Source organism: Bidens hawaiensis, unplaced genomic scaffold (assembly GCF_021521415.1).
Source record: "Bidens hawaiensis isolate Kalapana, Puna unplaced genomic scaffold, B.hawaiensis_p1.1 tig00013648_1, whole genome shotgun sequence".
NCBI lineage: Eukaryota > Viridiplantae > Streptophyta > Magnoliopsida > Asterales > Asteraceae > Bidens > Bidens hawaiensis.
The window spans coordinates 105,623-170,844 of NW_027492159.1; the positions used below are offsets into that span (position 1 = coordinate 105,623).

The 65,222-nt window shown below is 37.1% G+C and overlaps 4 protein-coding genes and 1 non-coding gene across 5 annotated transcripts; 3 read left to right on the top strand and 2 right to left on the bottom strand.

Moving 5' to 3' along the window:
- The first annotated feature begins 18,440 nt into the window (after positions 1 to 18,440).
- Positions 18,441 to 18,513, top strand: TRNAE-CUC (transfer RNA glutamic acid (anticodon CUC)). Its single transcript has one exon. It is a non-coding gene; the product is annotated as a tRNA-Glu (tRNA).
- Positions 18,514 to 41,137: 22,624 nt separating this feature from the next.
- LOC143544635 (LOB domain-containing protein 15-like) lies at positions 41,138 to 42,773 on the top strand. Its single transcript, XM_077036695.1, has 3 exons — positions 41,138 to 41,151; positions 41,502 to 41,772; positions 42,366 to 42,773. Exons 1-3 carry the CDS (start codon positions 41,138 to 41,140, stop codon positions 42,771 to 42,773), a joined length of 693 nt encoding a protein of 230 aa, XP_076892810.1.
- A 1,719-nt stretch (positions 42,774 to 44,492) lies between these two features.
- On the top strand, positions 44,493 to 47,730 carry LOC143544640 (wall-associated receptor kinase 2-like). Its single transcript, XM_077036698.1, has 4 exons — positions 44,493 to 45,119; positions 45,641 to 46,018; positions 46,138 to 46,308; positions 46,387 to 47,730. The coding sequence occupies exons 1-4, from the start codon at positions 44,567 to 44,569 to the stop codon at positions 47,607 to 47,609; spliced, it is 2,325 nt and encodes a 774-aa protein (XP_076892813.1). The 5' UTR covers positions 44,493 to 44,566; the 3' UTR covers positions 47,610 to 47,730.
- A 1,156-nt stretch (positions 47,731 to 48,886) lies between these two features.
- LOC143544624 (uncharacterized) lies at positions 48,887 to 51,106 on the bottom strand. The gene has a single exon (XM_077036684.1). The coding sequence runs from the start codon at positions 51,104 to 51,106 to the stop codon at positions 48,887 to 48,889; it is 2,220 nt and encodes a 739-aa protein (XP_076892799.1).
- Positions 51,107 to 55,773: 4,667 nt separating this feature from the next.
- On the bottom strand, positions 55,774 to 58,107 carry LOC143544626 (uncharacterized). The gene has a single exon (XM_077036685.1). It carries the CDS (start codon positions 58,105 to 58,107, stop codon positions 55,774 to 55,776), a length of 2,334 nt encoding a protein of 777 aa, XP_076892800.1.
- Positions 58,108 to 65,222: the final 7,115 nt, after the last annotated feature.

Here is a 65,222-nt window from a genome sequence, read left to right on the forward strand (position 1 = left end):
CAGGGGTGAATTGTAGAGCTTCTTGATATCTTCTATATGCAATCCCATCAGCTCATGCTCGTCAAATACGCGAATCTCTGGCAGATCTTTGCAACGTATGACGGCCTCCCCTGTTGTGTTGTCAAATTCCCAACCTGTAAAGTCTCGGAGGATGTTGGGAATAAATGATATGACAATTCTTCGGTGCCCTCCCCTGTTGTGACGGCTCTCCATGGTAAATGATATGACAATTCTTTGGTGCCTTGTATCCCCACATGGTTCGTGGCTCTCCGGTGGCTGGGTCAATTTCTCTTGGGCTCTTGTACTTTCGACCCTTATTTGGCTCAAACTTCTTGTAATCGACCTTCGACTATCGATGTAGATAATCTGGAATCCAACTGTCCAGAGTGCTCCCAACCGCACCATGACCTAGAGCCTTTCGAAGATAATTGAGGTCAAGCTCTGGTAGTGACTTCAGCTCATGATGGTTGAGATATATCAGATCACCACTGTATCGCCTGATCGCCCAACATGCGTTTTCCTTGTTGTACTTTGCATATACGATCAGAGAATCATCGTGGTAAGGATAGATGAGATCGCGGGCGCATGCACTACTTGACACTATGTGATTCTTTCTCTTTCTCTTTAGTGGTTCCTGTGTCAAGTCATCTGTTGGAGTGGAGACAGGATTAGTAGCAGGAGTCTCTGTAGTCTGAACTTGAGCAGGAGGAGTATCTGGATTTGGTGAGTAATTTATGTAATCGTCTTCAACCCTCCCCTCCGTATTTTGATCAATAAGTTGCTCTAAGTTCTTTCCTGTTTTGATAAAATCATCCATGGCACCTGCAAAGTTAGTGATCTGAGTGTCGTGTTCCCTGACTTTGCCAGCAGAGTCGCGAGCAGCAGGGTCTTGAACATCATGTTGAGCTGGTGGAGGTGTTTGAGTGTTATCTCCACCTCCACTTCCTGCTACCCCGGCCCCTCTGTCTCCACCTGCTCCACCTTCATCACTATCATTGTCATCATCATCAAAACTGTCATGAACCTCATCATCGTCGTCATATTCTTCATCAGCATCATTTCCTTCATCACCATCATCATCTTCATCACCATCATCATCACCATCATAACCACCACCAACACCGCTAGATTGGCCGCCCTATTGTACTAACCGACCAACAGTCGCCTCTCCTTCAGACACAACAGCCTGAACTCCTCGCACGACCATAGAAGGACCTGCGGCAGGTTGTGAACCACCGACTTGAGAAGTCTCACCAGACCTTCTCCAAGTTCCAAAAACAGCGTCAATCCTATCCTCCAGACCATGAAATTCGTCTTCTTGAATGCCCATGAGGCCTAGGCCGCCTGATACTTGCTCACCATATCTTCATTAGTCTTGAGCTATAGCTCATTCAGACGGTCTTGTTCCGTGATCTTTTCTTTTATGGCTTTCATTTCTTCTCTGAGCGTATCGAGAGAGGTGGAGGAAGCAAGTTGATTTTCTAAATTAGCAACTCTTGAGTTCGTAGCTTCCTTTTCAACATCCCACCTTCTCGTAGCATCTTCAATCTTCTTGTTTACACTTGATCTGAGAGCATTCGCACTTGGTAAGTCTCTTTCAAGTGTAGCCAGTCTATCTCCAAGTCTAGTGTGATCTGCTCTCAGATTAGCGTTCTCAGAGGCCTCATGATTCATCAACGCTTGTAGATTCTGGATTCGGGTGTGGAAGGTGTTTGTCAACAATCTTTGATTTTCGGCAAGAGCGTCACTTGCCTCCTTCTGTTCTTCCAACACCCTTATCCTATTCGTCAGAGCCGCCTTTTCTGCCTCATCCTCCAACGCTTTCTGCTTCATTTCCTTAATGAACTTGAGGAGCACTATTTCTCTTTCCGCCCTTTTTGCGTTTGATTCCTCCAGTGCAACGATCCTATCGAGGATAGGATCGGCGTACACTGGAGGTGTCGAAGACTTCCCTCGGGAGATGGGTTTGGGTGAGATAATGGTGGATGGTGGGGTGGTGGTTGTTACGGGTGGTGAGGTTGTTGGCAAGGGTTAGGTTATGGCTTGGGTAAGGATTGGTGAAGTTATGGTGGTGGGTGGAGTTGGTTGCGTTGTAGACGGTGTGACGGTTTGGGTTGGGGAAGTTATAACGGTTTTGCTCCATAGGCTTGTTGTTTGTATTGGTGAGCTGAAAACCGATGAGGTGAATATGGATGAGGTTGGTTGGGTAGGTGGTGTTGAGGCTTGAGAAGGATCGGGTTGGGTTTGTTGTTGTTGTGGTGAGTGTGGTAAGGAAGGTATTTGAGGTAGGAATGTTGAAATTGGTTGGTCTGTTTGTGAGGGTTGAGGTGAAGATTTTGGTGAGTCATGAAGTAGGGTCTTGGTTTTCTTTGCTTTGGTTTTCTTTCTGGTTTTAGGTGGCTTGTAGGAACGGATTTGTATCTTGGTTACGTCTAGTGTTTTGAGGGCTTGGGCCAGGGCTTCTTTGGTGATTTTTGGTTGGTCGGACGGTTTGTTTTGTGAGGGAAACTTGTCATGAGACTTGGTTGACATATGGGAGTCTCCAAGTCTCCTCAAGCGCTTCAGGGGCAGCTGGTCTTCTTCCTCCTCCTCAAGTTCTATCAATTTGCCCTTTTCAGCCACTTTCCTCTTCAAATCATGCTTGGCCTTTGTTCGATCCTCGGCCGGCTCATCTGATGAATCTTGTTCACCTTCAATTTCATGTTCTTCATCACCTTCACCTTCACCAGACGCCTCTTCCCCAGCAGGCTCTGTCTCTTCAAATAAACCAAACTTAGGCCCAGGTCGTGGTCCCGTATACTGATGACCTCTGCCCTTGGTGCTCAACAACACACCAAACACTGACATCTTGATCTCGTTCACATGATATGGCTCAGGGTGTGACTTCTTGTCCTTTGCTTTCTTGAACCCCGGCCTTTGAACATTTGGTAACATATCATCTAACAGAAGCTGCACAAATCTAGGGTACATAAGCCATGTAGCCCCGCTCTTTATATTTCCCAACATACACAGAAATATCCTTCGAGAATAGTTGAACTTCTCATTGGTAGTCAATGCAGACATAACACGCACCCAGTCAGAGCTCATGCTGTCAAACCCTCCACGAATATCGTAAAAACAGTGAGTAATGATGTGGAATAGGAATTTCCAGTATGGTGACAAATGACTCTTCTCCAAACTTTTCCATTCTGTGTCATATCCCATCTATGTGACAAAATCAGCCAGCTTCTTCATGTTTCCTCTTTCATACTTGTACTCTGGCTCATCCTTTATCTTCAACACTCTTCGGATATCTGCTTCTGTGATGGTCAATTCCTGTCTTGCTACCGTTGTTGTGAAGGACAGAGAATCATCAGCTATCTTTGCAAATGCCCAGAAATCCAAAATCCACTTGTAATACACGGCTGGATTGGCTGTAATAGCATATGTAAAGGGTGATTGCTTTAGCCCCTTGACCATGGACGTGAACACTTTATCTGCCTTTGCCTTAGGCAACCCAAGAGCACAAAAGTTGTTATGCCCCTGAAGTTAAAAAACCAAGAGATCATGAGAGTCATCATTAAGACATAAACTAACCAAACAAGATATATACATAAGCATTAAGTATCTACATATTAGATTATTAGATTTAATACTATCATTATGTACATTTTAGATTTAATAAGTTAATAAGTTAAATTGTAGTCAATTTAAAAGTTGGTTAGTCCAAAATGTTCAAAGATCAAGTCCAAAACGGTCCAATAGACCAAACAGTTTATTTGTTCAAAAACATTTCAGTAGCATTAGGTTTGAGATTCTGAAAATTTTGCTAAGTGTGGGTTCTTCGCATGAGACTCTGTTTCGCTTCGCATGAGGTCAAGCGAAGCGAAACAGAAAGATGTTTCGCTTCGCATGAGGGCAAGCGAAGAGAGACAGAAGGATGTTTCGCTTCGCATGAGGTCAAGCAAAGCAAAACAGAAAGATGTTTCGCTTAGCATGAGGTCAAGCGAAGCGAAATAAAAAGATGTTTCGCTTCGCATGAGGTCAAGCGAAGCAAAAGACCTTTTCATGCGAAGACCTATACTTAGCCCTTTTTGATCATCCCTTTTCTTTTCTCATGGTCGCCTAGATGCGAATCAAGTTTCTGGAAAGTTTGAGCTTGAATCTCCTTTGTTTACTTGGTCAATTTGTCCTTAGAACATTTGAACAAAAACTTAAATCTACAAACTTTGCACAAACAACTCTAATTCTAATAATTAATGATGATAATCAAGATCAATAAGTCCAACAACAAATTATACACAACATATTAATCAATCTCAAACAAAGATCAGTCATGGATCTAGCCGACGGCTCATATGAACCGTCATCTCGATCCATGAGAACCCAGAAACATGAAGATGAAATGATTTATGATGTTCTGATGTTATACCGAGGGTGGATACTCAGGATTCAACGGCATGTTTGTGATTATGAGGGCCGGATTCTTTGAAAAGTAGAAGAAGATTAGGGTTTGAGAGTTTGAAGATGTGAGAGAGAAGAGAGTAAAAGCTAAAAGTGTTTGGTGAATAGTGAAAGATATTTTAGGTTTCCCTTATATATAGGGTCAGCCTATCTCGCGATAAGGTCAAAACATCGTGAGTATTCACCGAAAATACACTCCCAGTCCTCGGTCTTTAAAATAATTAGCATTTTCAAACCCGAAAAACATTTACCCACCGAATCCACACACTTGATTGTTTATAATATTTTCTTTTGTTGGTTCATAAATGTTAACATTTGCACGAACGATCTCTTTTGTCAAAATAAAACGTAATAAAAGAAGACACCGAACTAAAATGAAAATAAAATGAAAATTTAAAGTTAAAGATAAGATAAAATAAAAATAAATAAAAATAAAGTTTAAGATATTTAACTATGCAGACACTTAATATTTTAGAAAATACAAATAAAGTAAAAAATTTAAGACATTTTAAAGTTAAAAACAATAATATTAGATTAATTTTCATAGTTTTTTTCTTTGGTTAATTTACAAAGAACGATCACAATATGGAATCATATTGATTTGCAAAGCCCTAGATTGCGTTTCCATTTTGAAATTATTGTGACACAAGTTCATCATTGACTGTAGATATTGTTCTCCTTTTTATCTTGATAAGTGTTTTGATGCCAAAGTGATACGTTTAAAATGCAATTAGGCATGGTGCTTATGTGGTCCCCACTTAATCAGACATGTTACTGATTCTATCATATCTCGGGCTTACTTTGTGTTGACATATCACCTCAACTTGACTTAAACCTTTCTTAGTTTATCACAGTACTCTTATTAACATACTTGACAATTTGTACATTGTACACTTGACTCGATCTAGAAAGATTAAAATAAAGCAGAAGTTCAGGCCATAACTATCAGGTCGGATAATACCATATTATCGCTCAGAGAAAGTCCAAGGCTTGATCAAAAGAAACAAAATAAAACAAAGCAGAAGACTCAGGGCCTTAACAATCATATCTTGTATGACTACAAACGTAGAAAGTCCAAGGCTTGAGTCGAAATAAATGAAGAAATAAGGCAGAAGTTAAAATTCCTAGGACTGACACCTTTTCTGACTCTTTTTCTTGATTTTTCTTTTTCTTTTCTGACTCTTTTGTTTTTCTTTTTCTTGCTTTTCTTGACGCTTTACTTGACTCAACAGAAAATAAAACTGACACTTACTTTCATAAGACGACTGTGATTAGGTAAAGAGAGGCTTGGGTATGACATGTATAGTTACATTTTTGCCTTCATGAATATGACTTTATGGAATCATGCAACCGCTTCATAGTCGTATATCCACTAGTACCGGCAGGAATTTTGGTTTATATCATCCAAAACTTACTTGTTTGTCAAGCCTACCTACACATTTATGAATGACCTTGTAGCCTTATTTTCTATTCTTTTAACGCGCTAGAATCATTACAAACCAATGTACTATCATTTTCCATAAGGTCGGATCTAATTCTTAATTGAAAATTTTAAAAATAACCAACTCCTTCTATGAAGGAGCTCCCTCTAAGCGGGACACCACTTTTTGAATTTTCTTAAGTTTCTCTTAAATAGGATTAAAATAAAATCTTTTTTTTTACCAGTCAAGTGACTTGATTTTTGTTTTTCTAAAAGTAAATTTAAAATCTTTTTGGTGAGTTAAAGTTAACTCATTTTCTCCCTCTAAAATTGTGACATATTTGAAAAATATTTACAGTTTTAAAACCTAAAAGATAAGATTTACTCAAAAGAAATCATGCCCAATGACTCAACGAGAAACAAAAATCGGGCACGACTGAAGGCTTTTGTAAAGAGATCTGCAAAGTTAAAATCAGTATAGACCCGTTTTATGTCTACAAGCTTACGATCATAACAATCACGAATAAAATGTATCCGGATGTCAATGTGCATAGTCTTTGAGTGCTGGACAGGTTTTTTGACAATAGCAACAACCGCTTCATTATCACATTTGATCGTTGATCCATAGAAATTCAAACCGTAATCCAGCAGCTGATGCTGGATCCATATCACTTGAGAGCAGTTGCTAGATGCAGCAATGTACTCGGCTTCTGCTGTGGAGGTGGACACAGTTACTTGTTTCTTGCACTGCCATGAGATCAACCTATCTCCCAGGAATTGACATCCGCCAGATGTAGACTTTCTGTCCAAGTTGCATCCCCCATAATCACTGTCGGTGTAAGCATGAAGTTCCAGGGGAGATTCCTTTGGATACCAAAGACCCAAACGTGGTCTACCCTTCAAGTATCTGAAAATATGCTTGACAGCCGTCATGTGGGATTCTCTCGGGTCTGACTGATATCTGGCACACTGACAAACAGGGAACATGATGTCTGGTCTGCTTGCAGTGAGATACATCAGGGAACCAATCATTGACTTGTAAAGGTGTTGATCGACTGGTTTTCCCGATGGATCAGGAGCTAGAACAGGTCATGTTGCGATTGGTGTCATGAATGATGATGAGTCCTTGAAACCAAATTTCTTAACAATGTCTTGAACGTACTTTTCTTGGTGAATCAAAGTCCCGTCCTTCTTTTGCTCAACTTGTAAGCCCAGGAAGAAGGTCATCTCCCCTAAGGAACTCATCTCAAATCGCTGTTGCATAATCTCAGAGAACTCCTTGCACAGATCATCATTCGTGGACCCGAAGATGATGTCGTCGACATAAACTTGAACCAGAATCAAATCACTGTTGACCTTCTTGACAAAGAGAGTTTGATCGATGATTCCTCTCTTGTAACCATTTTCACCAAATGATCAGCCTGTGTGGCGTACCAAGCACGAGGTGCTTGGTGAAGACCATATAGTGCTTTGTCAAGGTGGTAAACGTAATTAAGATGAAATGGATCCTCAAAACCTGGAGGTTGACTGACGTAGATCTCTTCTTTTACTTTCCCATATAAGAAAGTAATCTTCACGTCCATTTGATATACTTTGAAGTTCATATACGAGGCGTATGCCAGAAAGATGTGAATTGCTTTTAGTCTGGCCACCGGTGCATAGACTTCATCATAATCAAGACCTTCACGTTGCCAAAAACCTTGTACAACAAGCCGGGCTTTGTTTCTGATGATCACCCCCCTGTCATCCTTTATATTTCGGAACACCCATTTCGTTCCGATCGGCCTTTTATTTTCTGGCTTCTTTACTAGTCTCCAAACATTCAGCTTATGAAACTGTAACAGCTCTTCTTGCATGGCCTCTACCCAGGAGTTGTCTTTTAGTGCGACTTTGTAGTCCTTGGGTTCCACCTGAGATATAAAACAAGAAAAAAGACATCTGTTAATGTTACCGGAAGTGCTGCGTGTTTGGATGCCAACAGATGGATCTCCGATGATGTTCTCAGTCGGATGTCGACGATGAATAGGCAGCTGTGGAATTTGGTCGACATGCTCGACTGGTGTGGCCTCTAGTTGAATGGACAGGCTCTCTATGGGATGCATGACAGTGGTCGCAGGGACATAAACATTTGGTTGAGGATCAGTTCCATCATCTTGTGGTTCAACCAAATGTTCTGCAGCAATGGGACTTTCCCATAGGTTGTCATAGAATGGAACAACAACAGTTAGAATAGAAGTTGTGTTGGTGTTATCAGACGTTTCATTCGGACTGGGTTCCACTTGCCCACATGATGCATCAGCCTCCATTGCAGGACCTTGATTGCCTTCTTCTGAGGGAGGTTGGGGACAGATTCCACCACACTTGGTTCTGCAGGAGGCAGATCTGTTTGATCAACTTGAACATTTTGGTTGTTGTCTGCTGACATGTATGAGTCAGAATCTGAATCAGTCATGTCTTCAACAGCTTGCATTTCAGTGGTTTCGGCAGAGGGCTGCTCATCACCAATCGGGACTTGGTGGTTAGCCATTGGTTGTACATTCAGTACGGGTGGAGTAGCAGTTATGTCAACACGTCCAAGATCTTTCAAAACAGCATGCATCAGGATAGGCTGATCATCATCTGGTTGAACAAGTGGAGAAGCAACAGGTGAACCTATTGGTGCAGCGGGTGTCATATACATTCCACGAAACTGCCTGAACAAGCCTTCATAATCAGACATTCAATCCGGACCATTGTGTGCATCAGTAGGGTTTAACTCTTGCCAATCAATGTTGAAGGATTCCAAGATTACTGTTGATTTCTTGTTATACACACGGTAAGCACTTTTATCAGCAGAATAACCGACAAAGTAGCACTCATCCGCCTTTTCAGCAAACTTGGAAGTCGTTCCAACATTCGTTTGGAGAATGGTACAGGGACATCCAAACGTTCGGAAGAAATTTACCCTTGGCTTCGATCCATAGAAGACTTCATATGGAGTTTTGTTCAGCCTTTTTTTCAGCAACACATGATTTTTGGTAAAGCAGGCAGCGTTGATGGCTTCTCCCCAAAAAATCAATGGTAGTTTTGAATATGAGAGCATTGTTCTAGCGGCTTCCACCAAAGTACGGTTTCTTCTCTCAGCCACCCCCATTTTGTTTGGGAGTGTAAGGTGCGCTGAGTTGATGAACAATTCCCTTGTTTTGACAGAATTCATTCACCACCTTGTTGTAGAATTCTGTGCCGTTGTCACTTCTGATACATTTCACCTTCTTATCAGTTTGATTCTCAACCAACACAATAAACCTGAGCAGAAAATGTGACATCTCGTCCTTGTGCCCTAACAAAAATGTCCAATTGAAACGCGAAAAGTCATCAGTAATAACCAGACAATAGGCTTGTCGACCTATTGCCATTGGTTGAATTGGACCAAAAAGATCCATGTGCAACAACTGAAGAGTGGAATTGATGGAATTGACAAGCTTAGGCCTATGAGGGAGTTTGTGCTGTTTGCATTTAGAGCAAGATGAACATTTTTCAGCACAGTGAGGATTTTACTGGCAAACCCCTCACATGGTCACCTTTAACCAATTTGTTCAAGTTATTAAAGTTGACGTGACCCAACCGTCGATGCCATAAAGATGAATCGTTCTCCGAGGCCTTGGACATCAAGCAAGAAGCAGACCACATGGAATAATTGCTTCTCATGTCCAGAATGTAGGCATCGTTGTGCCTCTGAGTACGCATCATAATCCATTCTTCAGGGACTTTAAAACCTGGTTTCAGAATGAGACATTCATTTTCAGTAAATAGGGTTGAAAATTTCTTATCACAGATCTGAGAGACGCTTAGCAGGTTGTGGTTGAGCTGCTCCACCAGATTGACTTCATCAAATGTCAATGTGCCATTCGAGACCTTCCCTTGTTTCGTTATCTCTCCTCCAATATCACCGGCAAAGGAAACGTGACCACCGTTGAATGGTTTGATGTCGAACAACAGCGATTCGTCTCCTGTCATGTGTCGGGTGCAGCCACTGTCCAAGTACCAAATGCTGTTGACAGGCCGTCCAGGCTGACCCTACACACGAAGAACCAGTCAGTGGAGGGTTTCCCGAGACACTCTTGTCTCGGGAAGGTTAAACACAAAATCACCAAGTTTAATTTTATGATTTCTGAAAATGTAATCCTTTGGTGAATCAGAATCTGAAGAACAATCCCTCGAGGAACTTGAATTATGATTTCCTCAGTTTTTGAAAAGTTTTCTGGATTGCCTTCGTCTTGGTTTGAGCATTATACCCAGGAAATGTCTGACCAAACTTACTGTTGAAGTCTCTTTGTTGTTTGTGCCAGTTCTTGCAATGTCTTGCAAGATGAGACGGATTTCCTCAAATGAAGCAACATTTTCTTTGGTTCCATTTATAGACATCTTGCTCGCTGAGATATGAAGGATGAAGTGATGTGGTTTGGTTAACATGTTGGTGACCTCTATCTGACTTATAATTGAAAGCATTTGAAAGATGAGTTGTGAAATGATTTGATTGCCTAGGTTTCTGTCGAGAGTAATAAAAGGTACTATCACACTGATCATAAAATTGAGAACTATTGTTATAATTTGTATTTTGAGAAAATAAAGTTTTCTTGGGTGGCACATATTTACATGAATTGCTCGGTTTTTCATTTTTAAGGCTAACTTTCTCTTTTATTAAGTTCTCAATTTTATTATCAGTTGATGAGCAGCTTTGACTAGTCTGTTCATTAACCTTGATTTTGACAGTTTCATCAAATATAGTTTCACATTCTGAATCAGAAGAGGAAAATTCACTTTCATTGCAAACATTTATACAACTGTTATCACTTGATGATTCACAAAATACACCATTTGATCTAGACATTAAACTTCCTATCAATGATTCACACACTTTGTTACAAACAGGATTGTTAATGGTTTTTGTTAGACCCACACAGGATTGTGGTTCTAACTCTCCCTTTAATTTACAATGTCGGTTAACCTTTCCACCACTTACATCACGTGCTACACAAGACATGTTGACGTTAGAATTATCAGATGACGAAATTTGAGCTATTGATGGAGAGGCGGCTGAAACGAATTTTACTGGTTTTGGTATTTTACCAATACCATATGCCATCTCTTCATCAGGAGAAGTATTATAGCTAAAATGGGGTAGGCAAGTGTAATTATCATTCAATGGTGGGGGCAGCGCTGAGTAATCACATCCTAGTCCCGTTTTAACTTTAGTACTTCTCTGAGCTTTGATAAGATCTTCTAATTTTTCAGATGATGCCTCAAATCTTTCAACTTGTTTTTCTTTTTCTCGTTTATCAGAAAGATCAAGTTTCAACTTTTCAATTTCATCTTTTAATTTATTTATAATGTCTTTGTAATAGATGACATTGTGCTCTCCTTGAAAGAATTTAAGTTTAAGATTTGCAACATCATCGTGATGTGTTTTAATCTTTTCAACATATATCTTGTCAGCCTTTACATATTCAGCATTTAGTTGACGAAGTTTTGTGTTTTCTTTCAAAACTTCGTCCTGAAGATATCTATAATATGTAACTTTATTTACGCAAGCTTCAGTGCATAGATTTCTTTTTACCTCGTCTGATGGTGACGCATCAGAACTTGCAGCAGCAAATGAGGAAGCTTCATTGTTTGTGATAGCCATACCAGCCATGTTAAGTGGGTTCTGCAGCTCTTGGAATTGATCATCCCAATCCACACCAACTTGGACCTCCGATTGGAAGACAAGGGCTTTTGAGTTTGAGCCTGAGTTGCCCTTGTGTGGATGACCTCCAATTCTTTGTGATGAGCTGCTTGGTTTCTGCATCTCATGCCTTTTTCCTGCAGCCTTGCCGTTCTCCTCCTCTGTTACCTCGGTCACACGAATAGTTTTGAAGGATTCATGCATTCTTGGGAAAAATGACCCATCTCACCACAGTTGTAGCAACGCAGCTTTGATTTATCAAACCCGATCCTTTTCCTATCTGAATCATTAAAGCTATCCTTCCCGTATGTTTTCATGAAGTTAGTAGCCCTTTGTACCGCCATTGCCATCTAATATTTGATATCCATCTTCTCAAGATCTTTCTGATTGATATCCCTCAAGTCTCCAGCTTCAAACTAAGGTGGCAATAGATTTCCTTTCATCAACTCCTCATGGCTTGAAAGAAAAGCATGAACTATTGCGATGTTGGAGTCATTTAGCATAGGTAATGCTTCACAGAAACTTGAAGGCTTGCTGGGTTGAGGTTTTGAAGATGATGAAATCCCTTGAGCTTTTAGGGCTTAGGCAACTGCACTGTCGACCGCCTTTTGGAACGAGCTTGTATTTAAAGAATCTGATTGATTTGTTGTTGAGATGAATGCTGTTGGTTGTGAAGAAACACATGAGGAGTACTTGGGAGTGGTCACGGGATACACATTCGGTTGAGCTTTGCTTATAAAAGCAGTTGGCATTGAGGTGGCAGTACTCACTCCAGCTTGATTCAGTGAACTGAGATGATTGTTCATTCTCATCTGCTCATCCATTTCAAATGACTTGATAGTGGATATCAAGTCAGTGTTTGTCATCATGTTTAGATTGGTAATTCTCTTGATCGTGACAGTATTGGTACTCCAGCTGTATGGCAAAGAGTTCATCAACTTGTGGTTGACTTCAGCATTTGCAATGTTGACATTTGCAGCCCTAATTCTTACCATCAATTTCTCAAATCTCTTTACCAACTCCAAAACAGCTTCACCTTGACGATGATTAAACATATTGAACTCTTCTTTTAACAGGGCCTTTTTGTTTTCCTTGATTTCTGCATTTCCCTCAACCTTTTCAACAAGTGCTTCCCACAGACCCTTGGCACTTGTGTGTTCACGAAGAGTTTCAGAGATTTCGTTTGAGAGACAAACAGTTAATATGAGATGGGCCTTTTTATCTTGTGCTAACAGGTCCCTGTCTGCTTGATCATAGTTTTCTGGAGCCTTAAATTGTTCCCCAGCATCAGTGCGAGTCACGGGAACATGGGGACCTTGTTCAAAGCATCTCAACAAATCAGTCTCAGTCAAAGAGATATAATTCATAAATCTCCATTTGAAATCTGCAAAGTTATCGTCTAAGGTCATATATTTTGGAGGCTTTGTAGGGGTTCCTACTTGGTTTTCCAACAATAAATAACCCTTCAACAGCTCTGAATCAGTGCTAGCCATGGTCTAATCAGTTACAAGCATAAAAAAACTTAATCTTCAAAACAGTCAACTTTTTCGCACACACTGCTTCAAGCGAAGCGAAACAGATCCAAGCGAAGCGAAAGAGTCTTAAGTGAAGCGAAATTCCCTTAAGCGAAGAGAAACAGTTTTTAACTTTCTGTGAGAAATCTTCCTCGGGGTCTGTTTTCACCTAAACTTATCCGTACTAAGTCAAAGGTTGTTGCACAAACTTTTATGCCATAAGAAGCGAAATTGTTCCTTATCTATTTTGACCAACTATTTGAACCCTTAACCCAAGCTTTAACACTTTTTAACCCAAAACTTCTTAGATCTAGACTTGATATTTTTACCAATATCACTTTCTAAGACATATTTATAAAGATTTTGCCCAATTCTTTTTGTATTTTTCTATTTTTCTTGTTTTTGTTGTTTTCGAAGTTTTTCTTGTCAAGAGCACTTGAACACTTGTTGTCTTCTTCTCAAGATCAAAACCCAAGGTTGTGATCCAAAAACCCTCAACTAGTGAGCCGAAGCTCTGATACCAATTGTAGGTCCCTGTTCGGGTGGATCTAACAACGTCTTTGGATCAACCTAACTTAGTGCTAGCGGAAATCACACTAAGCAACCAAGAGGTCTCGGATTTTGAGTTTATTTTCAGAGAGAGAGAAAGCCGAGAGAAGATAGTATTTTTGCCAAAAGGTTTTTCTATTAATCAAAAACCATCTCTCTGCTTCTCATGGCATGCTAGCATGCATGAGAAGTAGAACACATCTAATGCTCAATGGGCTTTACAACATTATTTCTCTTGGGCCTGTACATTTAACATTAATAACAAAAGCCCAAAACATATATTTACAATATAAAAGACTAAATTAAAATGGGACTAACATTTTGCATGCTTGTTATTTGAGAAGTGAAAAAAAAAACATAATAGTTTTAATCCTCACATATCAGACTAAATTAGTTTAAAAAAATCTGTAAAGAAGCTTTATCTGAAATTTAATACCCAGGTAACCGTTAGCAATATCTAACAGTATTTGATAGAAGTTTGTGGCGGCAACTCTTTTCACGATCCAAACCGGACAAAAAAAATGTTTTGGGTTGACTAACACGACCTGTTTAAAAAATGGGTCGGGTCCAGGTAGACTCACATAAAAACAGGTTGACCCGCAAACCCGTTTAAGTATAAAACTTCTATATATTGTTGCTTTTGTTTTTTCCGTTTTTCATTTTATAAATATACATAAGTATTGTTACAACTTTCAATCGAATTTCAAGATTTTTAATATTTCTATAAAAAAAAATAATGACCGACTTTAAATTATATCCATTTTGTCTTTTATTTTAAATCTATTAGTTTTTTTTTATAAACGGGTTATTTTCAGGTTGACCTGAATTTGTATGTGCGTGTTAGAGTTGAAATCTTTGACATGAATAATAATACGAGTCGGTCCGGGTTGCACATTTTACTCATTAAATGGCTAACCTGACACGATTGACACCCTGGTCGAGCCAGTATACTATTTTCTATAAAGCAAGCTAATAACTTGATACATAAATATCATATTACCGCGCAATTAACATATTTTATCCTTCTATGTTTTATTAACTCCAATAGTTGATTTGTGATAATAGAAAATGTGTTTCTATTGAAAAATTAAGTAGGCAAAGGTTTATTTCCATATTGAAGATGGTTATGTGTGTGTTTTTTTATGGTTTCTTGAGACAATATAGTCTAGGGTTTTGCATGAATGATTTATTAAATAAATATTATAATTTTTGTTTGATTTGACCATGGAAAAATGGGCATAAAGCCAGTAATAAGGTCAACTCTAATCCCATGCATTTATTTTAATATGTAAATAAGACAATTACTTACATACAAATAGTCCAAAAACTTAAATTATTTGAACAACAGTTGCATGGGTATATGTTAAACGCCACCTATTATTGCGGATCAACACCATCAATGATCCAGAATGAGTATGTTTCTTCATTCTCTCCCTTGATCTATTGATTTATATTATAACTAGGTTATTTACCCGTGTTATACACGGATGGAAAATATAAAAAATGTTATATATATATGTATATGCTATATATTTTAATGAATTGTAAATTTGTTATTTTTAATAACTTATAATGTTAAATTAATTATAAGGTACACATTGTTGTTTTTATTGAAAAAAAAACATAAAAAGACAAACAATGTAAAATGACAACTTAAAATATCTTTCTAATTTAAATATGAAACCAAAGAGACATATTAATAAAACTTCATCATTTAATGAAGTCATGTGTTATATGCCCAAAATATTTTGCAACATCCAAAAAGACATATTAATAAAAACTTCATCATCGTTATAGTTTTAAAAAATCATCTTTAACTTCTATAACTAAACATAACACCACAATATCCAGAAAACCGGTGTGAAAATGAAAGAATTAGTGATGTTTTATATTGTTGAAATCATATTGAATTATCTTTGGAACTAAATTATAAAAAAATATATTTACTGTAATTAAATAATTATAAAATTAAATAGAGTTGAATTCTCTCCAAATAACTAACAAGGAATATTAATATACGTTTGTAAATGTTTATAAAAGTATTGACCGGGCCATATATGGTAAACCAGCATTTTCAACTAACTTTGTAATAAATATATTAATAGGTAAGATGGTAATTTATCATTCTTTCTAAATAGTAAGAATGCAAGGTCAACGTATGTGAATAATGCAAGTTTAATGTATCACTTATATAGTAGTTACTTATGACATTATTTTTGTTAAAAGTTTGTAAAATTAGAAATGAGAATAAATGCAACTTTTTTATATGTTCAATGTTAGATACATAAATTAAGGAGAAAGTTTAAAAGATACGAGTTTTATTTTAAGCATTAGTTTTGGCATAATTATAATATTTTAATATAATCTTGATTTCAAATTTAAATATTAACAATGAAATAGAAGTATTTGGAATTTTTAAGAACGTGTATGTAATATGTTATCGTCATAATAATAGTTTTTTATAGTGATAATTTGTGAAAATTAATCTTAACTAAAATATGTATTAAGTTTTGAATAATTAAAAATAAAAATATTAATTTTGACAAAATTTAGAGAATTTAATAAAATGTTGAATTCAAATTCAAATCACATTATGTAACCAATAATTGTTATCCAATTGATATTTTATTAAAAATATGGGAAGTATTTGAGATTGGAAAACTTTTAATGCGAGATTTTTAAATTCAATTTGAATCGTATTTTTGTATTAAATAATATTAAATCATAATTATGCTATTATTTGAATAATTATTAAATTAAGGACCAGTTAAATATATCGTGGTTCTATTTATGCATAAATTATGGAAGTCGATTGGTTTAAATTTATAATGAAAATTTTGACATAACGAAAAGATTTTAATATAATATTGAATTCAAATTCAAATAACTATTATCTAATGATGAAATGGTATTTTAATAAAAATATGGAAAGTATTTGAAGGACCGGTAAAAATATCGGGGTTTTATTTTAAGCATGAATTTTAACATAATTAAAATATTTAATATAATCTTAAATTCAAATTCAAATCACATTATGTAACCATTAATTGTTATTTAACTGAAATTTTATTAAAATCTGGAAAGTATTTTCAAATTGAAAAAATTTTAATACGATATTTTTAACGTTAATTTGTTATGAATTTTTGTGTTAAATAATATTAAATCATAATTATGCTATTATATGCATAATTATGCTTAAATTTAGCACCACTTAATTGTAATGAATAATTATGATTATAATTAGACAAAGAAAAAAATAATTGCTAACATATACAAATTTGCAATTTATTTTCTGATGATTGTATAACACAAGGCCAACGAGAAAACTATTTGCAGTAGCCCTCTTGGATGAAGTTCTAACTGACCATTTGTTATCACGTTCATTTAAACTAAAAATAATCAATTGTTTTCGACGAATACGCAATCCAGCAAGTAATTCAACCAATCCATTTGCAAAACATACTTTTTTATCGTATTTTGTTAACAAAATATTAAAAGACGACACTATATGATGTTGAATTTGAAGTGCTTGAGGCATATCTTTAAACTTGTCACTAGTCATTTAGAAGTTCCTACAAAAGTTATTATAAAATAAAATATATAAAACCTACCTAAAATATTATAATTCATAGAATTATTATAATACTTACCAGAATTGGGAGTTTAGGATCCTGAATTATTATGTAGAAAGAATCATCAAATTCAAACAGTTTTAAACAACCTTTATGACAAAACACAAAAAAAATAATTAATAATGTATAAATAAAATATAGATGAAGATGATAAAAAAAATGATTAGAGAAACGGGATTGAATGAACAAAAAATTATTGTATAAACCATAAATACTATATAAACAACAAATCGATTAAAGAAATGGAATTTAATGAACAAACCCAAATTTACGAAGAAACAGATAATGAAAATAAAAAATCAAAATAAGAAAATCTCATAATAGTGAGAAACGTTTTGATACCTAAGAAACGGGAGATGATCTTTATAATTTGATAATAGTTACTAATTCCGTGAGAGAAATTGATTGACGACAAGTTGGAGAGAGATATATGAAAGAGTTGAATGTGGATTAGGGTTTCTTAACTATATGGATTAAATAAGAGGAATCAAGTGAGTTGGTAATTAGTAATTGGAAGGTGATGACATGGCATCTAGTTGTCATCTAGGTGGACACCCTAGAATAATATCATGTGAACAACTTGTGTTGCTTTAATATATTAGTAAGATAATCACCACCATTACCAACATGGCATCATCATCCTAGTTTATACATGTGTCATGAGAATCATAGAATGGTATTCGTATTCTTGTATCGTATTAAGCTTAATACATGTCGGGTAATTACAAGTCAGGTATCCCCGTTAATTTATTAAAGATTACTTGGTCCCTTAGGGTTTCTAAATATTTTTCTCTTAGCTTATATTTTGATACAATTTTATTCCAAAGAAAATTCGAAAAATAAAAGCTAATAGCTAACTAATTGCCAGATTATTGTATTATCTAAGAACAAATAAAAAATATAATAAAATGCTTACGAGTATGGTTTAGCTGAGCGGGCATGCTTGTTTTGAGTATCGAGAAGTGTATCATCTGATCTGTGAAAACGTTTAGAATTAATTACGTAAATACTCGTCTGGAATTGTTCTACAGAAGCACCAAGACCATATACAGTTTTTGTTAAATGTGTTAAAATTTAAAAACACAGACAATTAAATGATAATAGTTTAGCAGACGTGAGCATATAAAAACACATGAATAGAACTAAATATAATAACTATTAGATAATAGCAAGCAACATCCGTTGTAGTCTAGTTGGTTAGGATACTCGGCTCTCACCCAAGAGATCCGGGTTCAAGTCACGGCAACGGAATTGTTTTTCTTTTGCTGTCTTTATAATATTTTATTATGTAAGAAGGCAGGGACATGATGACAATAAATAATGCTACTAAGCGTGTTTTTTTTTCTTTCTATTTTTTAAATTTACTTAATTGTTTAGTAATCCCAGGTCAAGTTGAATTAGAACATTGTATAAACTAGGAGATATGATTACCATGGAAAATGGAATTTTCAAGATATACTAATAGTATTTTAAATATGTTGAAGTTATTGGAAATTATAATTATTATAACTATATATAAATAACTTTGGTGTCGTAAGGGGCCTATTGGCCCACTTGGCGGCACCGTATTGGTCGGTAAATTTTTTTTGGTTAAGTTACCATAATAAACGTAATGGAAACAAATCAAGCGTCAATTTTTTTTTGTTTTAGTTCCGGTATCATAACAAAAAACCGACTGAGTTCTCACAGACTCGCGGCCTTATTTAAAGCACATCACCAACAACGTTTGGGTTTTACCAATGCGCAGGTTTACCGACCTCCCCCCTCCCCCCATTGGTCGTTGGTCCACCTCAATCTTTATTATTTTTTTTCTTCGTTTTTTAGTTTAGGTACCGAAACTTAGGTCATCAAAACCAACCGAATTCATGTCAAGATACCGGCTCAATGCTCGGGACAGACAACGATTGAGTTTTACCACCGCCAGGGTTTGCCAACCAAATAAGCGCCGTCTTAAATATTTTGTTTTCTTATATGTTAATGTTTTTTTATATATTAATTTGACGAATTAATTTTTGGGTTTTAATGCTCAAATTTTACCAATTGTGTCTATATCGTAACGAACACAGCCGGTACTGACCGAATTCGTGTCAATTCATCGTCATAACGCTTGGGTTTCAACGCTCGAGTTTTACCAGCTGCCCCGGCGCAACGTGCCGGGTTAAAAAAAACTAGTTACTATATAATAAAATAGAACTTTGGTGTCGCTTAGAGTTCTTACTGGACCAAGTGGCACAATATAAATGGACCACGCCATCTTTTATGTTTTTTAATTTTGGTACGGTAACGTACGTAACTGAAATCGATCAAATTCGTGTCGACTCATCACCGCAACGCTTAGGTTTTACCAACATCCCGTTGCAATGCCAGGGACCGATAGTACTCTGGTTTTACCAACGTCCGAGATTCAACGTCCAGGTTTTACCGACAAATAAAATTCATCTTAAATATTTTATAATACACTATATGAGTGCCGCCACTTTTTCTGGGTTTGATTTTTAATATGTTAGTTTGGACGAATTTATTTTTACGTTTATTTCCGGTACCATGACGAATGCAGTCAGTACTGACTGAATTCGTATTGACTCGCCGCCGCAATGACCGGTTTACCGACCAAATTCGCCACGCAACGCGCGCGGGAAATTATGTATCCTTACTGTTTCCTACTTTTTAATATGCTAATATTTATCTATACGAACGCTGCTACTATTTTTTGCGTCAACATAACGATTATATTTTTTAATATAGTGTCGATGTCTTAACGAACTTAATGCATACCAACCGAATCCACATTAGTACGTACACCACTACAACGCGACAGGTATAGAAAGAGATCGTAAATGTCCGGGGCACCGCGCCGGGTAAAATACTAGTTATTAAAAATTAAGAATTGGTAGAATTGTATATGGGGCCATGGGCATTTGCTATTCCAAAGTTGGTCTTTGGGAAGGTTTTTATATTGTGTTTCATGTTATGATGATCGCACCGGGTAATTGTTAACATTGTTAAACACTTAAACAGACGAATATCACCAGGGGCTTATCTATCGTCGTATGACAAATTTCTAACGAAATCCAATAAAAAGAAAACAGGTTTAAACATTCTTAAAACTTAACAGACTAAATAACTATTTTGGTCATTGGGGGATTTGGCATGTTTAATCCTTCTAGTCCCAATTGGAGCTTTTTTAAGTATTTTGGTCCCTTGAGTTTGCATCTTGCAATGGTTTTGGTGCCCTAACACTAACTCTGTTAGATTTTTCCTATTAAATTAGAAGGTAATTTAGTAATTTTCATATTTAAGGACTATTGGGATTTGGGAGTGTGATGGTTTCTTTTAATTTGGAACTGGGCCCAGGAAAAAAATGCTGGCAATAATGATATTTGGGCCAAGTGGGCGTTTCTGAATTTCGTTTGGAGTTTTAAACGGTATGTATTAGACGTGCATAAACCGGGTTTTTATAAAACCCGAAACCAGGTAGGAACCGGTTTTTTAAGAATCGGGTATAAAATGGAACCGGTTTCTGTCAGGAACCGGACCCGACCCGGTAGGCAAATATCAGGAACTAGTGGAACCGGGTCCGGTTTATACCCGAAAACCGGTTGCAGCGGGTTTTCCTTATTTAAACCATTTTTGACCGTTGGAAACCGGTTCCAATGGCTATATTACCGTTTTTAGACCGTTGGAACCGGTTTTGAATGTTTATACCCACCCCCACTTCCTATATATAGACGTCATAGGTTTAGAACTTCTTAACCAACTCCCCTAACTTGTTAAACACTTCAATTACTTGTTAATCAACTTGTTAAACCACTAACCATTACCAATGGCAACCAACGACGAAGTTGTTATGGTTATCGATACCCCGAAATGTCCCGAGGTTTGGGTTCACTATGACCTATGTGTCATGACCGACACACAGGAGATGGCGCAATGCAAATACTGCGGCAAGTTTTTGAAGGTGGCATCGAATTCCACCATTCGAAAGCATACCAATAAGTATTGCAAGGAAAAAAAGCATTTGGATGCCAAAAACGGAGAAGCCAGGGAGTCGTCCGGCTCTACAAGTCAAGCCCCCGCCGCTGGTAACAAAGCTTGATGGTCATAGATGGCGGGACGAAAACAACGAAAAATGTTTGTTATTTTTAGCTTTATGTTTAATAATGTTTGTACTTAATCGTTTTGCAATAATGTTCGTTGTGTAATGTTCTATAATTATATATATATGTTTAAAAGTTAGTTTAAGTGTTTAAGACAAGTTTTTTATTTAACACAAACAAATAACACTTTAAAAATACATATATTAATTGATTCATGTTACATAATACATAAATGATTAGAACAAATACAAAAATGATTACAAAAAATACAAATTAAAATTAGTCGAGTTCTACGACTTTGTCTTCTTCACCCGAAGATTCTTCTTCCATCTCTTGAATTGGTCGTTCAAGTGGTATTTCGTCTTCAAAGTTCGCCTTGTCTTGTATACGATCCACCGCGTCCAAATGATCCTTTAGGTAAATGCACATCTCTAAGGACTCGGGAGTGAGTTTGGTTCTTCGCATCGATAATATCCTTCCACTAAGTGAAAAAACCGATTCCGAAGCAACCGTTGAAGCTTGGACGCTTAGCAAGTCACGAGACATGGCAGAAGGAATAGGAAATTCGTTTTGCTTTCCTTTCCACCATGCCAAAATGTCAAGGTTGCGAACATCCTCGACCGCTGCACCTTCTCCATAGTTTGCTCCACTATATCGGCCAAGTTCACTAGTTGGTGTGTTACCCCTTTGTCGCTTTTCCGCCGACTCACGAACCGCATTTATCATGTTTATAAGCTTGTCTTTGCATGGCTTACTTGATGTTGCTTGCCTCACAAAAGTCGGCTTTGAGCTTGGACCATAAATTTTGAAGTAATGGTCATAGATTTCCTGAAGGGATTTCTTGAAAGAATCCTTTGCTTCCGTCGACACCATCGGATCGATCTCGTGCGCACCCATGTTGTCATATATTTCCTCGATCAACGCCTCAACCCCGACAACATTTATTAAAGCGGCGGCACAAGTAAACAGGAGTGGTATTCCTTCAAAATATTTTAGGAACTTCTTCTTCATTGGGTCAACAATATGCTCGAAAGATCATTTTTGTTTTCAAACTCTTTGAAATTCAAGGAGACGTTATATAATTCTTGCAACACCCAACAACTAGTAGGATAGTATACCCACGACAATTTAGTTGTTGCGGTTTTGAAAACATCAAGATACTCCAAGAAGTAACCAATATTATCCCAAGCACCGTTTGGAAACATATCGGCTTCGCAACGATCCACTAGCGTTCTATGAAACTCTTGTATAGTTTGTTTTTGGGAAAAAGCACAAGCGAGCATATTACAAGTTGAGTTCCAACGGGTTGGAACGTCCCAATTCGGTCCCAAATATTTCTATCAACCGACTTGCAATAGTTTTTGTATTCAAGATGTCTTGTTTTTCCACTTTTGAAAATATCTTGTAACATCAACCTAAATAATCTCAAACCGCCCTCCATGGTTTTGTTGTCAAGATCATCTTGAACAACCAAGTTGATAATGTGGGCAACACATCGAGTATGAAAAAACTTTCCGTAGCAAAGTGGTGTATATTTTATATATAACTTGTCTATCGCTTTTGTATTGTTATAAGCGTTATCAAACGACATTAAAATTTTTTTTTCCTCAAGTTAAAAGTGGTTATTACCTCATCCAAAATTTCAAACAATTTTTCGGCGATATATGGAAACGGAAAGTTTTCAAACGCGATAGTGCGATTCATCATTTGCCAAGATACCGGATCGATCCAATGCGCGGTCACACAAAGGTACGATTCCGGTAACCCATGGGGTGCCGACCAAACATCGTTAGTTAAGTTGACACCCATTTTTAAAGTGTCAAAAAAATCAATTAAATCTTTTTTAGCACATTCCCACAACTTTAGACAATGACGTCGAAGAGTGGTACGACTTACATGGGTGTAGCGCGGTTGAAGAGTCTCTCTAATCAAGGCCGTCAATTAAGGGTTGTCGAAGTGGTTAAACGGCAAACCTTATTGAATCACGAACTTCGCCATCCTATCATGAACCGCTTTCACGTTGTAACGAAATATTTCCCCATCTTTACCCAATTCGGCTTGTACCGTGGCGGGAACTACTTTCAACGCCTTGCAAAATTTCTTCTCGATGTGCTTTTTTAAAGTAGAGTTTGAATCATGCTTTAAATAAGTGCCACAAAATTTGCAACGAGCCTTAACGTCTCCATTAAGCAACTCAACCAAATCCCAATTCCGCCATACTTCTTCATTGCAGTTATGAGGGAGGATCTTTGCAACTCCGAGGTCATCTTCGGCTCGAACCGGATCAATAAAAACGGAATCGGTAGCCGCCGCCTTTCTTTTGCCCTTGTTTTGGCTTGCCATAATAACTAGTTATCAAGTGGTGGTGGAATGGAATTGAAAAAAATTGGTGTAAAGTGTAAACCGATAAGTTTTCTTGATGTTTTGAGTTGTAGTGGTAAAACAAGTGAATGATCAAGCCTTTATATAGTTTTTTAAGCTCAAAAACAGGTTCCCACGGTAATATAGCCGTTGGAATCGGTTCCAACGGTTATATTGCCATTGGAACCGGTTACAACGGCTATATTACCTTTGGAACCGGTTACAACGGCTCTTTTTCAAAAAAAACCCGGTGGAACCGGTTATTTCGGGAAGGAACCGGCATCGGGTTGGAACCGGTTCCGGGCAGGAACCAATTTTTAGGAAAAAATATGGATCCGGGTAGGGTTTTCCGGGTATAATAATACCCTAACTGGGTATGGGGTACACCGGGTACGAATCGGAACCGGTTCCGGGTCGGTTCAACCGGTTCGGGTACGGAACCGGTTTTTTTTGCACGTCTAGTATGTATATATGTTATAGATCGGCGGATGATAAAAATGATATTGGGCTACTAAATACTAACGGGCATATTGAGCCATTGAAGAATAAAACTGATTTGTTGTTGTTGAATGGTTGCAACTTGTAATATTTCTGATGGGCCTACTAAACCAAAATGGCTGGACAAGTTTGATCCTATGCCACGGTGGCTGTTAGACTATTAGGTGTGGATGTCATTTTGCTTCCCACTTTATAGTGTCACGTCAGCGCCACATCATACCACACTTCACTTCACTATTTTTCACAATACTATGGAAATGGTTACCAATTCACCATTTCCCTTACTTTTAAAATAAAATAATAATATTTATGTTACAATAATTTAATATAACTAAAATTAATTTTATACAACTAGAAATAAGAAATAACAAGAAAAATTACTTGGTTTAAAAATTACTTGATTTAAAAAAAAAAGAAATATATGCATTTATATATCATTCCCACTCCCACACCCCATTTTCTTTCCTGGTCAGCCACTTTCCCTATCACAACAGTCGCGTCGGCGATCTCCACCGGCGTCGTGACTAACGACCGGCGACCTCAACAATACACCCATTTTTGAAGCTCTTACATCTATATAGTTCGTATTTGTTCCCTTATTCATACATCGGGGAAGATCTGGAAGGTCATATTTGTCGCCGGAATTTCGCCGGAGATGATAAAAATGTCGCCGGAATTTCGAGGTACGAGGTTATCCCTTTTGGAATTGGTCCCATGCAGGGTTATATGGAATAAACAATTATTATTCCATTCCTACTTTGCAAAGAAGCCAGCGGCAGTTTGAGCGGTAAAATCAGATCCAGAACTTCACCGCCATCGGTGCCAATTTGAGCGGGGTGGTGTTTACCGCCAGCGCCACCTGCCACATCAAAATTTTCACCGGCATAATGGCTTCCATACCTTACAGCCTTAATGGAGGGCAGTGGGCTTATATAGAGGTGGGAAAAAAACCCTGCTTCCCGACCCGGTATACCTAACCTGCAGGTATGAAGTATGAACCATGTTTCAGTTTTTTAGAGAAACCTTACCGGATCCACCGGAATGGGTTCTACCTATACCTGTCCAACCCAGATCCGGCCAAAATCCGTCAAAAACCAGATCATCCCCGAAACCGGTTCCTACCTGACCCAGTTCTCGACTTTTGTTGTCCAGACCCGGAACCAGTTCCTACCTTATTCTGGTTCTTGAAAAAATCTGGTTTGCCCACCTCTAGGCTTATATGGATCATCGATTTGGAAGATGAAAGATTCAAAGATTTTTTTTCTTGTGGTCGTTGAATATGCTCGTATTGTTTTGCATTAGGGTGTTGTTCTTTATGTTTTGTTATTTTGTTAATATAAATAAAGCGTGTTATGCTTATAGTATTAGGCTATGGGCCGTGATTAATTAATTTCACAATGTTTAACGGCCATAGAAGTAGTTGTGAAAGACTTGATACTTACTTGCGAACGTGTCTCAAAAGTGATAAGCGCCTTTACCTTGTTCGAAATTAGTTTTTAGATTTATAAAATTTAATGAGGTATGTTTTCCTTTACCCAAAAAAAAAACTTTAACCAAATCGGGACACCATGAGATAAATCTGGTCACTAGATGCGAAACTCGAAGCACCAAATTACCAAACACTTTCAAACCTTGATCTCATGAAACCCGAAAATCAATATTTTTTTTTTGACAAAAAGTATTGTTAGGAGTTGGGTACAGGATTTGAACATGTGAGGTCAGGGACGGACACACATAGGTCTGATCGGAATCCCGGGTGTGCAGGCCCAAGTGTGGATGAATGGGCCCTTGCGTTTTTGAAGGCCCACGATCGTGCATCCAAATGGGCTACACGAAAATGACCATAACGTATGCGATTTTGTGTTTTTCATATTTTATGCACTTTTCTTTTTGGGGTTTGTGTTTGGCCTGTGGCCTTTTTTTTCGGCCCGTTTTGACTTCTAGACTTTATTTATATCTCTATCATGTAATGTGGATGATCATTAATAAATTTGGAGAAAAGTTTTAGCCACTTCAAATTCTCTACCTTTTGGGTGACGAATTTTGGAGGTTTGGGATAGATTGTCACGGGTATTCTCAGAATCAACGTGACTAATTTGTTGTCTATATCTCGCGCTGCATCAGGTGGTATCAGAGCCGAACCTGAAAAAAAAATGCCTCCGAGAAGAAACCAGAGACCGCTGGATGAGGTGAATGAATGGGAGTTGGAAGAGCGATTTATGGCATGAGTGGATCAGCGATTGGATCAAGTGATTGATCAATTGACCAATCGAATGGCTGTCTTGATGAATCAAAGGAGGCAGGAACCTAAAGGGCATGATTTTGATAACCCATTTTATAGTGATGGTTCGACTTTTGAGGATCCACAAGGTCGACCTAGGAGAGAACGTGGAGATGGTAATAGGTGTTGGGATGCTGGGATAAGGGTTGATATCCCAGAATTCGATGGGACTAGCCTAAATCCTAAAGGGTTTGTTGATTGGCTGGCTACCGTCGAGGAGGTATTTGAATTCAAGGAGGTACCTGAAGATAAGCGGGTGGCCTTGATCGCTACCAGGTTGCGTGGTAGGGCATTTGCATGGTGGCAACAATTGAGATTAACACGAACTAGGCTCGGGAAGGCGAGAATTATGACATGGGCCAAGATGAAAAAGTGTTTGCGGTCTAACTTTTTGCCTCACAACTTTCAAAGGTTGATGTACCAACGCCTGCAGAACCTGAAACAGGGGACCAAATCGGTTGATGATTATCAAACGAGGTTTACCAACTGATTGCTCGAAATGATATTCAAGAACCGGATGAACAACTTGTTGCTCAATATATTGGGGGTTTAAGGGCTCAGATTATGGACTCTGTAAACCTATTTGACCCATTAACCATTCCAGAGGCGCACCAAAGGGCACTGGCTTGTGAGAAACAAAACCGTCGGGTGGGTGGCCTTTACTCTCCTGCCTCTGCTGGAGGAAATTCTGGGTCAACTGGTGGGGCACCTCGTGTCGCACCTAATCAACAAAGATTTGGGGTTAACAATACTGGTCCATCTTTTAAGAGGGCTAGCAGCAGTAATGGGGTCATGTGTTTTAATTGTGGGGAAACAGGTCATCGACAGTTTGACTGTAAAACTGCAGGTAAGAGGCAACTGTTTGTTGAGTCAGATGATGACCAACATGAAGACAACGAAGGTACCCCAGTGTATGATGAAGAACCCGAGTATGAAGAAGAGGTCATGACCGGTGATGTAGGGGTAAACTTGGTGGTCAGACGCTCTTACTATGCGCCAAAGGTAGATGGTGATGATTGGCTTAAGCACAATATCTTTCATTCGATGTGTACTATTTTGGGAAAAGTTTGTACATTTGTTATTGATTCGGGAAGTTGTGATAATTTGATATCTGAAGAGGCGGTCCAAAAGTTGGCCTTGAAGACAGAGAATCATCCCAAACCTTATAAACTTCAGTGGCTTAAGAAGGGAGGTGAAGTAACAGTATCCAAAAGAGCTCTTGTCCCTTTTTCTATTGGGGTCACGTATAAGGATGTTGTTGTGTGTGATGTGGTTCCTAGGGATGCATGTCATTTATTGTTGGGGAGACCTTAGGAGTATGATCGCAGCATTGAACATCACGGGCGGAGAAATACTTATAGTTTTCTGTTTGGTGACGTGAAGATAACTCTAACTCCTAGTAAGCCAAAAACCTTAGTCACAAAACCTTCGGGTAATCTTTTAACCATTAGTCAGTTTCAGAATGAATTGAAGGAGACAGAAAATGTTTTTTTTGTTGATAGTGAAAGAAGTGTCTGAGGAGGTCGAAATTCCTGAAACTATGGTTCCACTATATGACGAATTTGCTGATGTTTTCCCTAATAATTTACTTGTTGGATTGCCATCCTTGCGTGACATCCAACACCTCATTGATTTGGAACCTGGTGCCCAGCTACCTAACAAGCCCCACTACCGAATGAATCCAAAAGAGCATGAAGAATTGCGTCGGCAGGTCGAGGACTTGATTTCTAAAGGGTATGTCCGAGAGAGCATGAGTCCTTGTGCTGTTCCTGCCTTGTTGACTCCAAAGAAAGATGGAACGTGGCGTATGTGTGTCGATAGTCGTGCAATTAACAAGATTACTGTGAGGTACAAATTTCCAATCCCCCGACTTGATGATTTACTTGACCAACTCAGTGGTGCTACTATTCTCACAAAGCTTGATTTAAAGAGTAGGTATCATCAAATTCGTCTTAGGCCTGGTGATGAGTGGAAAACTGCCTTCAAGACTCGTGAGGGGTTGTATGAATGGTTGGTGATGCCTTTTGGTTTATCTAATGTTCCTAGTACTTTTATGCATGTCATGAACCAGTTGTTTAGGCCCTTTATTGGTAAATTTGTGGTCGTATATTTCGATGATGTTCTTATTTACAGCTCTAGTTTTGATAAACATGTGGGACATGTACGACAGGTTTTGTCCTTACTCCGCAGGGATAGTTTGTATGCAGCCAAGAAGAAGTGTGTGTTCATGGCCCCTAAATTCCTATTTTTGGGTTATGTTGTTTCTGGTGATGGAATACAGGTGGATGAGTCTAAAGTAGCAGCTGTAAAACATTGGCCAACCCCAACTACAATAACTGAAGTACGCAGTCTCCATGGTCTTGCTTCATTCTATAGGCGTTTTATTCGAAATTTCAGTTCTCTCATGGTACCAGTGACTGATTGTATGAAGGGAAAGACTTTTATATGGACTGAGGAGGCCGAGTCAGCTTTTCAGTTAATCAAAGAGGAGTTTACAACCGCACCAATTCTAGTATTTCTAGATTTTTCTCTGGTTTTTGAGTTGCACACTGATGCATCACAGGGCGGAATTGGGGCAGTCCTAAGTCAAAGGGGGCGTCCTATTTCTTATTTTAGTGAGAAGTTGTCAGGGCCAAAGTTGCATTATAGCACTTATGATGTTGAATTCTATACACTGGTCCAAGCTGTGAAACATTGGCGACATTATTTGTTTCATAAAGAGTTTGTTTTATTTACAGATCATGATTCATTGAGGCACATTCGTAGTCAAGATAAGGTGTCACATAAGCATGCACGGTGGATAGCTTTCTTGAAAAATTTACTTTTGTGTTGAAACATAAGTTTGGGATTTCCAATCGAGTGGCCGATGCCTTGAGCAGGAGGAGTAATCTGCTTGTTTCTATGAGGGTTGTTGTACCAGGGCTAGACACTCTCATGGAGCAACTCAAAATGGATCCCTATTTTTCTGTTATTTTACAGGATGTGCAATCTAGAAAGAGGTCAGATTTTCTTGTGCATGATGGTTTCCTTTTCAAAGAAAATCAGCTATGTATTCCTAGTTCCAGCCTCCTCCTTCAAATTATGAAGGAACTACATGGTGAAGGGCACGTTGGGAGGGATCGTACTTTACAATTGGTGCAATCGTCTTATTTTTGGCCTACTATGCGTAAGGAGGTAGACCGGTTTGTTAAACGTTGTAGGATATGCTAGGTTTCAAACGGCACAGCTACCAATGCTGGACTCTATATGCCTTTACCTATTCCTTTACAACCTTGGGTAGATATTAGCATGGATTTTGTGTTGGGGTTACCACGTACTCAGCGTGGTAATGATTCGATCTTTGTGATTGTTGATCGATTTTCTAAAATGGTGCATTTTATTCCATGCAAGAAGACGACCGATGCAGTTAATGTGGCTCAGTTGTTCTTTCGGGATATCTATCGTTTACATGGTTTACCATCCTTAATTGTTTCTGATCGGGACACTCGTTTCTTAAGCCATTTTTGGCGGAGTCTGTGGAAGATGGTGAACACTCAACTTAATTTCAGTAGTGCCTATCACCCTCAAACTGATGGTCAGACTGAAGTTGTTAACCGGTCACTTGGAAACCTTTTGAGGTGTCTTGTGGGTGATCATGTTAAGAGTTGGGATCAAAAACTGTGCCAGGCTGCTCATAATCATGCTGTCAATCGAAGCACAGGGTTTAGTCTGTTTGAGGTAGTCTATTCTGCTAAGCCGCGAGGACCCTTTGATTTGATGTCACTACCTGTCCCTGGTTCTGTACCAAAAAGGGTTCAAGATTTTTTGGTGGGGTTACATGAGGTTCATAAAGTTGTGCATGATAATTTAGCCAAGGCCAACTTGAAATACAAGCAAGTTGCCGACCAAAAGCGTAGGCAAGCTGATTTTGAAGAAGGTGATTTTGTGTGGGCCGTTTTGACTAAAGATCGTTTTTCAGCAGGAGAGTACAACAAACTATCAGCCAAGAAAATTGGGCCAGTGGAAATTGTGCAGAAAATAAACTCTAATGCTTATCGTCTAAAGTTGCCAAGCCACATTCATTGTTCAGATGTTTTCAATGTCAAACACTTGCTGCCTTTTCATGGGGATTCGTCTGACGATGAGGACACTATGGATTCGAGGTCAAATTTTGCCTACCTTAGGGGGAATGGTGCAGGCCCAAGTGTGGATGAACGGGTCCTTGCGTTTCTGGAGGCCCACGATCGTGCATCCAAATGGGCTACACGAAAATGGCCATAACATATGCGATTTTGTGTTTTTCATATTTTATGCACTTTTCTTTTTGGGGTTTGTGTTTGGCCTGTGGCCTTTTTTTCGGCCCGTTTTGACTTCAAGACTTTATTTATATCTCTATCATGTAATGTGGATGGTCATTAATAAATTTTGAGAAAAGTTTTAGCCACTTCAAATTCTCTACCTTTTGGGTGACAAATTTTGGAGGTTTGGGATAGATTGTCACGTGTATTCTCAGAATCAACGTGACTAATGTCTATATCTCGCGCTGCATCACCGGGATACCAATGTTTTTAAAATTACTTAGAGACGGTATATTAAATTTTGTTCCCCATAAAAATTAATATTTGAAACCCATGCCATAAAGGTTGAATTGGTCTAGCGGAAAATCCCTTATTTTACCTTTGAGATGTTACAGGTTCAAGCCTCACCATGCTCTATTTTGTTGCCTTTTTAATTTTTTTTTAATATCCTAGTCAATATTAGTTATTTAGTTTATTTGTGCCTTTCATTAGTTTCTCCTATGTAACCATTATCACCATGCGATATATATATAATGGCAACGTGGATTTTGTATATTCTTTTATTATTTATCTTGTTTATGTATATTACAATTATTCATTTATTTGTGTTAGAGTTAGTTTTTTTTATGTTTTGATCCTATATGTAAGATTATATACACACAAACACATATTACGTGTGTATGTAGCTTACGTTTATGTTTTCTGGTATGAATAAAAATGAATTAAAAGTCTATGCTCTATCTAGTTTCTAATCTAGATTTTTTCTACTTACTCGTTTCCAATGACACCATATTTCCATGCTTTATTATGTTCCTCGCCTCGACCCGACCCAAATAACGAGCGACCTGAAAATTTTGTAAATCAAAAAAATTGGGACCCCATTGGCTAAAAATCTTGGATCCGCCACTGTGTGAGGTTATGAGCCTTGCGAGCTACCAGATTGCTCTATACTATGCCACGCCGAATAGAAGAACTAAAAACTTCGGTGGTGATTAGAAAGAGTAGAAGAGAACGTGTACGTTGAAAATTGATTCGAAATTTTGACTTTATAATTTACAATTCTAACCTAAACTTCGATATTCAATAACGCTACAATGCACAATACCTAACATAATATTACGTAGGAAAGTAGTAACGACTTTGCAGAAGACACATCACATAATGACTCATCAATCATGTAAAATGTAGTAGGTCAGAATGTCAGATATACTAAATGAAAGAAACCATTTAGCAGTGCATGTATTAGTTTTATGTTAGTAGTTTGTCTATTATGTTCTTTTTATTATTTGAATAGTACATGTTACCATATAATTGATTCATATATGAACACGTACAAATGATTACCCAAATCTTACTTTTAAATGAAGATATATATACTTTGTATTAAGTGTTGATGATGCAAGGAAAACGACAGATTAACAATGTGCACTAGTAGAATATGAATATTGTCCCTATAGTTAAAAGTGACTTAAAACCGTTTTTGGTCGGCTATGGCCTTGGGAAGTTGATGAATCAAATCAAGTGACAATGATGTACTTTGAATTAGTCAGATGACTTGCATTAATAATGAAGCATAAGTTAAAAACATGTCATGAACTTGGGTTTCACTTGTCATCCATGCAATCATAGCTTGTACCGGCTAATATAGATACCAGCAAATACTAGTAACTAAACTGAAATTTAAGTTTTCAGTAAATGGAACGAGCGAACACGAACATATAAACGAAAATATTTTCTTGTTCATGTCCATTCCTTAAGGAAATGAATATTCTAGATGGACGTGAATGAACATAAGAAGAAAACAAGTGTGTTCTTTTTTGTTTGTTTGTTAGTTGATTACCCAAGGGTTTGGTTGTAAGGTTTACTTGGGATGATGGGTTGATGTAGATATATAAAAGAAATTTAACTGAATTTGTAAATGAATAAACATAAATGTAAGTAAATACACGGCAAACATAAATATAACTAAATAAAAAAATATTCACGAACACGTACGTCAAAAAGGAGGAGGAACATGTTTCTATATTGCTTGTTCTTTTAATACAAACAATTTTTTAGTTTACGTATTTTTATGATTAAATGAACAAAACTTTTGTTCATATTTGCTCGTATATTAAATGAACAAACTTCTCACTAAATATATACGCTCAATAACAAGAAGAATGATCAAGATATCAAGTAAAATAACCTATGGCAGTTTGAAACACCAGTTTTTAGCATTTTTATCTAGAAACTAGAGATTTTACTGATTGATTGATTGATTTCAATGTTTACACCTATACAAACCGAGTAAATGACCGACCACCCTTATATGATTTGCACGCTAGAAAATTCCTATGCAACTTACTGGCACATGCACTCTGCATTAATTAAGAACTTGTTTCTTGCTATAATACCGCTCACACATGTTCAATTACTTGCATTTGTCATTAATACCTTCAACATGGTAAGTGCCCTTTCTTTATCTTGCTTCTTTTTTTATTTCACCTTTTGTGTTTGACTCTAGATTCAACTCTCATTTTTATTATTAAAAATAGATAAAAAATGCTTGTTTCTCGGGGGTTTTCGCATGGAACAAGCTCTTCTAGGTCTAATATATTAGGTTCGTGTAGTTGTGTAAAAAAGGGTTATGCGAAACGTAACACAACTATCTTTTTTTTACTCATTACACCATTTTTTTTAACTTGTCTCTTGACATGCATGGTTTCTTCCTTTTTCGCATTGCTAATAAGTACAAAAGAAAAGTATGGTGTTGCAAAGCTCCCTTTAAATCACTTTGCAACAACTTATTGGTCCATAACATTTCTTTTTTGTTTTTCTTGTTAAACGTAAAAATACCCATGATTCAATGTTTTTTTAGGGGAGTACTAATACTATGATGAAAATTTAGAAACATGGGCTACTTAGTCAACCAGTGTCAAATAATTAGTAGATCTAAGGTTTTTTGATTAATAGTATATTTTATATTTTATTTTGTTAAAACGGGGAGAGAGGAATGTGTATCGGGAACTTAACTATATTTAAGTACACAAGCTCACACCCCTATATGAGAATTTCCAAATGAAGAATTCAAAACACCTAACCATCCTATACCCTTGATCCAGTTGTAGTTTCCAAAACATTTCAAATTCTTTTAGGTGACTTCAAGTTCAAGTCATCAACAAAAAAAAAGATGAAAACACTTTCAAGTGGCTCCCAGCTTCCATCAATGAGCATTAAAACAAAAGAGGATAGGAGATTCTCCATTCTTTTATCAAGTGAGATGTCAAAACACAACTCTTCTTTAGAAGTGTACTATGGTGACGCACCGGTTGCAGTCCCATTTAAATGGGAATCGCAACCAGGTACCCCAAGAGTTCGGTTTCATGAAAAACCACTCCCGCCACTGACACCGCCACCGTCTTTTCTCTTTAATTCTCCGCAAACACCTAGTAGAAAGATCTCCAAACCAAAAGGAGGCATTCTACAAGCTATCCTCCCTAGGTTTACTTCCACTAGGAAAAACCATAGTTCTCCTGTTTCACCAGCGTCATCTGAATCTTCTTCTTTGTTTTCACCTTCATCGTATTCGGATTCTCCATCGCCTCTCCATATCCACAACAACTACACGCGAAACCGAAGAAAATCATTTGACGATCAAGACCGCTATGGGTCGCCAGTTTCAACTCTTTGTTTCCGTATGAGGCGTAGCACCCTTGCAACCACAAGGATGTAAGTAGGGTTATTCAACCCATACAAGTCTTAATTTGTGTTTTATTGGGATACTATCAATCTTTTCCTTTTAGTACTTTTTTTTGATACTTGAATCACGCAATACATGCTAAAAAGGTTCGTTTTTATCGTGTTATTGTACAACTAATGGTGCGTAACCATTTCGATTTGTGTTACAATGTTTCTTAGTAGTTAAGAACAGTTGCTTGTTGCACTTGAATCAAATTGTTAAAGTTTTCTGGCTAATAGGTTATTAGATCTAGAGTAAATTTGTTGTTATATACTTACAGATTCTTCAAGTTTCCTGAGTATTGTGAATCTTGAAGCTAAAAATTTAGTACGTGGTTTAGAATTGGTACTTACTAATTACTTAACGGTGATTAAATTGTGAGTGTGTGCTTAACCCTTTGGGATTTTTTTACGGTTCAACACATGAGTGGGGTTAGACGTTAGTATTAAGTCTGTATACAAAACGGTTTGATTATACGAAAGTTGACTCATGTGACACACAAAATAAAGTGGTAGTGTGCCTAAAACGATATCGATACTTGTGTTGCATTGATAAAAAAAACATAAAAACGTATTATGATACTAGCCCTGATAATATCGACATTGATGACTATGCGTCAGGTTGATAGCGAGTCGGTTCGTCACATGCAAGTACGGTACCGGCACTTGATATAGTTTATATTACTAAAAGATGTTTTATTTCGGATTCAACTCCGTTTTTCATAAAATAAAATATCTTAGAATGTTGAGAAAAAAAAAACGCAACCGTGTATTGGTTTCTCCAAAGAAGCTTACAAATGAAAGTTATTACTTATTAGATAAAAATCAAATTAGTAAATCTTTATATGGATTAAAGTTGATTATCATATATAGCATAAGAGAAAAAACGCTTAGAGAATTCACAAGATAACCCAAATTACGCGCGAGTAGAATCCATGGTTCCCAAAAAGGTGAGACTTCGGTGTCCCTTGTGAAAAGGAATTAATATCGCGCTTCTAATAGTTACATTACTTACATGTATGATCTATGACGATTATAATGAGTCTGATCACGTTTTAATATCTTGCTCATTTGCTTGATTGGCTGCTGGCTTTGATGTGGCAAGTAATTTCAATTTGATCATAAAGCGGTCGTATTAACAAAAACAATTGATCAAGGTTCTTGATTTTAGTTGGGACGTGGAATCTTGATGGTGTTTGATTTTAGTTGTTGGTTTTTACTATATTGTAAGTTTGGTTTTCTGTAGCCAGTTTATGATGTATTGTGTTGGTTGTTTTTGTCAAGGTTGTAGCCTTGCTACTCTTTTATGTTTGCTTATAATATAAGAAGTTTTTAGTTGGTTGTTAGGAAAAAATGTTTTTGGTAAATAATAATTGAGGGCAAGAAGTCGTAAACGGAAAAGCGCGGAGGGTTATATTTTTCTAAGTGTGACAAATTCACAGCTACTGCTGGTTAAAATAGTCAACTCCCACGTTACTCGCACGTGGGTGACCTTTAGACCAATTTACACATTTTTCTTTTTATTTTTCCTTTTTATATTTCGTCATTAATCTTTACCCCCCAACAATACATTATTCTATTCTATAATTAGAATTGGTGTCCAAAATAAGATCTTTATTTTACCCTCTTTTGACGTATTTATTCACGTATCATATATTTTATTTAAAATTGCGGTGGCGGGTTATGACCAACCGTCACATAGGAAGTTTCCGGCCAACCGTTGTTATATATTTAGCCATGCAGGTGTTATATATTTAGCCTCCCACGTAGCTTGTTTGAAAAATCACGACGACTCGAAACGGCGGCAGGGTACAGTTGTGTCGATTTGAAAGGATGCTTGGTACCCTATAAATACCCAACCCCTAATTTCGACTAAGGCATTAATTTGATTGGCAACCTTCTTCTTCCACCCAACAAACAATTGCCTTCAACCGTCTCCGCCTTCAAAGGACTGTCACTAGGATTGTCGGAAATAGAATCGACCGGAACAGTAGTGACCGGTGATGGTTAAAGGCAATCTTCGACGATTTTTGTGGCGGTCACTGGCGGTTTTTTTAGGGGACGGGGGCGAATGATTATTTCTAGTGGCAACTGTCAACATGGCGGTGATGGTGATGGTGATATTATGGACTTATGGTGAAGTAATGTCGGTTCCGGTAACGATGCTATGGCGGAGATACGGTAGTTTCACCGTGGTAATATTCATGTATTTTCACCAAACCAACCCTTCTCATTCTTTCCGATAAACAATTAAAATCCAGAAATAATTTGTACACGGATTTTGGCATTATATTGTTATTGTTATGGTAAGTGAACGGTTTTGAATGTGTTAAAACTCTTTTGGCATTACAAAAGTGTTGGAACCTTCAAACACGATGTTCCAAAGTTTTTTAAATGATGGAAAACAATAGAAAGGAAAAGAAATAGAGAAGAAAATGAAGGCATTTACTCTCTCTCCAAATTGGACGGAATGAGTGAGAAAGGAAAAGAAAACATTTACATTACCATATTGCCCTCATCTTCTTCATATTGGGTATTCAAATTACTCAACCCCAAGCATAAGCATATTCACATGCCATTAGTTGGAATTATTTGATAAATAAATTATGGTAGTATAACACATTGAGTCCTAATCCATTGTCTCATCTTTCGTTACATAGAGTCCCAATACATTTGTTCATATTTGGTTAATTGAAATATTATTTGCTAATATAATAAACTAGAATTATTAAATTCAACACAACTTCAAGGTTTTTTTAGTTGTTATATAAATGTTGATACTATGTCAATGTCATAATGAATTGAACCGAGTCAATACTTATTGAATTCCCGCCACAACGCGCGGGTAATTTTGCTAGTATGGGATCATTTATGTTTGGGTTTTTCACTATATTTTCATAACTGGATCGGACACTAAACCGGACGGGCAACCGATTCACTGGTTTTACCGGTCGAATCAGTCGAGCAGACTGAACAAATTTGGTAAAAAACGACGTTTAGGTAAGAAGTTTTTTTTAAAAATTCTTTTTCATAGTAAACGGTCCGGTTTTCTGGTTGGACCGGCAGGTTCTATGATAGACGAGCAAACTACATAGAACGGGTCCAATTTTTCGGTTGGACATGTCGAACCGGTTCAGACTGGCAGGGTCTTTAGTAGACGAGCGAACTACATAGAACCGGACCGTCTAGTGGACCGAATCCCGGTTAGACCAGTCCGACTGGCCGCTCCGGTCCAGTCTCAATAACATTGATTTTTCATATTTCGTATTTTCAACCAACTTTTTTTAGGTTTTTTGTTACTCTCTCCGTCCCGGTCAAAGTATCTTAGTTTGAAAAACACAAAGTTTAAGATGGATTAAATGATTACTTTTTTTTGTTAACCAAATGACAATATTGCCATTGAAAAATGGGTCCACCATATTGTTTATTAATGCTAGTTGTATGTACTTAAGGGTAAACTTAGAAATTGGCTAATAAATTTTGAAAGTGGACATTTGTAATGGGACAAATAAAAAGGAAAATATAGACACTTTTAATTGGACGGAGGGAGTAATTTTTTTTTTATAAATTATAACACTCCCTTAGTATCATAGATGCAAATGATAATTCATACAACTAATGAAGATTAAAAATGAAAGGTGCAATTCTCTATATATATACTTAAATGATGAAAACCATAATTTATCTTGTTTTTTTAAACATATACATACTATTCTTTTCATATGAAAATGATTGGTACGTAACACTTTTACAGTTTACTTGAAACTTTTATTTATTAAATCAACTTATGTGAGTTTAGTTAACGAGTATCTTTTGAAATTTGTATATATAATGTTGCATTAATAAACGAATATAACGTTACGACTTTTTTTTTTGGTTTATCTACATTTACATATATATTTTATAAAAACTGAGCCATATTAAATTGTATCGATACAAAAACATTTTATATTTGACTTGTCTTTGTTTTTATACAATTTATATTGAGATATAACCGCAACCTCATATTAGTTTCTTTTAAACATTATTTATTAAAGTTAAAGAAAAACAAAAGTATATATTACCTAATTAAAAACGCATCACTTGTGCAATGATCATAAGCTTGGGGCAAGAAGATAGGTCCTAAGTTTAATTTTAACCACAACAATCTTAAATAGATAAAAATGAAACTTTCCGACATTCTCTCAAACTACCAAATGGTTTTATTTGTAAATGACGTCTTCTCATACATTTGACCCAAATTCACTGGTATGGGTCTCACCAAACTCATAATAGCCCTTAAACGAGTTATAACATTTTATTAAATTAAAAGTTAATATAACTAAATATTTGATTTGGAAATTCTATAAAATATAGTAAAAATTAATATCCTATTTTTTTCAAAAAAAAAATTATTTATAATTAAGAAAAGTACGTGGGTCATGAGTGTCACCAAATCTAAATAGCTTTTAAACAGAATTATAACATCTCATTTATTTATGAAACCCTTTCATTATCAAATTATAGGGTATATTATTAATGTTCTTACAATAAATAAAATTAAAATCTAAAAAAATATATAAATATTAAAAATGAATAATATAAAGCAACCTCGTAATACAGGAGGATAAAAAAGGAAAAATTCTAAAAATAGTCCAAACTAGGAGAGAGAAACTGAAAACAGTCCATGAAATTTCCATAATCTAGAAATAGTCCTTAGAAATCAATTGGCGTCGACAGGTTTGAAAATAGTTGAAAAAAATCCGATGGTTTTCAAGATCCAATACCAAGCTGCCAAGTGTCCCACTACCCACATACCCTCGATGGTTTTCCAATGAAATCCGTCTAGACCAATATTTTTGGAATGAAAATCATCTCCCATAAAAACCATCTCAAAAAATCACGAAAATCCGTGTTTTTTGAAATTCATCTGAGCCGATGAATTTCGTCTTCAAAGATAATTTTCAAAAAAACATGCACCACCACCACCACCATCATGATCTCAATTTTCCGGCCACCACCCCACCCACCGCCGCCACCACCAGTGACGGATTTAGAATTTTTTTTTATCTGGTTCGCTATTTTAAGATGCTCTAAATATATAAGAACGCGTATAAAAAAATTGGGTCGGGTTGACAATTCGGATTGGTTTAACGGTTCGGGTCAAGTAAATGCTCCACTACGGTTCGAAAAACACCTGGTTCGCTAAAAAAGTCGCTATTAAATGCTCCACTACGGTTCGAAAAACACCTGGTTCGCTTGACCCGGTACTCAATTAAATAAATCCGTCCCTGGCCACCACCACCACTCCCACTTTTCCGGCAAACATCACCTTCATTACCCACCCATCATCATCATACCTTTCCGACCACAACCCCACCCACCACCACCATCATCATCACTCCGGAAAAGTATTTGTTTCCGGCAATTGCACCACCACCACCATCCATTTCCACATTTCTTTCATTCATATTCATTCTACTGAAACACATTATTATTATTATTATTATTATTATTATTATTCATTAATAACAATACCGACCCATCATATGAGGGAGTAGACAAGGAGGTAATTGTTCTTGAAGGAATTGAAAGCAGAGGGAGTGTTGATCCGATCTTTGTTGTTCTTGATGAGCTCCATTGTTGCAACAACAACAGCAAGACCACCAAACACAATCAAGTAGAACAACTCCATTCTTGCTTCTCGATTTGGATTTGGATCTGATTGATGAGAGTGTGTGAATGGAAAAAGGGTGGACCAGAAGGCAGAGATCTTTACAATAATTTTACCTTCAATTGGTTGTGATGATGGTGGTGGTGGTGGGTGGGGTGGTAGCCGGAAAGGTGTGATGATGATGGGCGGGTAATGGAGGTGATGTTTGCCGGAAAAGTGAGAGTGGTGGTGGTGACGGCGGTGGGTGGGGTGGTTGCCGGAAAGTGGAGATCATGATGGTGGTGGCGGTGGTGCATGTTTTTTTGAAAATTATCTTCGAAGACGAAATTCATTTGAAATTCATCGGCTCAGATGAATTTAAAAAAAAACATAGATTTTCATGATTTTTGGAGATGGTTTTCATGGGAGATGATTTTCATTTCAAAAATATCGGTCCAGACGGATTTCATTGGAAAACCATCGGGGTCAGGTGGGTAGTAGGACACTTGGCAGCTTGATATTGGATCTCGAAAACCATCAGATTTTTTTCAACTTTTTTCAAATCTATCAGCGCCGATTGATTTCTAAGGACTCTTTCTGGAATATGGAAATTTCATGGACTATTTTCAGTTTCTCTCTCCTAGTTTGGACTATTTTCAGAATTTTCCCGGATAAAAACTAGTTGATGAATAAACAGAAAAAAATAATGATAAGAAAATAGGATGGGCTACAAATAGCTCGATCACCGCATAATCAAGTGCTAAAAGTATGCTAGTCTTATATAAAAAAACAACAATTTATTTTTGGTATGCATCGGTATGAACTCTAAAACATGAGACATTGCATAAGGGCCGTTTTAGCTAGTCCAACTTAGACCTAACACTAATATTCAATTATTTTAGCATTTGTGTATTTTGGATGTTCATTTCTTTCCTTGCCTTTAAAGGACAATTTTCCTCTTCCTCTTAACGTTTCTTCTCTTCTCTCTCTTCATTTGCAAGCTCCTTAAATGTCTAGAGAAAGGTAAACCTCAGTCTCCCTCATTTGATTTACTTCATGTAAACATATTTAGATCGAATATCCAAATGCAATAGTCCGTTTTGGATTGTTTTTAAGAAGATATTGACGAAGATGAGAGAGGGCATGCGGGTGTTTTCTTTTAGTCCGATGGTATCTGGTGGTGCAATACTGCTCCCTCTCTTAAGGGTTGATTCAAATCCTGTCGTAAATGGGTTAGCTGGATTTAGAAGTAAATTATTAGCTGTTAAAAAAAAATACTATAATACGAAAATATAAAGATCAGGCATAGTTACATTCTTGATTATATATATATATTATATTTATATTTATACATTCTTGATGCTTGTTTCTAGGGAATTCAATATTGATGAAGCAGGGAAGAGGATAAAAAGAGAGATCGATGATTGTATTAACACGGCGACGACACAAATGAGAAGGCGACAGACATTGATTCAGGGACCAGGGACTTTGAACACAATCACACCTTGTGCTGCTTGTAAGCTGCTGAGAAGAAGGTGTGCAGAAGATTGTCCATCTGCACCCTATTTCTCACCTCATGAACCCTTTAAGTTTGCTGCTGTTCACAAAATCTTTGGTGCTAGCAATGTCTCAAAACTCCTCATGGTATGCTATGCTCTCTCATACATGTATAAGTGTGTTATATATAATATTATAATTGGTGCATTTGATTTACTGGTATCAAATTTATTAAGGTTTACATATGAGGGAATTGCGGTTTTTGTTCTTGTGGTTTGCCCAAATCTGGGGTTTTAATCTAATAGTTTCAAATTTGCGATTTCTCTCCTTGTGGTTTCCTTTCACTTTCAATTAGACCCGAATTTACTAATCCCGTTAAGTCTGGTTATTAAACCCATGGCGTGTCCTTCACGTGAGGGGCAGTTTTGTCCTCCCCCCGCCCCTTGAAATACTCCCCAGCCCCTCACGTGAGGGGGCTCGCGAATTAGGACTGGGGTTTATTTGTGGGGAAAAGGGCAAAACTGCCCCTCACGTGAAGGACGCACTGATGTGTTTAACGACAGACTTAACGGGATAAGTGAATTCGGGTTTAATTGCAAGTGAAATGAAACCACAGGGACGAAAATCACGAATTTGAAACTATTGGACTAAAACCGCAGATTTGGACAATCACAGAGACGAAAACCGCAATTTACTCTTTACATATTAAGGTCTCTTGATATGTTATTTGTTATTTTTAGGAAGTGCCTGAAAGCCAAAGAGCAGATGCAGCAAACAGTTTGGTATATGAAGCAAATGTGAGGCTAAGAGATCCAATCTACGGCTGCGTGGGTGCAATTTCCGCGTTACAACAACAAATTCAATCTTTACAAGCTGATCTCATCGCAGCTAGGGCTGAACTTACGAGATACAGATATAGAGAAACTGCTGTGAATACTAATCACATTAATATTATTGCTTCTACTTTAATTTCTAATTCAAACTCTACCAAGGCGGCTCAGCTTTCAACCGTCCCTGCACCGCCTACACTGCCACCACCACGGCCATCCATTGTTATCTCATCTTCTTCTTCATGGTCATCTTCATCCGTTAATCTTTATAGTACTAGTACCATTCCAAATAATAATTTATCAAGCTACTTTGCTTGATTATGTTAAACCATAGCTAGCTCATTCACTTGTTTTTTGTATGTTACTATATCAGTTATAAAAAGTTTATTTATTAGTTTAAACAAAATTTGTTATAGTTTAATGTCTAGATTAATTAAAATAGTTGTTATTATATTCTTATGCATGAATGTTACGTATTAGTCAGCGCCAAAATTAATTAAGAGAACGTGAGACGCAATTAATTAGAGCAGAAGACACATTTTGATTTATTCTTATTTTAGTGCTTTATTTCTTTTTTTACTTTTCTAACTATCATAGTTTTGTTTAATAGAGATCAAAAGGAAAAAGAAAACAAAAACAAATAAGATCTATTATGCTGCTATGGATTCGAACATTATCCAGTATTGCCTTATGTTTCAATGTAATCACTACTTTTCATCTTTGAGTGTTGGTGAAACTTTATGAATCGGAGTACTTTTTGTGAATTTATAGAAGTATTTGATTATGGTATAGAATATTAACGAATCGGTGTGCTATTTTAAATCTAAACGATTGTTGCAAAGTCGGTCGTGAGTTTGAACCAAAAGTTGGTTGCTAAATAGGTCAAAAAAGAATCTGGTTCCATTATGACTTCAGTTGCAAAATTGGTCGGCAAAAGTTTCAGCCGCGAAACAATTCAGTCGCAAGATGTATACTGGCGGTCGCTAAAGGTTCAGTCACAAAACCGGTTGAAAAAATTTGTGGTCAATATCTCAGTCGCTAACAGTTTGGTCGCAAAAAAGATTCGGTTGCAAATTTGGTCGATAAATTTGCAACTGAAACGTTGGTTGCAAAGGCGGTCGCGGCAATACTTTTAGCCGCAAAAATAGTTGCAAAATATTTGCCGACCAAGGTTTAACCGACCGCCGAAACTGATCGCAATTCGGTCACAAAAGGGCATATGCGACCGAATTGCGACCGAAACAACGGTTGCAAGTGCCCTGTTTTCTAAGCAGTTTAATTGTTATATTTCATATAGGGGCTATAAATAAAACACAAGACTTGTATAGTTGTATATGTTGGGAGGAACCATCACTGAATGAACATTGTTGGGCTTAAGGCGTAATCACCAAAATGAATTTAATTTTAATTCTATGGGGGTCAAATCAAATTTTAGGCCCATATTATTTCTCATCTGCTTTGGCAGCCCATTTAACAAAATATTCTTGAGCCTAAACTTTTGTTGTGCACTTCACTTGTGCATGCTTTGTAAAAGCCTGGATTGTTTTTTTTAAATAAATTTGTCAAGTACATTTTAATTTATGCATTGACCCACAAGATGACATGTGATAATTTGATACGAAGTATTGTTTTGACCCGAACACGACTTGATTATGACCACCGAATGAGAATCGCCCTGTCGCTAGGGCATGACATACTCATGCCATAAAGTAAGTAATTTGTAAATTGTAACAAACCGATTACATTTTAGATGTCTAGTGTAATCAGTGAAAATAAAGAACCTAGCATCCAAAATCTTTAATTTACTCTTTAAAAAAAATAATTAAACAACACCATAATCATAAATCACAAGGAAAAAATCTCAACCATGATTCTATTTTTTCAAACTTTTCGGATCCAGAAAAATAGTCGTTGACTTGGATTACTCAAATATTAAAGTCAACTACCTACTTTTGTCCCATTGAGAATTTGAGGTAGTTTGATCAAATACATATTCCTTTTTGTCAAATGTCAACTAGTTGCCATTTATATGTTCAACAAGACAAATGTAAAATATTATTAACAAATAACCTTATAACCACTTCCAATTTGATCCAACACTAATTGCAAAAATGCTTCTACTCTCCATATTCCTATATCTATCACACCTCTCACTCTCAGCCACGGCCGCAACCACCAACACCACCATAAACAACACCACGCTTCCTCGCTGCCCCGCCAAATGTGGCAACCTCACCGTACCATACCCGTTCGGTATTGGAACCAATTCGGGTTGCTCCATCGGCCCATGGTTTGACATCACTTGCAACACATCCTTTAATCCCCCTAAAGCCTTCTTACCGGCTGACCTATTTACTTACACCGGACAAGACTCTTTTCATCGGGTAGAGGTGGTGGATATCTCTGATGAGCATGTGAGAGTCAAGAACACCGTTGCTTCGAGGTGCTATAATCAAACCGGTTTCATTATTCAAAATAAGACAAGTGGGCTTGTGGTGCAAAACTCGTACTTTACATTGTCCGAAAGGAACAAGGTGTTTGCTGTCGGGTGTGATGATTATGTGTTTGTGTCTCCGGTGGCAGGGATTGAAGGCAAGAATTTTAGTAGTGGGTGTGTGTCTATATGCTCTAGTGTTCAAGATGTTCCCATTGGTTCGTGTTCAGGTATGGAAACTTTTGTACATCATGCCCAAGTTGGCCCGACACTTTACGAGCCTGGTTTAAAAAACAAAAATAACCTTGGTTAGGTATTCATATTTTGGTAAATAATGTCCATGCTAGGCATTTATCCAGGCCTCATGCATCGGTTTTGCTATTCAAAAGGGGATAGCGGCGCAGATTGTTGCCCGCTTACCTGCGTCTCTATTATAATTGTTTTCTTTTATTTTATGGATATTTTAATTATATTAAAAAAAATTAAGATACTTTTGAAATAAAAAAACAAAACTTGTTACTTTTGTATATGAAGCTTATGTTCGCCCAACGCCCTCCATATCTTACATATGCGAGACGACAAGAGCTTTGTGCACCGGATTTGGCTTCTTTTTATTTTAATTAAAATAATTAAAAAAAACTAGTTTAGGCATGAATATTTAATTAGCACAAGTTGGCTCAACATCTTTTGGATCTTTTTTTTTCTTTCTTTTGTAATTAATATTCATTGGGGAAAAAATGACATTGTCTAGGTATGGGGTGTTGCGCAACGAGCTTGCCCACGGGTTTAACAACTTACATAGCCGTTGCAAACACAATCTTTTTTCACACCCGAGTATGGTCTTTTAACAAATGCGGCTACGCTTTCCTTGGAGAGCAAAGTGCATTTAACTTTCAAGGTGCTTCCGATTTTGAAGATCCAGAATTTGCCGTTCGCATCGAAGAGACTGTTCCAGTGGTGCTGAATTGGGCGATTGGTAGTGGTAGGTGTGATGACTACAAAAACACAAGTGATTATTATTGTCAAGAGAATAGTGTTTGTGTAGATTTTGAAGGTGGTAATGGAGGGTATAGGTGCTCCTGCAAGAATGGCTATCAAGGCAATCCTTACCTTTCACCTGGCTGCCATGGTTAGTCACATTTCAGATCTTTTTTTATCTGTAGGTGACTTATATTTTTAAAAATTAATTGATTAATATCCCATCATATACCGTTGCGTGATGCACTATTCTTAAGTTTTGTTTTGTAGATATCGATGAGTGTGCGGATCCAAACACTAACCCATGTAACGGGACTTGCACTAATCTTCCTGGAAGTTTCAATTGTTCATGCCCTCACGGTTATGAAGGAGATGGGAGAAAAAATGGGAGTGGTTGCAGGGCTAGGAACTCGAAATCCCCGGCATTAAAGTTGTCTCTTGGTGAGGGAGCTCATACTTTCATGATTATAAAATTGATACTTTTGTTCCAATGATGCTAACCTTACTTCGTAAATACAGGAATAGGGATTGGATTCTTGTCTATATTCCTAGGAATGGGATGGGGGTATTTCAGCCACCAGAGAAGTAAGGTTATAAAGTCAAGAGAGAAGTTCTTTTTAAAAAATGGTGGCTTGCTCTTGAAACAACAAATTAGTTCGGATGAGTCTGGCGGTGTCAATCAACCAAACAAAATTTTCACAACCGAAGAGCTAGAAAAAGCTACGAAAAACTTCTCTAACAACATGATTCTTGGTCGTGGCGGCTATGGGACCGTATATAAAGGGATCTTACCAAATGGAACTGTTATTGCGATAAAGAAATCCCGTGTTATGGACGATACCCAAATTGAGCAGTTCATCAATGAGGTGGTCATTCTTACTCAAATTAATCATCGGAATGTGGTTAAGCTCTTAGGATGTTGCTTAGAGACCGAAGTTCCATTACTTGTCTATGAATGTGTTTCCAATGGCACACTATTCCATCATATTCATGCCAACAATGGAAGTACATGGTTATCTTGGGACAATCGTTTAAGAATAGCAGTCGAGTCTGCTGGAGCACTTGCGTACCTTCACTCAGCTGCTTCAAAGCCAATTATCCACCGAGATGTAAAATCTGCTAACATATTGTTAGACGAGAACATGGTTGCTAAAATTTCAGACTTTGGAGCTTCAAGGTTGATACCCTTGGATAAAACACAAGTGACTACATTGGTTCAAGGGACAATAGGATATTTGGATCCTGAATACTTTCATACAAGTCAGTTAACGGATAAAAGTGATGTTTATAGTTTTGGAGTTGTCCTTCTAGAGCTTCTGACCGGTAAGAAGCCACTTTGCATGGAACGCAGTCAAGTAGAAAGAAACTTAGCAGCCCATTTCCTTGTCTCTTTAAGGGAAAATAACTTATTTCAAATTCTTCACCCGAGACTCATTAGAGAGGGTTCGTTTAATCAACTCCAAGCAATAGCTTCTCTAGTAAAACGATGCCTAAACTTATACGGTTGTGACAGACCGACAATGATGGAACTAGCTATGGAACTAGAGGGTTTGAGGAAATTAACTAAACAATCATGGGTTAATCAACATGATAATGAAGATGTTTTGAGCCAGGTATGTGATGGCGAACACTCTGATCTATATAATGTCTCGATTAATCCACACACGAACTTAGTAGAGGCTTCAAGCCTCTACAGTTCAGATCAAATTCATTCGTTGTACCCAGTTGATGAACCAAGATGATTACTCTTTTTGTTGGACCTCTGCCACCATTCAAATCCATTGGAGGTGTCATGTAACTCATTATGTAGTTTACATGATATTAGCAATAAACTCAACTAATTGGATGGGTTTTAGTTTGTTATAGTTTACCAATCGGATAAGTTGGGTGAAATTTGTGTTTGTTTTAGTTTGTTGGTTATGCATAACCTTTTTTGAAATAAATGCATGTTGTTATGTAGTCCAATTTTGGTTTGTGTACAAAAACTTTAAAAACATAGGAACCAACAAGAAGGCGATACGTGCATGCGTGGAGGTTTTATGGGTGAGGGTATTTGCCTCCATTTAAGAACACATGTTATTAATGCTAATAACTACACCTTATAAATTGGTATAACATCACCATATTTTTCGTAATAAATTAACCTTCTAGAGCTGATCCATAACAACACCATCCATGTCAATGGGATAATATCACCCAAATTTTTGTCACAAAAAATCATTCATACATGTGTAAAACGTAGCAACATCATGTTAACGGATACAATAACTCCATATTTTTCGCTATTAAGTCATTAACAAAATATAACAGCACCATGTTGCCGGTTTCAATATTTTGTACCATCGGTTTAAAGCTGCAAATGAGACCAACTAGTTATGATGCCTGTGTTACGCGACCGGGCACACAGTTGCAAATTTTAAAACGTTGGTATAACATGAGTGTTGAAATTTGCAACGTGAAAATATGAGAACATAAAATACTTTTGCATGATATAATAAAACATTAGGCTAGGAAAAAAGCTAGAAAAAACAAGAACCGGGAGGGGGGGTGTCCAAAAAGCTGGATTAAAAAAGTTAACAAAACTAGCAAAACTTTACCCCTCAAGGATCAACCAAACAAATATCTATAATATATACGTGGAAATCAAAGATCATGTGATCCAGGAAAATGCCAAGGAAACAAATCAATATGAAAGTGTTTCCAAATCACACCAACATCAAATGCAGATAACAAGGCAACCCATATCTTACAAATAAGCTAGGAAAATAACCATAACGTCACACGTACACTAACTAGAAACCAAAATACAACATACTTTTAAATCTGGCATATTAATTTGATCTTGATCACATCGAATTCAGCTTGGAGAGTAAAGGCGTGGCCCATGAAAATCATAATAGCTCCGCACTGTGGTTCAAAATCTAGTGTTAATACATCTATATATGCATGTAAAGTAGGAAATCAACATTACAGGGAAATCTAAATTAACTTACTTCATTACTCGAAGAACAAATATGATTTATGGTTCACAAATTCTAGCATGCCATTTGTCGATAAATGGCATGTTGTCTGGATGCATACTTGACACATTCCGGGAAGGATCTTGGATGGTTTTGATTATCTCTTTAGTCTCACCAAGAAGTTGTGCTGCACCTTTGACACATGCCTCTCTTTTCTCTATCACACATGTGTGGCATTTCATTGCTATCACTTGAGGTAAGTTGGTGAGACATGCCGCCATTATATCAGCAATCCTTGATGATATCAATTCATCAAATGATTTCTTCTCGTTGTCCTTGATCATTGTTTCAGTGATGCGAACCATTGAGTTGGCACAAATAGACGTGAATTCAGAATCGCCATCTTTACTTCCCACCCCTGATTTGCTGATCTTGTTTTTAGCTTTTTCCAAGAACAAATGAACAATTTGCATTGTTGGATCCTCTTGGCAATCACTTTTATTTACTTGAGAAGCAATATCTTTCAACCCGATTCCTAACCATTTGTGGCAAACATCAACTTCTTGCCACAACCTTTCAGCCGCCTTCTGACTGCTTACATAATCAGGTGTAGCATTGAGGTTTTTTTCCACAAGTGTGACATAGTCAAGACCTTCCCTCACACTTTTTAGCAAGCTATCCACTTCCACCTTTTTTATCTTACGAAGAGTAACCGCAATGGTTGCTAAGGTTACCACCGCTAAGCTCCAACAATCTCGATATTCTACTTTTGATGTTGATGAACATTGACCATGATCATTATTTTTATCAAACATTTTAACTCCTTGAAAACCTGCTGTAGATTTTGTATAAATTAGGTTCATGAGATTCTTGGGCTCTTTCTTTTCACTACTTTTTATCAACTGGTTCAAAGATTTTAAAAGGCCTTTCAGTGTTCTCTTAGCAAGCTCATTTTCATCTTCAAGTTGCAAAACATAAGAGCTTTCATCTAAGTTGTCATCCTCTTTTCCCAATGAACAACAGACGGCTTTTGATAAACACTTCAAACAACGCAGAAAATACACAACACATACTATAGAGATAAATGGGTTCAATGCTATTATCTTGCATACTACCACAACTACCTTTTGAAGTTTTATAAAGACGTTGAAGATTAAGCTTTTCAAATTCTTGATGACTACCTTGCGCTTGTGGGTACGGAATGGAAATGAAATACTACCATCTTTCAAATCAGATAACTTCTGAGTCCAGTAGCTTTCTACTTTAAAGACCTTCATACGGTTCCAAATGCTTTTGATCGACACCTTATAAAATCTTAAGGGTGCAAAACATCTAGAAAGTTGTGCAACTGAACCAAGCAAGACCCCTATAAACTGCACTATGACAATCAACTTCGTTGTCCAGTCATAAGCTGAGCCACAGTCGTTTATATCCATAAATGTCCAAACCATTGTAAGACTGTGCAACATAGTGGTTAAAGAACATATTACCCCGGAAGCAGTGGTTGTGGGACAACAAGCAATGATGAATTCGGGGTTGCCACTTCCTGCCATAATCCAGTACTTGCTCACATGCTCCCGTAGCTTCTCAACCGTTAATAATTCTCCGGTTAATGTTGAAGCTTCTTTATAATGACGTTGTTGATATTTGGGTTCTAGAATTCGTTTGGATTTTAGAATCGCTAAAGATGAAGATACATGTAGTATCAACAACAAGAGTAACATAGCCACATAAATTGAGGCTATTATAGAATGGGGAATTACACCTGTTCGTATTTGAATACAAACATTAACCACCAAGGTGATTACCATAACACCCAAAGCTATGATGTTCGCCAACATTGCGTTGTCGTCCATGGTTGCTAAACAAGGCAATAGATTAGCCATCATGGTGCACATAAAGGCCACACTTCCGAGCTTTGCCATTTGGTCCACCTCACCAGGAAACAAACCACTCAAATCCACAGGTAACTTCATTGCAACAGCTATCACAGAGAGAGAAGCCGCGTTAATAGTAAAGTACTTACACGGAAACCATAGCTTTCTACTTCTTAAGCCGTGTAATATATCAGCCGCCATTGCGAGGATGCAACACAGAGATGCTAAAGCGATGTATATCCCGATCCACACCAAAGGTTTGCTGAACTTGTCCTCCTGATCTGAGTTGTATATTATGTCAGCGAAACGTTGCAACGAAGATGTAATATTATCAGGAACATGATATTTTTCGTCTTGGAGTTGTAGGAGAAGATTGTCATAAATTCTTGAGTTGAGAACCATATCTATGTTCGAACTGTAATCACAACTGATAATTTGATTGAGATATGATGGGATTAGTTCTTGGAGAACACTTCTGCAAATCTTTTATTTATATATAGCTCATACAGTTCATGTACCTTTAAGTTGTCCGTGTAGTGATACTTTTTATAAAGTTTATTATTATTATTATTATTATTATTATTATTATTATTATTATTATTATTTTCTTACTACATTTTGAATTATATATTTTCCCACCAAGTTATTACTCTTTTTGTCATATTGTGTTTAGAGGATGTTAAAAACTGATAGTTTTCCAGTTTATTGGCATTAATTGATAATTGATCAGTTCAGTTATTGTTTCGTCAACCAAGCAACAAGTTTAATATAATTAAATATCTTGACTTAGGCTGCATGTCTTAACTTAGACCACGGGCGGATCTAGCATAGGCTGAGGAGTACCCGCGCTGCTCCTCAATTTTCTTGGCGAATACATTTTGGTGTAATTTTTTTATCTTCTTCGTTTTATGTATCGTCACCCTTGAACAAAATTTTGATAGCCCATGCTACCTCTCTACTTTCTTCTAGATCCGCCACTACTTCAGACATTAATTGTAGACTACTATCAAGCAAGTAGGTGTCATGCTTCATTTTAAGATATGCAATTACATTACATGTCTAAATAAGCATTCATAAACCTTAAAATAATCTTGTTCCGAAATTTACCTGGATGACTAGAGATTATCATAGATTTCAAAAATGCCGGTGAGTTATTACATTAAATGGATAAGGTTGTTATTCATACAAAATCAAAGCTCGTTTCTTAGATCGCAGATTTAACTTTGTGACAAAGTTCTTAGGTACTATAAAAAGAACTTGATTATGTCCAATTTCATGAATACCTTAAAACCTGGACTATGCGGTAAAATATGAGATCATAATTCATAACATCATCCAGTTAACCTTTATATTAAAGACATATACAAATTTGATATGTTACCTTTATATAAAAGACCAACAAAAAGTATGACATTTATTTACTACCACATATTGCAGGGACCAGCAGGAAGTGTTCTCCTTTCAGGTCACGAGCTAACTCAGGGTATGCTAGCTATAATTAAAGTTCGCCAATAATTTCAGTGAGTTCGAGAAAATTGATTTGTCTTGGCTTTTAATTTGCTAGTGGACTTCGAAAATGAGTTAACAAACAAAGCTGCAGAAGGTAGCAGGAAAACAATATATGGCATGTTACACGAGACAGTAATATAGGAGTTAGATAACATGTTAAAATAGGTTCACGTTAATGCAGGTCGGGCCCTTCGCTTAGGGTTTTCTAGTACACTAATCGAAATGTACTAGGGTAACTAATTATAGATGTTGTTAGAAATGTAAACGAAGTATATATAATTGATTATAGATCCGAAAGCCGTAGGTAAAAGTTGATAGTGAGATAATTAGTAAGATAATTAGACACATAATTAAATCAAAATTACTTGTTTCAAATTAAGCTTCTAAATTACACAAACATATATATACTTAAACCTGCATGTGTAAAGAAAAGAAAATTGCAGCCAAATAGCCAATACACAGCAAAATTCCAATTTGCCATATATCCTTTCACCTGGGGCCACCTGTGAAACTATTGTTTGGCACCTTTAATCCATTATTGAAGCAGCTACGTGGAGACAACAATTGTACAATGCATCACCCTGACAAAGCTAGCTAATGAGTGAGTGGGATCCATCTACTTTAACATTGAGTCTTTACATTCTAGGGACAATTGCTGATATACACAAAACATAATTTTTTTTTTAAACTAAATTATAAATTGTTTATTGGATTACATCGAAACAGAAGGCAAGCGGACAACATAATTGAATAGGAAAAAATGGTTTAGTATAATTGGTTATTAGGTAATCGGTTTTGTACACGACCCACTCATAGGGTATGCATAGAGTGTAGAGTGAACTGTGGTTTTTGTCCTTGTGATTTGTCCAAAGCTGCAGTTTTAGTCCAATAGTTTCAAATTTACGATTTCGTCCATGTGTTTTCATTTCACTTGCAATTAAACCCGAATTCACTAATCCCGTTAAGTCTAGTCATTAAACCCATCAGTGTGTCCTTCACGTGAGGGGCATTTTTGTCCTTTGTTCCCCAAAATACACCCCAGCCTTCATATGAGGGAGCTTATGAATTAGGACTGGGGTTTACTTGGGAAGAAAAAAGTCAAAACTGCTCCTCACGTGAAGAACACACTGATGGATTTAACGACCAAGCTTAATGGGATTAGTGAATTCGGGTTTAATTGCAAGTAAAATAAAACCGCAGGGACGAAAATTGCAAATTTGAAACTATTTGACTAAAGCCACATATTTTGACAAACCACAAGGACGAAAACCGCAGTTGATTCTAGAGTACGTATAATATTTGAATGCATAACCCGTAACCAATCCAGGTATTTAGCACCTAGCTATTATACCCAACACCGGTTATTCAAACAATGGAACCTTCAATAATCATAAATAACAAGGAAAAAAATCTAAACCATGATTCTATTTTTTCAAAGATTTTGGATCCAGAAAAATAGTCGTTGACTTGGATTGCTCAAATCTTAAAGTCAACTAGTTTCGTCACATTGAAAATTTAAGGTAGTCTGATCAATTACATATTCCTTGTGTCAAATGTCAACTAGATTGACTTTTGTACATTAAACAATACAAATGTAAAACATGATAAAGAAAGAACCTTATAACCACTTCTAATTTGATCCAACACTAATTGCAAAAGTGCTTCTACTATCCATATTCCTATGTCCATCACACCTCTCATTCTCAGCCGCGGCCGCAACCACCAACACTACCATAAACAACATCATGTTAGAGGTCGTTTGATCAACTCCGAGCAATAGCTTCTCTGGTGAAACGATGCCTAAACATAAACGGTTATGACATACCGACAATGATGGAAGTAGCTATGGAACTAGAGGGTTTGAGGAAGTTGACTAAACAACCATAGGTTAATCAACATGGTAATGAAGATGCTTTGAGCCAAGTATGCGAGGGCGAACATCTAATCTATATAATGTCTCGATTAATCCACACACGAACATAGTAGAGGCTTCAAGCCTCTACAGTTCAAATCAAATTCATTTATTGTACCGGATGAACCAAGATGATTTCTCTTTTTGTTGCAGTACATTTGCCACTATTCAAAGACATTGGAGGTGTCTTGAAACTCATCCTCTAGTTTAAATGATATTAGCAATAAACTCAACCAACAGGATGAGTTTTTGTTTGTTATAGTTTGCCAATAGGATAAGTTGGGAAAATTTGTGTTTGTTTAGTTTGTTGGTTATGTATAACCTTTTTTTTAAATAAATGCATGTTATGTAGTTCAATTTTGGTACGTGTACAAAAACTTTAAAAGCATAAGAACCAACAAGAACGTAGCACGTGTGTGCGTGGAGGCTTTATGGGCAAGGGTATTCACATCCATTTGCAATCACATGTTATTGATGCTAATAACACCACCTTATAAATTGGTATAACATCAGCATATTTTTCGTAATAAAAAAACCTTCTAGAGCCGACCCATAACAACACTATGTCAATGGGACAACACCCAAAATTTTGTAACAAAAAATCACTCATACATGGGTAGAACATAACAACATCGTGTTAACGGATAATAGCTCCATATTTTTTGTTATAAGAAATCATTCAGGCTTGAACCAAATAGTTATGATGCTCGCACTAAGCGGCTGGGCACGCAGTTGTACAATATTTTAAAACCTTAGTAATACATGAGTGTTAAAATTTGCAATGTGAAAATATTAGAAAAATAAAATGCTTTTGCATAATATAACAAAACGTTAAAGGCTAGGAAACAAAGCCGGAGAAAAACAAAACAAGAATAAAAAAACTGGATTAAAAAAAATTATCAAAAACTACCACCGCCAAGCAATGGCGAAGCTTTAACGAGGGGCTGGGGGTGGCCGAGCCCCCTGTTTTTTGTGCAATAGCGCAAATTTACTCGTTTTCGCCTGAAAATTTGAGCCCGTCGACCCCCTTGTTTATGATTTTCTTTAATGCATTTTGAGTCAGGCCACCGACGAGCTTGTCCAAGCTTCGCCCCTGCCGCCAAGGATCTAACCCAGGTAAGGGTGGGGGGGGGGGGAGTGGTGAGGTTGAATGGGGCAGGACTTTACCGCCACCACCAAGGATCAGGATTAACTCAACAAATATAAAATATATACGTGGAAAATGGAAATCGAAGATCATATGATCCTGGAATATGCCAAGGAAACAAATGGATATGAAAATGTTTCTAAATCACACCAAATATCAAATACATATAAGAAGCAACCCATATCTTACAAATAAGCTAGGAAAATAAAGCTACCAATTATAACTATGATCAAAGACTTCGCCAGAAGAACTTGTTAAATAACTTCACACACTAACTAGAAACCAAAATACAACATAGTTTTTAATCGGGCATCTTAATTTCATCTTGATCACATCGAGTTTAGTTTGACGAGTAAAGGTGCGACCCATGAAAATCATAATAGCTCTGCATTATGGTTCAAAATCTAGTGTTAGTACATCTGTATATGTATAGTAGGATATAAACATTATAGAGAAATCTGAATTAACTTACCTGATCATTACTCGAAGAACAAACATGATTTAAGGTTCACTCATACTAGCATGCCATTTGTCAATAAATGGCATGTTGTCTGGATGCATACCTGAAACACACCTAGACAGGTCTTGAACGATTTTGATTAACTCCGTAGTCTCACCCAGAAGTTCGGCTGCACCTTTGACACATGCTTCCCTTTTTTCTATCGCACTAGTGTGGCATTTCATTGCTATCACTTGAGGTAAGTTGGTGAGACATGCAGCCATTATATCAGCAATCCTTGAGGATATTAATTCATCAAATGATTTCTTCTCGCTGTCCTTGATGATTGTTTCAGTGATACGAGCCATTGAGTTGGCACAAATAGACGTGAATTCAGAGTCGCCATCTTTACTTCCCTCCCCTGGTTCGCTGATCTTGATTTTAGCTTTTTCCAAGAACAAATGAACAATTTGCATTGTTGGATCCTCTAGGCAATCACTTTTATTTACTTGAGAAGCAATATCTTTCAACTTGATTCCTAGCCATATATCACAAACATCAACTTCTTGCCACAAGCATTCAGCCGCCTTTTGACTGCTTGCATAATCAGGTGTAGCATTGAGGTTTTTTTCCACAAGTGTGACATAGTCAAGACCTTCCCTCACACTTTTCAACAAGCTATCCACTTCCACCTTTTTTATCTCACGAAGAGTAACCGCAATGGTTGCTAAGGTTACCACTGCTAAGCTCCAGCAATCCCGATATACTACATTCGATGGTGGTACACATTGAACATGATCATTGTTTTTATCAAACATTTTAAGTCCTTGAAAACCTAGTGTAGATTTTGTATTAGTTAGTTTCATGAGATTTTCAGGATGTTTCTTTTCACTATTTTGGATCAACTGGTTCAAAGATTTTGAAAGACCTTTCAATGTTCCCTTAGCAAGCTCATTTTCTTCTTCAAGTTGCAAAACATAAGAGCTTTCATCCAAGTTGTAATCCTCTTTTCCCAATGAACAGCAGGTGGCTTTTGATAAACACTTCAAACAACGCAGAAAATACAAAACACATATCGTAAAGAAAAACGAGTTCAATGCTATAATCTTGCATACTACCACAACTCCCTCCTGGAGTTTTATAAAAAAGTTGAGAATTATGCTTTTTAAATTATTGATGACTATCTTGCGTTTGTGGGTACGAAATGGAAATGGAATACTACCATTTTTCCAATCAGATAACTTCTCAGTCCAATAGCATTCTACTTTAAAGACCTTCATATGGTTCCAAATGCTTTTGGTGGACACCTTATAAAAGCTTAATGATGCAAAACATCTAGAAAGTGGTGCAACTGAACCAACCAAGACACCAACAAATTGCACTTTGAGAATCAACTTCGTTGTCCCTTTATAAGCTGAACCACAACTGTACGTATCGAAATCTAACAAACACATTGTAAGAGTGTGCAACAAAGCTGTTAAAGCACATATTACCCCTGAGGCAGTGGTTGTGGGAGAGCAAGCAATTAGAAATTGGGGGCTGCCACTTCCTGCCATGAGCCAGTAGTTTTTCACATGCTGTCGTAGCCTATCAACGGTTAATAATTCTTCGGTTGACTGTTCTAGGAATCTTGATGCTCTTGCATGACCTTCTTGGTATTTGGATTCTATAATCTCTTTGGATTTTAGAATTGCTAAAGAAGAAGATACATATATTATCAACAACACGAGTAACATAGTCACGTAAATTGCGGCTATTATGGAATAGGGAACTCCACCGATGACATCTAAAGAATCAGGGTAGCTTCCATTAGCCACCATTTCAGGAATATGGTACTCATCTTCTTCCATTAATGGGACCTTACAATAGGTACAGGCCACCACACCTGTTTGTATTTGAATGCAAACATTCACTACCAAGGTGATTACCATAACACCCAAAGCTACGATGTTCGCCAACATTGCGTTGCTGTCCATTGTTGCTAAACAAGGCAATAGATTAGCCATCATGGTGCACATAAAGGCCACACTTCCGAGCTTTGACACTTGGTCAACAACACCAGGCATCGAAGCACTTAGATCCACAGGTAACTTCATTGCGACAGCTATCACAGAGAGAGAAGCCGCATTAATAGTAAAGTACTTGCATGGAAACCATAGCTTTCTGCTTCTTAAACCATGTATTAAATCAGCCACCATTGCAAGGATGCAACATAGAGATGCGAAAGCGATGTATATCCCGATCAGAACCATGGGTTCGCCATACTTTTCTTCCAGATCTGAGTTGTATATGATTATAACGTAACGTGACAACGAAGAGATGATACCTTTAGGAACATGGTATGTTATATTGAGTTGATGCACAAGATTAAGATAAGTTGTTGAATTGGGAGGCATATCTAATGATTTGATACAAGTTTTGGGATGACCACTTCTCAAAGCATTTATTTAGAATATATAGCACATACAGTTTACGTACCCATAGTTAACGAAAAGGTATCCGTGTGTAGTGCCATTTTCGATAGATATTATTATTATTATTATTATTATTATTATTATTATTATTATTATTATTATTATTATTATTATTATTGCTACATTTTTTCTTCTTTTCCCACAATATTACTGACATTATTTTTGTTATTATGATGATTGTTGTTTAGAGGCCGGGCTTTTGAAATATTGCTTTAAAGGAGTTTAAGCCAGTCGTTTTCATCCGGTCCCCATTCGCGTTTTTGTCCAAGATTCGCTAGTGTTTGTATAGCCATACTACTCGCATGGGACGTAGTCGACTAGTCGTATAGTTGGTCTCGTGTATAACGTGGTCACCTATACGAATAGAACGGGTCTATACGACTCATATAGGCAACTTTGAGTGTCCGGATAGGGCGTCTGGCCCAGGCCCACTTGAAATCAACCTATTATCTAATGCAATAAACCAGATGCCACCATGAGGTCATTCCCTGTTACCTTTATATAAAAAGACCAATACAAATTGACAGTTATTTACTACCACATATTACATGGACCTGGCTTTTAATTTGCTATAATTAAAGTTCTCCATTAATTCCAGTGATTTCGAGAAAACTGAGTTGTGATCTTGGCTTTTAGTTTGATAGTGGATTTCGAAAATGAGTTGACAACAAACAAAGCTGAAGGTAGCAGGAAAATAATATATATGGCATGTTACACGAGACAGTAATATAGACTATATAGGAGTTAGATAGCATGTTAAAATAGGGTCACGTTAATGAACGCAGGACATCGGGCCCTTCGTTTAAGGTTATCTAGTTCGCTAATCTATAATTCGATGTAGCCGGCAACTAATATAGTCATATAGATGTTAATAATGTAAACAAATTGTATATATAATTAATTAATTATAAATCAAAAGACCTTACGTAAAAGTTGATTATAAGATTAGAAACATAATTAAATCAAAATTACTTGTTTCAAATTAAGCTTCAAAATTTCACAAAGATACTTAAATCAGAAATTAGCAAGTTGTAAATCAAGTCTCGGATTGATAATCAAACATGAATTAAACGACTAACTCCCGTTTATATTAATCGGAAAATATTACTCAAAAAACCGATTACAACTCTCAAACGCTAACTCGGTTTGACTCCTGAACCCTAGCTTGGTTGCATCAACTTCATTTTATAATGCTAACCATAATGTAATTAGGAAACATAACCAACTATGACCAACTTGTCACCATTGTTCCCTGACTTGGAGTCTGAAATTACGTCCAACAGTAAAATGATAATTGAACAAGTAATCAGAAAACATGAATCATAATATCATATGTTGTTAACCTGCATGAATAAAGAAAACAAAATTGCAGTCACTAGTCACTACACAGCAAAATTACAATTTGTTATATATCCTTTCAGTCTTTCACTTGGGGCCACCTGCGAAACTATTGTTTGGCGCCATTTAATCCATTATTAAAGCACTTACGTGGAGAAAAACAATTGTACAATGTATCACCCTGACATAACTAGTGAGGGAGTGGGATCCATCTACTTTCAAAAATTTGTGTCGTCTAATCAGCTTGTAACATTTCAATAATAGCAATTTATGAAGATTGTTGAAATTGTGATATATACAACAGTATTGAATATAACAAAATGGTTTAGTATACAATCATACTTAAACTGCCTAATAAGAGCATTCACACCCATAAACCAATTCAAACCTCCACCTCATCGCCACATCATACTCTAACCATTTGTTTAACAAAACCTCGCTTTTTAATCCACCCATAAACCAATAAAAACCTCCACCTCATCTTCCACGTCATTACCTACTTTTACTACTATATAATAAACTAGGATAGAGCCCGTGTGATACACGGGTGCTTAAAAACAACAAAAACAAAAAAGTTAAATTTTGTAATATTCATGATAACATACGTTATAGATTCATATGATACTAATAATGATAAACAAAATTTTACAATTCATAAATCTCTAAAAGCCTCTTTGAATACAACATTGGATGCTAACTTAATTGTTTAATGATTATCTGGTAAATTATAAGTGAATTAACAATATATCATTTATAAGTCAAGAAAACCAACACAATAACTACTTAAGTGGAGTTGGTAAGCATCTTTAGTTTGAAACATGAGGTCTTGGGTTCGAGACTTATGTGGCTGTTAGTCCCATTTTGTATATTTAGTCTTTTGTATTGTTTAAGTTATATGTTTGGGCCTACGGGTCATTTTGTATATTATTGGGCCACGGTCCATTGTAAAGAAGCTCATTGGGCATTTGACATATCATACTTCTCATGCATGCTTCCCTATAAATAGGGAGCGTGCCATGAGAAGCATGTTGTTGAAGTTATTGAAGTTTGATATACAAAAGAAAATCTTTTGCAAGAACTCTATCACTTTCTCTCTCTATTTAACCTCTCCTTTCCTTAACCGAAAATAAACTCAAGATCCGAGACCTCTTGGTTGCTTAGTGTGATTTCTGCTAGCACTAAGTTAGGTTGATCCAAAGACGTTGTTTGATCCACCCGAATTGGGACCTACAATTGGTATCAGAGCTTCGGCTGACTAGTTGAGGGTTTTTGGATCACAACCTTGGGTTTTGATCTTGAAAAGAAGAAGATAAGTGTTCAAGTGTTCTTGGCAAAGAAAATTATCAAAAATACAAAAAGAATTGGCAACAACTTCATAAGGTGGTACTTACGGGTTCCAAGTTTGTTGAGTTGATAAGAAAATTTTTCGCTTCGCTCAGGCATTGTACCAAATATCATACTTGAACTGACAAAAGTGGGTGAAACAGATCTCAAGGAAGATTTGCTTTCTGGACAATTTCGCTTCGCTTAAGAAATCCTTTCGCTTCGATTGAAAGTCTTTCGCTTCGCTTGAAAGTCTTTCGCTTCGCTTAAGTTTCTTTCGCTTCGCCTGAAGCTATTTAAGCGAAAAAGTTAACTGTTTGGAAGATTAAGTTCTTTTGAAGATTTACACCATGGCCAGTACTGATTCAGAATTATTGAAGGGTTATTTGCTGTTAGAAAATCAAGTTGGAACTCCTCAGAAACCTCCTAAGTTTATGACCTTAGATGATAACTTCATTGATTTTAAATGGAGGTTCGTGAACTTCATCTCATTAACTGAAACTGATTTAATGAGATGCTTTGAAGTTGGTCCTCATGTTCCAACAACTCGCACTGATGCTGGGGAACAACCTAAGGCACCGGAGAATTATGATCAAGATTATTTGGATAAGTTAGCACAAGATAAGAAAGCATTTCTATTGTTGACAGTCTGTCTGTCAAATGAAATCACAGAAACACTACGAGAACACAGAAGTGCCAAGGGATTATGGGAAGCTCTTGTTGAGATGGTTGAAGGAAATGCCGAAATTAGAGAAAACAAGAAGGCACTGTTGAAGGAAGAATTCAATATGTTCAACCATCGTCAAGGTGAAGTTGTGCTTGACTTAGTGAAAAGGTTTGAGAAGCTCATGGTCAAAGTAAGAGCTGCAGGTGTTAACATTCCCAACACAGAGGTAAATCACAAGTTGATGAACTCTTTGCCTTACAGCTGGAGTGTAAACACAATAACTATCAAAATAACCACAAATCTAAATGGGATGACAAATGGTGAACTAATATCCACCATCAAACCATTCGAAATGGATGAACAGATGAGGATGAATAATCACATGAATTCTCTGAATCAAGCCGGAGTAAGTTCTACATCCTCAAGTGTGCCAACAGCCTTTGTCAGCAAACCCCAACCGAATGTATATCCCGTGACCAATCCCAAGTACTCACCAACTGTCCATTCACAATCAACCGCTTTCATATCCACCAGCAACCCATCAACTCCATCCAGTGCAAGTTCATTTCAAAAGGCAGTTGACAGTGCAGTTGCTCAAGCTCTGAAAGCACATGGAATTTCTGCAACAAAACCTCAAGCAAACAAGCCATCCAGCTATTGTGAAGCAATTCCCATGCTAAATGATCAAATGTGACACTCGTTAAAGCTTTTCTATCTTGTCATGAAGAGCTTTTGCAAGGGAATTTGTTACCTGCTCAGTTTGAAATAGGCGATCTGAAAGACATAAATCAAAAGGATCTTGAGAAAATGGACATTAAGTATCAGATGGCCATGGCTGTGCAAAGGGCCACCAACTTCATCAAAACCTACGGAAAAGACAGCTTCAATGATTCGGATCGAAAGCGAATTGGTTTTGACAAGAGCAAGCTTCGATGCTACAACTGTGCAGAGATGGGTCATTTTGCTAGAGAATGCACAAATCCTCCCAAACCAGCAAACGATATACAGATGACAGAAGTAACTGAAGAAGAGGACGCAAAAGCTGCTGGAAAGAGGCATGAGGATCAAAGGGCAAACAACTCAGCTCAAAGGATCGGGAATCGTTCACACAAGGGCAGCTCAAGCTCAAATTCAAGAGCCCTTGTTTCTCAAACAGAAATCCACACCGATATGAATTGGGACGAACAGTTTCAAGAGTTGCAGAATCCTCTAAATATGGCTAGCATGGCTTTCACTTCAAACGATGAACCCTCTTCATCTTCTGCTGCCGATTCTTGTGCATCACACCTTGATGAGGTAAACGAAATCTTTGCACAGAAGCATGTGTCAACAAAGTTACATACTATAGATACTTGCAAGACGAAGTTTTGAAAGAAAATGCAAAACTTCGTCAGCTGAACACTGAATATGTAAAGGCTGATAAGATCTACATTGAAAAGATCAAAACTCATCACGATGATGTCGTTAATCTTAGACTTGAAATTTTTCGAGAAAAACATAATGTCACTTACTATAAGGACATAATCAATGATTTAAAAGAAGAGATTAAGAAATTAAGACTCGAAGTTACTAATAAGAAAGAAATGGAAAAACAAGTCGAAAGGTTTGAGGTATCATCTGAGAAATTAGATGATCTTATTGGAGCCCAGAGAAGTACTAAAGTTAAAACGGGGTTGGGGTACGACTACACGGCCGTACCACCACCATTCAATGATAACTACACCAGTTTGCCCCACTTTAGCTATAATACTTCTCCTGATGAGGAAATGGCATACGGTGTTGGTAGGATACCAAAACCTGTGACATTTATTCCCGCAGCATCTCAGACTGTTGCTCCAATTCAATCACTTGATAATACTAACGTCAATGTGTCTTGTGAAGCAGGAAATATAAACAATGGTGATTGTGGGAAAGTTAATCAGGGTCTTAAGCAACATGGTGGATTAGAACCACGTTTTGAGTCATGTGTGGGTCTAACCAAAAGCATTAATAACCCTATCTGTAACAAAGTTTGTGAATCAATGTTGGATTGTTTAATTCGGAATCAAAGCCTGTATTTTGTGAAACCACTTGTGAAGAAAATTGTAATGAAGTATGTAATGAAAGTGAATGTTCTTCATCTGATTCTGAGTGTGAAACAATTTTTGATGAATCAAATGTGACTGAAGTTAATGAACAAACAAGGTCTAGTTGCCTGTCAACTGATCATGATTTTGAGGACTTACGAAAGCAAGAAATTGTCTTTGAAAATGAAAAACCAAGCACGTCGTGTAAATATATGCCTTCAAAGAAAACTTCATTTTCACAAAATACTACTAATAGAAATAGTTCTCAATCTTATGATCAATTTGATAGCTTCTACTACTATACTGGTCATAAACCTCGGCAGTCAAATTACTTTGCATCGAATCATTCAAAGGTGTTCATAGGTAGAGGTTTTCAAGCCATTAACTCTCCCACATCACCTCACCCCACATATTTCAATGATCAACATGTCTATGATTGTAACAAAAGAAAATGTTGTTTTGTGTGTGGTAATCTGTCTCATCTTGCGAGACACTGCAAGAACTGGCATAAGCAACAAAGAGACGCCACAAGCAAGTTTGGTCAGACATTTACTGAGTTAAACGTTCAAACTAAGAAAATGTCTAATCAAACTTGTACCTCAGCCAGTAAGACGGATTCAACAATTAAAAGAACCGACAAACCCAAGAAACCTTTTTGGCTTACACAAAGAGAAAGGAAGCGGTTAGCCAAAGGGTTAGAAGCTGGAAACTCTAAAAACCCCTCTAAACCATTTTCAAAAGCAAACAAAGAAGATTTGACAATCAAACCCAAGTCAAAACGAAGGCAATCAAGAAAATCTTTTAAAAACCGAGGGAATCCCAACACCAGTTCCTTGAGTGATTGCACTTCAGATTCGGATTCTCCAAAAGATTACATTTTCAAGAATCATAAAATCAAATTGGGTGATTTTCTGTTTGCTTTTCCCGAGACAAGTTCGTCTCGGGACCCTTCTACTAACTAGCTGCTCATGTATGTAGGGTCAGCCTGGAAGGCCTGTCAACAGTATTTGGTACTTGGACAGCGGTTGTACCCGACATATGACAGGAGATGAGTCCCTATTGTTTGATATAAAGCCCTTCGATGGTGGACATGTTTCCTTTGCTGGTGACATAGGAGGACAAATCACGAAACAAGGCAAGGTCTCCAATGGCACATTGACCTTCGACGAAGTCAATCTTGTGGAACAACTCAATCACAACTTACTCAGTGTCTCTCAGATCTGCGATAAGAAATTTTCAACTCTTTTCACTGAAAATGAATGTCTTATTCTTAAACCATGTTTTAAAGTCCCGGAAGAGTGGATCATGTTACGTACTCCGAGGCACAATGACGCATACATTCTGGACATGAGAAGCAATTATTCCATGCGTACTGCCTCTTGTTTGATGTCCAAGGCCTCGGAGAACGACTCATCATTATGGCATCGACGTCTAGGGCATGTAAACTTTAAGAACTTGAATAAGTTGGTTAAAGGTGATCATGTGAGGGGCTTGCCTGTAAAATCATTTCATTGTGCTGAAAAATGTTTATCTTGCTCTAAGTGCAAACAGCACAAACTCCCTCACCGTCTTAAGATGGTCAATTCCATGAACTCCACTCTTCAACTGTTGCATATGGATCTTTTTGGTCATATTCAACCAAT

Bases quoted from the DNA above. Each gene is read 5' to 3' on its own strand.
- LOC143544635 (XM_077036695.1), top strand. The intron at 41,773-42,365 runs GTATGCTATGCT...TGTTATTTTTAG, and splicing joins ATGTCTCAAAACTCCTCATG to GAAGTGCCTGAAAGCCAAAG.
- LOC143544640 (XM_077036698.1), top strand. From the start codon at position 44,567: ATGCTTCTACTCTCCATATTCCTATATCTATCACACCTCTCACTCTCA. The intron at 45,120-45,640 runs GTATGGAAACTT...GACATTGTCTAG, and splicing joins TCCCATTGGTTCGTGTTCAG to GTATGGGGTGTTGCGCAACG. The intron at 46,309-46,386 runs GTGAGGGAGCTC...TCGTAAATACAG, and splicing joins GGCATTAAAGTTGTCTCTTG to GAATAGGGATTGGATTCTTG.
- LOC143544624 (XM_077036684.1), bottom strand. From the start codon at position 51,106: ATGGTTCTCAACTCAAGAATTTATGACAATCTTCTCCTACAACTCCAA.
- LOC143544626 (XM_077036685.1), bottom strand. From the start codon at position 58,107: ATGCCTCCCAATTCAACAACTTATCTTAATCTTGTGCATCAACTCAAT.